This window comes from Rhinolophus sinicus, linkage group LG12 (assembly GCF_036562045.2).
Source record: "Rhinolophus sinicus isolate RSC01 linkage group LG12, ASM3656204v1, whole genome shotgun sequence".
Taxonomy (NCBI): Eukaryota; Metazoa; Chordata; class Mammalia; order Chiroptera; family Rhinolophidae; genus Rhinolophus; species Rhinolophus sinicus.
In genome coordinates this window covers 30,546,664-30,618,752 of record NC_133761.1, presented here as the reverse complement: position 1 = coordinate 30,618,752, position 72,089 = coordinate 30,546,664, and the positions used below count along the sequence as shown (strand labels likewise).

Sequence of the window (72,089 nt, the reverse complement as noted above, 5' to 3'; positions counted from 1 at the left end):
CTGTGTTTTCAATTCTTCTTTGAATCTAAAGCTATTCCAAAATAAAAAAATCTATTGAAAAAACGAAACTAAACTATGCTGTACACCTGAAGTTAATATAATATTGAATGTCACCTGTAACTAAAACAATTTTTTAAAAACCTTCATCTATAGTTTAAAGACTGACAATACCAAGGGTTGGTAAATCTGTGCAGCAACAAGAACTCATACATCCATCGCTGGTAAGAGTGTAAAAGTATATAGTCATTTTGGAAAACATTTTTGTAATTTCTAATAAAATTAACCATACATTACTATATGAGCCAACGATTCTACTACTAGATGTCTACCCAAGAGCAGTGAACTTTATGTCCACACAAAGATTTGTATACAAATGTTTATAGCATCTTTAATCATAATAGCCCCAAACTGGAAACAACTCAAATGTCCAACAGGAAATGAATGGGTAATCAAATTGTGATATATCCATACAATGGAATACTATTCAATGACATAAAGAAAGGAACTACTGACACATACAGCAACATGGCTGTATTTCAAAACTATGCTGAGTAAAAGAAGGCAGACACAGAGTACCACCTGTATGATTCAATTTACATGAAATTCTAGAAAAGGCAAAACTAATCTCAGTGACAAAAAGCAGATCAGAGGTTGCCTGGGGCTAGGGGATGAGATATGGAGGTGTGAGGGATTGACTATAAAGGGGCATGACGGAATTTTGGGGGGTAATGCAAGTGTTATATATCTTAATTGTCGTAGAGATTATGTTACATGTAGGATATATACATTTGTCAAAACTCAAACTGTATACTTCAAATGTATTAAATGTAAATTATGCTTCAATAAAGTTGATATTTACAAAAGCTTTCTCTTGACCCCACTACCCTGCCAGCTATCCTTTTGCAAGCCAGTTTCCTTTCAATCATCTGCAAGGCCCTCTATGATCTAGCCCCTACCATGCTACCTCTGTGATTTCATCTCTTGATACTCTCCTCCTTGCTCATTCCTCTCCAGACACACTGGTCTTTTTGCTGTTTCTTGAACAGGTTAGGGACATGCTTGCCCACCTGAGGGCCTTGGCTCTATCTGTTATGTTCTTTACCTCCTTCAGTGCTTTGCATACAGACTTGCTAAAATCTCACCTTCTCAATGAGACCTACTCTAACCACAAAATTTAATACGGCAACTTGCCCCACCCCTAGCACTTATTTTCTTATCTTATTCTATTGTTTCCTTTGTTTCCATAGCACTCCCCACTTTCTAATATACTGTTCAATCTGATTATTTATTTTGTTTACTTTTTATTGTCTGTCCACTCCCTCAAGGGCAGAAATCTGAATGTTTTTTCATTGCTGTACCCCAAGTTCTAGAACAGTGCCTGGTACATAGAAGCTGCCTGATAAGTATTTGTTGAATTAATTAATGAAGTTTCTCCAGAGGTAGCAAACTTCCCACTTCTGGCCTATCAGCCGAGATCTGATCAGACTGAACCAACAAACTATAGAGAAAAGATGGATGTGGAGGGTTTCCACCCCATGTCAGGTCTGCGAAAACTGGGAGAGGCTCCAGACTCCTCGTGGATTGATTCTGGTTATGCCTTATCATCTCAGACAGACAGACAGCCTCTGGTTTGTTGGACTGCAACTGTGTTTTCAGAGCCACTGCCCACTTTCTAGGGTCAGATCTCATTGGGATCCCCCCACCCCAGGCTAGATGACATTTGTCTATAACTACACTGTCCAGCATAGTAGCCACTAGTCACATGTGGCCACTGAGCACTTGATATGTGGCCAGTCTAAGTTGAGGTATGTTGAAAGGTAAAATGTGAAAGACAGTACAAACAAGACTGTAAAATATCTCATTAATAATTTTTAATATTGATTACATGTTACTGTTTTAGATATATTAGTTTAAATAAAATATACTGTTAAAATTAAGTTTCTTACTACTTTTTAAAATGTGGCAACTAAAGGATACACGATAGTGGGGTAGATAAATGCTGCGCTTATCTCCTCCTGTGATCACATGAAAATTACAACTAAATTATAGAAAAATCAACCTGGAGAACCATCTGAAATCTAGCTGAATTGAAGTCCTATAACTTAGGATACGAAGAAGAAGCCACATCGAGAGGCCCCAGAACCAACATACCTGAAGGTCAGTTTCATACCCCAGCAGAGCACCACCCAATTAGCCCCACAAGTGGCATACCGAAAGGGCGGTCTCAGCAGGCACCAGAGCCCACTGGGGTGAATCCTGATCCATGGGGTTAAGTGTCCAGCACAACAGCTCATAAGCTGTGGTTGTGGCCAAACCCCACAGCCAGTCAGCCTGAGGGTCAATCTCATCCACTGACATGCCAATAGCAATAAAGGCTCAAATATAATAGGAGGGCACACACAACCCACACAAGAGACACTCCTGGAGCAGCCAGCGCAGGTGACCAGGGAGACTGTGCCATGGGCCCCACAAGGCACTACTACATAAGGCCACCTGGCCAAGACTGGGAGATGTAGCAGATCTATCTAATACATAGAAACAAACACAGAGAGGCAGCAAAAATGAGGAAACAAAGAAATATGTCCCAAATGAAAGGACAGGAAAATACTCCAGAAAAAGAACTAAATGAAATGGAGGCAACCAACCTACCAGAGACAGAGTTCAAAATGATTGTTATAAGGATACTCGAGGAACTTAGTGAGAACTTCAATAAAGAGCTAGCAAGCATAAAAAAGGACATAGAAACCATAAAAAAGAACCAGTCAGAAGTGAAGAATACAATAACAGAAATAAAGAATGCACTAGGAATCATCAGCAGACTAGATGAAGCAGAGGATCAAATCAGCAATTTGGAAGACAAGGCAACAGAAAACACCCAATTGGAACATCAAAAAGGCAAAAGAATAAAAAAAAAAAAAAAAAGAAACAATGAGGATAGTTTAAGAAACCTCTGGGACAACATCAAGTGTAAGAACATTTGCATCACAGGGGTACCAGAAGGAGACGAGAGAAAGCAAGAGATTGAGAACATATTTGAAGAAATAATGACAAAAAACATTTCCAGTCCAGTGAAGGAAATAGATATACAAGCCCAGGAAGCTTAGAGAGTCCCAAACAAGATAAACCCAAATAGGCCCCATCAAGGCATATTATAATTAAAATGGTAAAGGTTAAAGACAAAAAGAGAATCCTAAAAGCAGCAAGAGAAAGGTAACTAGTTACTTACAAGAGATCTCCCATAAGATTGTCAGGTTGATTTTCCCATAAGATTGTCTCAACAGAAACAGTGCAGGTCAGAAGGTTTTGGCACAACACGTTCAAAGTGATGAAAAGCAGGGACCTACAATCAAGACTATTCTACGCAGAAAAGCTATCACTTAAAATTGAAGAACAGATAAAGAACTTCCAAGACAAGAAAGCTAAAAAAGTTGATTACAACCAAACCATTATTACAAGGAATGTTAGGGGGACTTCTTTAAACCAACAACAACAAAAAGATAAATATATGAATAGTAAAATGGCAATAACTATGTATCTATTAAATCATTTTAAAAGTAAATGTATTAAATGCTCCAATCAAAAGACATAGGGTACAAGATGGCCACGGGGTTTTGAAAATTAATTTGGGGAATGTAATCAATAATGTTGTAAAGATTTTGTAGGGTATCTGATGGACACTTGTCTCATTAGGGAGACCACCTCAGGGATGATGTAGATGCTTGATCACTGCATTGTACACCTGAAGCTGAAGCTGAACAATAATGAATGTCAACTACAAGTTTGTATATATATATATATATATATATATATATATATATATATATATATATATATATATCTGTCTGTGTGTATATGTACGTACTTACAAGAAGCGGAGTACAGCATTAGGAATAGAGACAGTGGAAATGTAATGGCTCTGTGCGATGTCAGAGGGATAGTGGGTGGGGGAGTAGCATGAAAACATGCTACTAAACAATGAATGGGTCAACAACAAGATCAAGGAAGAAATCAAAAGATACCTTGAGACAAATGAATACCTTGAGACATCCTTCACACAGTGAGGGATATAAAAGATAAACGTCTAGTATTACTTTGTCTTGTGCACCTGAAACTAATTTTAAAAAAAAAGACATAGGATAACTGAATGGATAAGAAAACAAGACCCATACATATGCTGTCTACAAGAGACTCACTTCTGATTGAAAGACACACACAGACTGAAAGTACAGGCATGGAAAAAGATATTCCATTTGAATGGAAATGAAAAAAAGTTGCATAGCAATCTTTATACCAAAAAAAAAAAAAAAAAGGACTTCCGGAAAAATGGCGGAGTGAGGTGAGCCTCTGTAAAGCTCCCCTGGAATTTACAACAAATCGAACAACAAAAACTCCACAAAGGACTCCCTGCACAGCAGACAGGCAACACGAAGAGGCCCACTACCGACTGAAATCACCTACAGGTGGGAGATTCGCGCGAGTGGAGGGAGGAGGAAAGGGAGAAGCACGCGGAGACGGAGCCGCGCGGGCGCAGGACGCAGACCTAGCTCAGTGCGCCGAGCTCGCTGCTTCCCGGAACTACCGCAGCTGCGGGAGATCGGACTGCTAGGGCTCCGCCAGGGCTCCACAGGGCTGAGGGGACAGCATATAACACGGCTGAACCCAACGCTCACGGCAGAGACCTCGGAGAAAAGACTGAGGGAAAAAGGCTGAAAACGGTGGTTTAAGCCCGCACTGCCGAGCAGAGAACAGAGCCTTAGGCACTGAGACTAGCCGCCCCCTCCCTCCCCTTCCAGAGCTCGCCCCGCCCCCACCTGCCCGGTGCTAGAAGCGAAACAGTAGCAGTGTCAGATCAAAACAACAGAAAATTTGCTGTTTTGAGAACTGTGGGCCGCAAACACAAATTCACAGCCCAACTAGTTCCAGCAAAGGGGAGAGACCTGTGGAAGCAGGACCGGCTGTGGTGGTGGTCGCCGCCATTGCTCTGGGCCACCTCTCACAACTCACCCCGCCCCTGACCCCACCTATCTGGGCGGATCCCTGCAGGAGTAAACAGAACTGCTGAAATATACGGGCTCTGAATCAGGAGCTGGAAGAGCTTTGGAACATCAAAAGCTCTCCACATACCCACCGGGACACTGCGCCCTGTGACCTAGACGAACTATTAACAGAGGAGAAGCCCATCTCCCAGGGAATCCCCCCATTGTGTGAGAAGTTGGAATAGTGCAGAGAAAACATAGCACTACTGTGTGGGAGAAGAAAAATAAGTTGCAGTTGGAGAAATAATAAAACATTCTACCAACAAGTACTGGCAAACAAAAGAAAGACCGCTTCCTATCAACCTGTTGCAGAAGTCACTCCTGTAGATGTCTAGGAAGAGAAATAGTAAACCAGTAATCGCCATGAATAACCAAGGCAACAAGATAGCTCAGAAAGAAAGTGAAAAATCTCCAGAGAAGGCACTTAAAGATACAGAAATATGTGACTTAAGTGACAGAGAATTCAAGATTGCAGTTCTGAAAAACCTCAACGAGATACAAGAAAACACAGATAGGCAGTTAAAGGAACTCAGAAACTCAATCAAAGAACAGCATGAGCATTTTACGAAAGAGATTGAAATCTTAAAAAGAACCAAATAGAATTTCTGGAGATTAAGAACTCAATAGAAGAAATTAAGAATGAAATAACCAGCTTAGGTAGTAGAGTTGACCAGATGGAGGAAAGAATCAGTGACATCGAAGATAGAAACCTGGAAATGACACAAATAGAAGAAGAAAGAGACTTGAGACTTAAAAGAAATGAAAGAACTCTACAAGAACTTTCTGACTCCATCAGAAAGAGCAATATAAGAATAATGGGCATACCAGAAGGAGAAGAAAGAGAGAAGGAACAGAGAATATATTCAAACAAATTGTCGATGAGAACTTCCCAAATTTGTGGACAGAACTGGACCCTCGAATCCAAGAAGCAAATAGAACACCTAGTTACCTCAATCCCAACAGACCTTCTCCAAGGCACATTGTATTGAAGCTGTCTAAAATCAACGACAAAGAAAGAATCCTCAAGGCAGCCAGGGAAAAGAAGACGGTAACTTACAAAGGAAAGCCCATTAGATTATCATCAGATTTTTCAGCAGAAACTCTACAAGCCAGGAGGAGTGGAACCAAATATTCAAACTATTGAAAGAGAGAAACCATGAGCCAAGAATAATATATCCAGCAAAGATATCCTTTAGATATGAAGGAGGAATAAAGACCTTTCCAGACATACAGAAGCTGAGGGAATTTTCTAATACACGACCTGCACTACAAGAAATACTAAAGGAGGCTATTCGACCACCATCAACAGGGACAATTTGTGGCAACCACAACTCAAAAAGGGGAGAGTAAAGGCCTGAACCGAATATGGGAATGGAGAAAGTAAGCGTGCTGAAGAAAATGGAATACTCTAAATATCAAACTTTCTTTTACATAAACTTAAGGGTAACCACTCAAAATAAATCCAGAATTGAAATATATACTGAAATAAAAGAAGAAACAGAGGGAAACATCATAGAATACCACCACACAGAAATAATAGACAACAACAAAAGGCAAAGAAACAATGGAGACACAACCTTACCAGAAAACTAAGATAGAATGACAGGAAATCCTCACATATCAATAATCACCCTAAATGTAAATGGACTGAACTCACCAATAAAAAGGCACAGAGTAGCAGATTGGATCAAAAACTAAACCCAACCATATGCTGTCTCCAAGAGACACATCTCAGCTACAAGGACAAGCATAGACTCAAAGTGAAAGGGTGGAAATTGACACTCCAAGCAAATGGTACCCAGAGAAAATCAGGTGTAGCCATAATGATATCAGATGAAACAGACTTCAAGGTGAAAAAGATAACAAGAGACAAAGATGGACATTTCATAATGGTGAAGGGGACTGTACAACAAGAAGACATAACAGTCATCAATATTTATGCCCCCAATCAGGGAGCACCAAAATACACCAAGCAACTACTAACAGAACTAAAGGGAGAAATTGACCAAAACACAATTATACTAGGGGACTTAAATACACCATTGACCGCTATGGATAGATCATCCAAACAGAAAATAAATAATGAAATAGTAGCCCTAAATGACACATTAGATGAAATGGACATAATTGACATTTATAGAGCACTTCATCCTAAAACATCAGACTACACATTCTTTTCTAGTGTACATGGAACATTCTCAAGGATAGACCATACATTGGGACATAAAATCAGTCTCAACAAATTTAAGAAGATTGAAATCATACCATGCATATTCTCTGATCACAAGGCTTTGAAATTGGATATCAACTGTAAAAAGAAAGCGGAGAAAAACACAAATACATGGAGACTAAACAACATACTTTTAAAGAACGACTGGGTCAAAGAAGAAATTAGAGGAGAGATCAAAAGATACATAGAAACAAATGACAATGAAAATACATCCTACCAAAATTTTTGGGATGCAGCGAAAGCAGTTTTAAGAGGGAAATTTATCTCACTACAGGCCTATCTCAAGAAACAAGAAAACTCCCAAATAAATAACCTCATGTTACACCTTAAAGAACTAGAAAAAGAAGAACAAGTAAAACCCAAGGTCAGCAGAAGAAAGGAAATAACAAAAATTAGAGCAGAACTAAATGAAATAGAGAACAAAAAGACAATAGAAAAAATTAATATGACAAAGAGCTGGTTCTTTGAAAAGATTAACAAAATTGACAAACCCTTGGCTAGACTTACTAAGACAAAAAGAGAGAAGACACTGATTAACAAAATCAGAAACGTAAAAGGGGAAGTTATCACGGACACCACAGAAATACAAAGGATCATCCAAGAATACTATGAAGGACTATATGCCACCAAATTCAACAACCTAGAAGAAATGGACAAGTTCTTAGAAACATATAGCCTTCCAAGGCTGAACCATGAAGAACTGGAAAATCTAAACAGACCGATCACCAGTAACGAAATTGAATCAGTCATCCAAAACCTTCCCAAAAGCAAAAGTCCGGGACCAGATGGCTTCACTAGTGAATTCTACCAAACCTTCAAAGAGGATCTAATACCAATTCTGCACAAACTCTTCCAAAAAATTGAAGAAGAGACAGTACTCCCTAACTCATTTTATGAGGCCAACATTACCCTGATACCAAAACCTGGTAAGGACAGCACAAAAAAAGAAAACTACAGACCAATATCTCTGATGAATACCAATGCAAAAATCCTAAATAAAATTCTAGCAAATCGAATACAACAATGCATTAAAAAGATTATTCATCACGACCAAGTGGGGTTCATCCCCGGGGCACAAGGATGGTTCAACATACGCAAATCCATCAATGTGATACATCACATAAACAAAATAAAGGACAAAAATCATATGATTATATCAATTGATGCAGAAAAAGCATTTGACAAGATACAACATCCATTTATGATTAAAACACTTAATAAAATGGGTCCCAATGGCATATTTTAAAGAAATAGAACAAAAAATCATCAGATTTGTTTGGAACCACAAAAGACCCCGAATAGCCAAAGCAATCTTAAGGAAAAAGAACTATAATGGAGGTATCACACTTCCTGACTTTGGCTTGTACTACAGGGCTACAATAATCAAAACAGCATGGTATTGGCAGAAAAACAGACACATAGACCAATGGAATAGAATTGAGAACCCAGAAATAAAACCACATAAATATGGACAGATAATTTTTGACAAAGAAGCTAAAAACATACAATGGAGCAAAGACAGCCTCTTCAATAAATGGTGCTGGGAGAATTGGATAGCCACGTGCAAAAGAATGAAACTGGACTGCTATTTGTCACCATGTACCAAAGTTAATTCAAAATGGATCAAAGACTTAAGCATAAGACCTGACACAATAAACTGCATAGAAGAAAACATAGGTACTAAACTTATGGACCTTGGGTTCAAAGAGCATTTTATGAACTTGACTCCAAAGGCAATGGAAGTAAAAGCTAAAATAAACGAATAGGACTATATGAAACTTAAAAGCTTCTGCACAGCAAAAGAAACCATTGACAAAATAAAGAGGCCACCAACTAAATGGGAGAAGATTTTTGCAAACAGTGCCTCCGATAAGGGGCTAGTATCCAGAATATATAAGGAACTCATGCAACTCAACAACAAAAAAACAAACAACCCAATTGAAAAATGGGCAGAGGACTTGAAGAGACATTTCTCCAAAGAGGACATACAAATGGCAAATAGACATATGAAAAAATGCTCAACATCACTAATCATCAGAGAAATGCAAATCAAAACCACAATGAGATATCACCTCACCCCAGTCAGAATGGCTATCATCAACAAGACAAATAATAACAAATGTTGGAGAGGCTGTGGAGAAAAGGAACCCTCATACACTGTTGGTGGGAATGCAGACTGGTACAGCCGTTATGGAAGGCAGTGTGGAGGTTTCTCAAAGAATTACGAATAGAATTGCCATATGACCCAGCAATCCCTCTTCTGGGTATCTACCCAAAAAATCTGAAAACGTTTAGAGATAAAGACACGTGTGCTCCAATGTTCATTGCAGCTTTGTTTACGGTGGCCAAGACATGGAAACAACCAAAATGTCCTTCGATAGATGAATGGATAAAGAAGTTGTGGTATATACACACAATGGAATACTATTCGGCAGTAAGAAAAGATGATATAGGAACATTTGTGACAACATGGATGGATCTTGAGAGAGTAATGCTGAGCTAAACAAGTCAGACAGAAAAAACAGAGAACCATGTGATTTCACTGATATGTGGTATATAAACCAAAAACAACAAAAGAACAAGACAAACAAATGAGAAACAGAAACTCATAGACACAGACAATAGTTTAGTGGTTGCCAGAGGGTAACGGGGGCGGGGGGTGGGGGGTGGGAGATGAGGGTAAGGGGGATCGAATATATGGTGATGGAAGGAGAATTGACTCTGGGTGATGAACACACAATGGGATTTATAGATGATGTAATACAGAATTGTACACCTGAAATCTATGTAATTTTACTAACAATTGTCACCCCAATAAATTTAATTAAAAAAAAGAAAAAAAAGAAAAAGACTTTAAAACAAAGGCTATAATTAAAGACAAAGAGGAACATTACATAATGATAAAGGGCTCAATCAAACAAGAGGATATAACCCTTGTAAACATTTATGCACCCAATGTAGGAGCACCTAAATATGTAAAGCAAATACTGACCGACATAAAGGGAGAGTTTGACAGTAACACATTGTAAGAGACTTTAAGACCCCATTAACACCAATGGACTGGTCTTCAAGACAGAAAATCAACAAGGAAACAGCAGCTTTAAATTACACATTGATTTAATATACATTTTTAGAGTATTTCACCCCAAAGAAGCAGAACATACATTCTTTTTAAGTGCACATGGGACATTCTTTTCAAGTGCACATGGTAGGCCACAAAACAAGTCTCAGTAAATTTAAGGAGACTGAAATCATATCAAGCATCTTCTCTGACCACAATGGTATAAAACTAGAAATCAATTACAAGAAAAAAACTGAAAAACACACAAACACAGGGAGGCTGAAAACATGCTACTAAACAATGAATGGGTCAACAACAAGATCAAGGAAGAAATCAAAAGATACCTTGAGACAAATGAAAATGAAAACACAATGACCCAAAATCTATGGGACACAGTGAAAGCAGTCCTAAGAGGTAAATTCATAGCAATATAGGTGTACCTCAGAAAACAAGAAAAATCTCCAATAAATAATCTAACCTTACACTTAAAAGAACTAGAAAAAGAACAGCAAACAAAGCCCAAAATGAGTAGAAGGAAATAATAAAAACCAGAGTGGAAATAAACAAAATATAGTCTTAAACACAATTCAAAAGATCAGTGAAACCAAGAGCTGGTTCTTTGAAAGGATAAGCAAAATTGATAAACTTTTAACCAGACTCATCAAGAAAAAAAGTGTGTGGACCCATATAAACAAAATCAGAAATGAAAGAGAAGTGACAACTGAAACCATGGAAATACAAAGGATTATATGAAAATATTACAAACAATTATATGCCAACAAATTGGACAGTCTGGAAAAAATGGATAAATTCCTAGAAATGTATAATCTTCTAAGACTGAATTAAGAAGAAACAGAAAATCTGAACTGACTGATTACTACTAACGAAATTGAATCAATAATCAACAAGCTCCCAACAAACAAAATTCCTGGACAAGATGGCTTCACAGGTGAATTTTACCAAACATTCAAAGAAGAATTAACACCTATCCTTCTCAAATTATTCCAAAAACTTTAAGAGGAGAGAAAGCTCCCAAGCTTATTTTATGAAGCTACTATTACCCTGATTCCACAACCAGACAAAGACATTACAAAAAAAGAAAATTTAGGATGATATCCCTGATGAACACAGATGCAAAAGTCCTCAACAAAATGTTAGCAAACTGAATTCAGAAATATATTAAAAGGATCACACACTATGATCAAGTGGGACCCTGTTCATGGGATGCAAGGTTGGTTCAATATTCACAAATCACTTAATTTGATACACCACATAAACAAAATGAAGGTTAAAAAAATCATACGATCATCTCAATAGATGCAGAAAAAGCATTTGTCAAAACCCAGCATCCATTTATGATAAAAATTCTGAGCCAAGTGGGAATAGAGGGAACATACCTCCACATAATAAAGTCCATATGTGACAAACCCACAGCTAATATCATACTCAATTGGGGGAAAGCTAAAAGCATTCTCCTTAAGATCAGGAACAAGACAAGGGTGTCTACTTTCACCACTTTTATTCAACATAGTACTGGAAGTCCTAGCCACAGCAATCAGACAAGAAAAAGAAATAAAAGGCATCCAAATATGAAAGAAGTGAAACTGTCTTTATTTGCAGATGACATGATACTATATAGAGAGAATCCTAAAGATTCCACATAAACTATTAGAACTGATAAATGAATTCAGTAAAGTAGCAGGATACAAATTTAATATTCAGAATTGATTGGATTTTTATACACTGATAGAACTGTCAGGAAGAAAAACTAAGGAAACACTCCCATTTACAACTGCATCAAAAAATAATAATAAAGGGTGGATGGATGGCTCAGTTGGTTAGAGTGCGAGCTCTTAACAACAAGGTTGCTGGTTTGATTTCCACATGGGCAAGTGAGCTGCGCCCTCCACAACTAGATTGAAAATAACGGCTTGACATCCTGGAAAAACACACTGTTCCCCAATATTCCCCAATAATAAAATAATAATAATAATAATAGTAATACCTAGGAATAAATTTAACCAAGGAGGTAAAAGACCTGTACTCAGAAAACTATTAGACACTGAGGAAAGAAATTTAAGAAGATATAAATAAATGGAAACCTATTTATTGCTCATGGATAGGAAGAATTAACATCATTAAAAATGTCAATACTACCCAAAGCAATCTATAGATTCAATGCAATCCCTATCAAAATACCAATGGCATTTTTCACAGACTAGAACAAATAATCCTAAAATTTACATGAAACCACAAAAGACCCTGAATAGCCACAGCACTCTTGAGAAAATAGAACAAAATTAGAGGTATCATGCTACCTGATATCAACCTATCAAGGCTATAGCAATCAAAACAGCATGGTACTGGCATAAACACAGACATATAGATGAGAACAGAGAGCCTAGAAATATACCCATGTTTATATATGGTCATTTAATCTATGATTAAGGAGGCAAGAATATACAATGGCGTAAAGACAGTTTATTCAATAAATGATGTTGGGAAAACTGGACAGATGTATGCAAAAAAGTGAAACTGGACCAACTCTAACAACATATTCAAGAATAAACTCAAAATTAACTAAAGACTTAATTGTAAGACCAAAACCATAAAACTCCTAGAAGAAAACATAGGCAGTAAACTCTCTGACATTGCTGTTAGTAATCTTTTTTCTGATATCTCTTCTCAGGTAAGGGAAACAAAAGAAAAAATAAACAAATGGGACTACATCAATCTAAAAAGGTTTTGCACAGCAAAGGAAACCATCAACAAAATGAAAAGACAGCCTACTGAATGGGAGAAGATATTCGCCAATAATACATCTGATAAGGGGTTAGTATCCAAAATTTATTAAAATATCATAAAACTCAACACCAAAAAAAAATCTAATTAAAATATGGGCAGAGGACCTAAATAGACATTTATCCAAAGAGGACATACACATGGCCAATAGACATATGAGAAGATGCTAAGTGTCACTAAGCACCAGAGAAATGCAAGTTAAAAAAAACAATGAGATATTACCTCACACCTGTCAAAATAGCTATCATCAATAAATCAACAAACAAGTGTTAGTGAGAGTGTGAAGTAAAGGGAACCCTCATGCACTGTTGGTGGAACTACAAATTCGTGCAGCCATTATGTAATATAGCATGGAGATTACTCAAAAAATTAAAAATTGAACTACCTTATGACCCAGCAATTCCACTTCTGAGTATCTATCCAAAGGAATTACTTTGCCATAAAAAAGAATGAAATCTTACCATTTGCAACAACATGGATGGACCTAGAGGGTATTAAGCTAAGTGAAATAAGTCAGAGTGAGGAAGACAAATATCCTATTATCTCGCTTACATGTGGAATCTAAAGAACAAAATAAAGGAACAAACAAAACAGAAACAGACTCATAGATACAGAGAATAAACTGATGGTTGCCAGAGAGGAGGGTAGTGGGAGAGCTGAGTGAAAAAGGTGAAGGGATTAAGAAACACAAATTGGCAGTTATAAAATAGTCACAGGGATGTAAAGTCCAGCATAGAGAATATAGTCAATAATATTGCAACAACTATGTAAAGTCCTAGGTGGGTACTAGGTTAATGGGGGGGAAATCACTGCATAAATTATATAAATGTCTAACTAATATAAAATAATACTGAATGTCAACTGTAACTGAAAAAAATGATTTAAAAACGAAATATTAAAAATGTGGCTACTAGAAGACTTAAAATTACATAAGTGGCTTGCATGATAATATATACTATTAACATATAATGTATATTATATACTATAATATATAATATTCTACGGGACAGTGCCGATCTATAAGGAAAAACTACTCACACCTAGAAATCAAATCCCACGAGCTTGAAAATCCACATTTCCTAAATGCAAAATGATGGTTCCTTTACTTCAAGTAATATTTGAGATATAGTCAAATTCCATTAAGACAAAGGTCCCTTCAGGATTTGACTAATTGGGTTAATGGGAACATTTTTAGAAGCTTTGGCTTTGTTTTTGTTCTTTTATCATCTGGTGATGCTTTGCCTGAGGGATTGAAAACACTCCCAAAAAACACAGCCTCCTCCTTGGGTGCCTGAGACAGTCACTGAAGCCCCACATAGGCTGGGAACTGGGAGGGGCAGGAGGCTGAGAAGCACAGGCGCCTGTAGTGCATGGGGCAGTGTGAGTGCAGCGATGGCCCAGCTCAGACCTGTAGGATGGCAGCCAGTGGACTACGGGGGGCACCACCCCGGACTGAGGGCGTGCACTTGGAGACCACCATAGGCCAGAGGGAAAGGCTTCGTGTTCTCAGGACTAAACGCAAGGGGACCTTTGACTCTGGGGACCGACATGGGAATGCAAATACAAGGCTGTGGGCGAGATTCAGGCTAGACCAGCTCCCAGAGCCGGGGAACACCGTGGAGCTACGACTCTGTCGAAGCTAGGTGGGGTGAGAGGGGCTCCCTAACAAAGCTGGGGATCAAGGATCAAGGGTAACAGGAAAGACAGAATGAGGGGCTCAGTGACTGAGGGACCTGGAGCCAGGAAGACACAACGATGGAAAGAGGGGCTGGGTTAGGAAGACTTTCTCCTGTCTTCCAACATTTTTTATTCTTTTCATACTGTTTTTATGAGAGAGAGAGAGAGAGAGAGAGAGAGAGGGAGGGAGGGAGGGAGGGAGGGAGGGAGGGAGGGAGGGAGGGAGGGAGGGAGGGAGGGAGGGATGACAGGGGATGCAACATCTCTTGAAAATTTGCCTCTGGATCTAGGCTCTCTGCCCCTGGTCTTTCCTGGCCGTGGTTATTCCTTCCTGACTCAGGGCTGAAGATCTGGACTGGGAATTATACTCTGAAATATCTGGTGAAAAGTAAAACAGAATTGCATCCTGTTTTCTCCCTCTTTCTCACTATTTCAGTTGTAGAGGAAAAAGAATATGAAAAGCAAAAAGGATTCACAAGAGATGGTGAGACTAGAAAGTGAATATGAAACGAAACAAAATGTTATTTTAAATTTTCTTTAACAACTCAGAAGCCCAGGTCAACCGATTATGAGAGGGGAGGTGGACGCAATTGTGCCGGATGCTGCAGGATGGGCTTGGCAGGAGGCATTTAGGATGAGAACCAGGGAAACACGCCCCTGGGATATGGCATCTCCTGAGCGGAAAGGAGCTGAGGGATCTCGCCAGGAGCGTACAAGCACATCTGCCTGGAGAAGCAGGGCTGCGGGGGCGGTGGGCCGGCCTCTCACCTCTCTTGGGAGGGCGCTTCTTCCATCCAAAAGCCATTGTCTGCCTGTGAATGTGCTTTCATCAGCTGCAAACCGTATTTATGGCTTCTTGGAATTTTCCGAATGAAGTAACTTTTTTCCCCAGACCATTTTCTTCACAACTGAAATTGGATTCCCACAGTCCATGGAGACAAACAAAACAACATGACATCACCCACCAGGGAGTTGTCATTTCAGATACCTTCGGGGCCTTTTGTTCAAGATCAAATGGTGTGATTTGCCTTGTGGAAGTCATCCTGCCGGCAGAGGAGGGGATGGTCCTCTGAGCTCTGCCTGAGGGACTGGGAAGGGGGAGGGCGGGTGTCCCCGGGGTGGCCTACAGGGGAACACCGTGGGACTGGACAGGAGGGGCCCGCAGGGAGGTCTCTGTGCTTCCTCTTCAACTGTAGCTTCAGAGATGCCTCTCCTTGACAGAAATTGTGCCAGGGACAGCCACACCTGTCAGGGACACTGACGTCTGTGTCCCTCCTCTCTCCGCCTTTGACGCTCCGCTCCGGTGATAGATAGCAGCCAAGGGCAGAGCGCTGACCTGGAGGTTAGATGGCCTGGATTCAGCGTCTGTTGCCTTGCAAGCTTCCAGCCTCAGTTTCCTCCTCTGTAAAGGTGGGGAGGGTAAAAAGCTCCCAGTTCTGCGACCCTACACACTGGGACCAAATCAGCGAACATAAGGACCTGGAAAGCGGAGGGCCTGCCCTGTCCTGTTCTCGCTCTCAGAACTCTCTTAATGTTCACAGGGAAGTGTTTCGTAGCTCCTCAAATGTCCTTGGTTTCCTGCGGGGAGGGTGCAGAGAGATTGGCAGGGAGTGCGGTCGATGTCCTCTCGAGCTAATAATTAAAGGATTATTTAATGAAAGCTCACAGAAGAGCGGAAGCTATCCAGTCAGCCAGGAATCCAGTCAGCCAGAGCCTGGGGGCCTGACCAGTCACAAGAGAACAGAGGTGGTCCTGTCTTTCGGGGTGCTGTCATGGTTCTAGATAGTAGTTGGCCTAAAGGGGAAGTAATCCTATAATTATGCTAATAATTGAGAGTTACCAGGCCTTGCATTGAGCATTTTACATCCATTATTTCATTTGAGCCTCTTGTTAGTATTACTCTTCTCATTTAACAGATGATGACCCTGAGGCTAGGGGCAAGTGTAGGAAACCTGCCAAGACCATTTCACTATAACTGTAGGCTTGAGAGCCAAAGCCAGGTCTGGCTGACTCCAAGATCCACGTGTTTAACTAGCAGGCCATTCTGCCTTCCAGTCACAAAGAGAGGGTGTCTGTGAAAAGGTGTGCCTTGTTTATTTGCATATGAACCTGGTAAATGGTGAGGCAGGACGACCCTTGTATGTTTGTGTATTTCCCTTGGGGTGCTGAAGGTGGGGCATCTCATCTCATCCCTTTGTGTCCATTCTTGCAGCTCAGAAGCACCATGTGGACATTGTTACAACGCATTTTATCCAAATTAAATGATCAAGAAACATCATATATCCGTAAATATTTTAAAAGGCTGACATTGTACATAAGTTGACCATCTATATTTATTCCACAGCTGGGAATATTATTTGAGCAGAGTAGTTGTAAGTCAGTGAACCAAAATTAGGCCGCAGTCTGAATAATTAGGATTCCATTAATGACAATAAAGAATTTCAAACAGCAAGAGAAAAGGGGCTCAGCCACTAACTCTGGAATTGGAATAATTTCTTTCTAATAAGACTTTCTATTTAATAAAAGTCGTATTCTGAGCAGGGTCAAATATTTAGTCTGTACAAAGAGAATCATAATTTTCGTGGGTGGGAATTCCAGGTTCCTTCTATTTATAGCATTCTCTGAGTCAGGCCAGAGAACAGGTAACTGCTAGCTTTCCACATTCTCTCTCTCTTCCAATTGCAGCTCAAGGCTAGGGCCAGGCAAGCCTTGGAAAGGTGTAGGGTTTCTCAAAGGGGAAATAAGATAGGGCAGAGCTCCTTTGTGTTGGGTACTGGGCCTGCCACTTTCCAGAATGGGACTGAAGATTTGCTGCCTGAGGATCTAGTGCATTCTCATTTCACATGACGAACATGTACTTCTGAAGATCCTAAGAAGTACAGTGGATTTCTAAGCTCAGCCATTAAAACATTTCTGTTATTAGGCAAGATGATGTCACCATAGCTCTGGGGAACTGACAGCACCAACGTAACGGCAGATACAAAAATCATGAGAGAAAAGATTCATGCTTCCTCAACAGAAGAAAAGCTCAACTAGAAAGAAAATATAAGCTCCCATAATTCTCAGTGACTCTATTTTCTTTAAGAGTAGCTCTATTAGACGAATCTCTTTTGAAACAATTTAGTAAACATGGCTACCAATGTGGATCTTTCCTCATGGAACACAGTGGAAATCACCCTCTTGAATCTTAGGCATTTTGAAACTTCACAAGTGGTTAGAAAGGTACACTTGCCTGCTCAGTGTAAACCTGAGATTGGACAGTTCAGCACTTACTAGCCTGGGCATTGTCACTGATGAAGTCTCTGAGTTCTCCTCATGGCTGAGAGGCTCCTTAACTGAGGAGGGGCTGTCAGAGCTAATGAGACGATGCCTGGAAGTTTCTATGAGCTCTTATAAGGCTGTTGCTAAGAAAAATCATGGATGGGAGTTTAATTAATAAAGCCGTTATTAAAGCTTCCACAGCAAATCAGAAATTGTGTGATAATGTGTGAATCATTTGCATATAAAAAGCTAGATTTCAGTCAATAAATCACATAATTTAATCTGCCAAGAGAAAAGAAGGAGAACTTAATACTAAGTCCCTATAAAGTACCAGGTACTTTCAGATGCGGTGACTCACTTAATAGGAGAAGCACGTGTTCTGATGGCTATGCACAAAATCACCAGCATTAGACTGACTCTTGGTTTGGTCTACTTCATGGCCTTCGGAAATAACTTTTTAAGCCTTGTTTTCTTTATGGGAATAACAACAGTATCAGCCCTTGTAGGGCCAGGTGCGTACACACACACACACACACACACACACATCACTCAGATATTTTTATTTAGTATAAGTTTAGGTGGTGGGTATTATTTCTGTTTTACACATGAAGACAGAGGTCCCAAAAGCTTAAATTATTTGACCGAGGTCAGTCCATATTAAGTAGAGCTGGGATCTATCAACTCCAAGTCTACATGTTTTTTAGCATAACCACAGCCTCCACTGTCTGATCCAACACTTGAACTTAAACTAAAATAACAAATAACTGTGGACAGTGCAATAAGTTGAAATAGAGAATGATTAAATATATGTCCCCTCCCCCAAGTCAGGGGATCTACTAAAATAAAGGAGACTCACCCAAGCCTAAACCTATAGAGTAAGAATTTGGGGATCCCTATATTTTATTTTCTCCTAAACTTGAATCACAGTCCAAAAGAACAGACTGTGCTGATGGAATTGTACTAACTAGGACTATCCAAAGTCAGTTACAGCTTTTTGCCAGATTTCTGTGCCAGTGACCTAGAAACAATTTCAGAACCTATTTTTGTTTCTTAGGGGCTGAAATTTCAGTGAAACAGTCCAGCCAACTCTTGATCCAGGGTCTTCAAATTTATAAATTAATCCCCAAAGAAAGAGAATATTAATTTTTATTTTTATTGTGATAGAGAATAACCTTCTCCTAGCCTAATTATAAGAAATAAGTGCCTCTGCAATGCCACACTTATAAGTATTTGCAATTTATAGCATGAAGATGGAAGAGAATTAGGCGAGCGATTATTCTTAAACCTCTCAAAAGGAATTAGGCTTATGGACACATACAAAAACACATAAGCATTCTGTAGAGCTAACACTGCATATCACACAATTTTAAAAGCACATAAATAGGTACTATGAAAACAATTGAAATTTGCTGAAATATATTTACTCATAAAGTAATATATCCACATGTTAATTTGTAATCATTCCAGCAAATAAAAAAAAGCATCCATTTCTTTTTTAATCTCAGGAGATTTACTATTACACATTTCTAGTTGGAATTACCCTAGGTCACAGCTTATTACTAAATTGATCCTTATATTAATTTGGACATGAAAAAATAACCCAGATTAAAAACAAAACAAACTTTAGGGGAAAAAGTGGGGAGAAGAATCTATTGAACGCTCCTAAATGTGTGATTCCTAAGCAGATACAACGATAGTTTTACCGTGAGTGTGGGTTACTCTCCTATTCTAACACATTTTTCATTGCCTCTTTAGAAATGCTCCCAAAGATGTGGGAAAGTACACATAGGAAACACACTGAAGAGCTCAATTAACAACACAAGACATCTCTGACACATGAGAGAACCAGGCAGCGAATGGCCTTGTTAGACACCGCCAAGCAGGGCATTTTATAACTCCAGGGCTTAAATTTTCAAACTGTCCTGCAACCATTCATGTCCTAACTTGAATTAAAAGTATGCAGCAGACAATGGAATTGAAGAAATAGTTATTCTAATAAGAAACAGTATGTCTGACCAGTGAAAATATGGTAACTTTCTGCCTGGTTTCCTCACAGCATTTCCATGGTGTAAGATCTTTACAGTGAAAGTACATTATTTGATGTGGATATTTTTTGTGAGAAGTGAAAAGATGTCTCACTTAAAGTGTTTATCGAAAGAAGATGATAGATTCGTGATTATCCTGTGTACAAATAAATGGAGACTGGGGTTACAGAAAAATATATCCTTGGCTTATGTCAATATCAGCTCAATGAACAGGTCAGTGTTTTGGTTAAATTATTAAAGTACACAGAATACAACTGGCAAGAAAGTTTATCTTTATGTATCTAATGCCAGCTACTTGTATTTTAAAATAACATTTGGAATTGCCTATGGTGGCAGGGGGACACATTAAGAGGCAGTAGAGGTGAGACTAGTGGACTATGTCTGGATTCACATAACAGCTCTGCCCTTTCTTAATTGTGGGATTGCAGTCATTCAGTCCCCCTTGGTCTTTTTCCCTGCCCCAGATGATTTCTAATGTTCCTCCATCTCTACATTCTGTGATTATAGTAACTTACTAATGTTCATTTATCAGACTTCACTCAAATGACTGATCAGAATTCCAGAACAGAACAAGCTGAGACATTTGATTCCCAGAGTTTAGAATACTACCTGCTTATTCGGGTGGACTTAAATCCTTTTTGGAACAAAGAGAGACACACAAAAAAAGGTAAACTGACAATTGCAGGTATGCCAGAAATAACTGCATTTTGAATAGGAGGCCAACAAGATATTGTTTCCAATTGCAAAAGGTCAATGCATTTTCTGCTGTTAGCTTCCAGAAATTAATAGGTATTTTTGTGGTAGTCCTAGCAATTCATACTAATAAGAATAACTTTCTAATTAACTATCTATCCCCCATCACAATTCAAACATAATTTAAGGGGGCTTAAGTACAGAAAAGCATAAATAAAAAGTGAACATTTAGAGTAAGAAAATAAAACTAAAGATCAGGATATGCAAGTAAACCAGGAATGAGGTTCTATTAAATCACCATAAAGATCTTACAGTGCTTTTGGTGGAACCCAAATTTGGCATTAAGCTTTTCAGCATCCAATGTGAAAGAGGAATTCTACCTGATCAATTACATAATTCATAGAGAACATAAGATGAAGCAAAGCTCAGCAGAAATGCAGTTATTTGTGGTTATAAGGAGCAAAAGTTCCTCCTCAGGGGTGTTCATAAAGAATAGCTGTGCCAACAGCAGCCCCAGTAACTTTCCTTAGAACAGATGCAGTACTTAGGTACACGGGGCTAATCCTTACTTCAAGGGCATAATCAAAACTAAACAGAGGGAGGCGTCCTAGCATGATGGTTAGAGTAAGAGCCTCCCATTCCATAATGCCTGAGTTCAAATCCCAGCTCTGCTACTTACTAGCTGTGAGACATTGGGCATGTATGTCTTTCCAACCACCTCAGGTGCCTTAGTTTCCCTAACTATGAGGTGTGTGGATAACAATCACTATTTGTGAAGATTAAGTGACTTAATATGCACTGTACAGTGTTGTCACTTAAAAACAAAGAGCTCACCAAAGCAATCGGGGTGGGCACTGCTATAATCCAGTTCAAGACTAGCTGTACACTGACCTGACTTGAGCTCAAGATAGATTTTAGAACACTGCTGTCCAAAGAACTTGCTGCAAAAATAGAAATGTTATATACCCGTGCTAACCAATGCAATAAACTTTTGTGGCTAATGAACACTAGAATGTGACTAGTTTTGCTTTAAAATGCAAATTGGAGTTGGGTTTTAGGCTCAAATTGTGCTAATGAAGAACTGAATTTATAATTTAATTTAAATAGCTGTGCAAGTGACAAGTAGCTACCACACTGGCAGCACAAATACAGAAAATTTCCATCACTGTAGAAAGTTTGGACAGTGCTGATCTAAAAGACCTTCCAAGCAATACTCTAAATATTATCAGCTAAGCTTCTGATATTAGGCCACAAGGATTGTATTCTCTGACATCTAAGTGGGACATATCAGAGACGGTCCCTATCTCTTGGGCTGTGCAGCTGTCTGTGATATCCAAAGTCTAAGGCAGGCAGCTGAGCAGAATCCCTGGCTACCTGTGCTTTGAGGGAAGCCAATGAGGTATCCATGGCAGGGCCAAGATCGTCCTTAGAAAATTGTTTTTAATTTACTTCCGAGCACAAAGGGATGGGCTTGATCCCAAAGTTCTACTTCATCTAGCACAGATGGAATTGTTTCAGCCTGAACAATTTTAAAGCATGGTTTAACCAGATGCTAGCCTCTTCCCCCCTCCCCCCCAGTTGACTTTGAGAAATGCTACTTCCTGGTGTACCCTCCAAGATAAACTATTTGGAAAAGGTACACCAAGATGATTACATAAGGGAAACTGTAGTATAAATCCCAGATAAAAGTGAGTAACAATTGCTGAAATCAATAAAGTGATTTCATATAAATCATGTAATATAACGGCAAAATAAATGGAAAGTAATTGATGATAAACTCTATTTCAGTCTGGTAATGCTGAGGCCCAGCACACGAAAAGAAACAATGAAGTCATCAGTACCTATACATAGAATTATATTATTAATCATAATCATATTCAATTCTCATCAGTAGCACTGATGATATAGCAATATCACTGCTGTCAATAACAAGATTTTTTTTTTTTGAAACATAAAATCTCTGGTCAAGTTTTGAACAAAATAAGTGGAATCTTCCCTCAATTCTCTTGGAAAATCATTATACATAAAAACTATAAAAACACTGTTTTAAAATGTAAAATGAAGTTGAGTTTTGGGCTTAAATAACTGAAACAGTTGTGTTTTTTTTAACCCGTATGAATGCTTATCAGAACATTCAAGAATCATGTATGATGTGGAACAATTCTTTGTTGTGCTGAACTGTCCCATGTGCTGTGGAACGTAAAACATCTATGGCTCCTGCCCACTAAGTGCCAGCAGTGCCTCTGATCATTTCTAAAATCATTGGTCCAAGCCAATCATATTAAATCTATCAACCCCACCCCACAAATCACTATTCATCAATCCAGGCCTAATCAACCAGCAAATGGCATTGGTTGGTTTGAGAATAGGGTATATAATGTAATGTCAACCAAGGAAACATAGAGGAAGTTTGCTTGAGGCTTCGAAGAAGTTTCATACGAAAGAACAACAGGAAAGATGGACTCTTTCTTCTTCTTTACTTGGTTAACAAATGGATGTGAGGCCTGAAAATCCTGGACTCATTTCAAAACGAGCTGAAGCCAACAAACAGCAGGGCAGAGCCAAAAATACAGGGGAACTGAGCTACATTTGAATTAAGTCACCCTTGGGGTCTACGGTACCTCTGGACTTCATTTACATAAATCAATAAACTTTCTATGGTTTAAGCCACTTTGAATTTGGATTTTGATTTCTTGCAGCTGAAAGCACTTAATACATACATAATTTCACAAGTCCAAGACTAAAGCCTGGTTAAAACAACAACAGGTGAATACTGTTCCTGGACTTCTTGTATATTAAGTGGTTAAAAAAAAAGCAGCTATGCTGTTCTAACATCTCATGCTCTTATGTAAAGAAGTTACACAGTATGAGACTATGTATGTGTTCAATCAAATGGCAGGCATATTGTGGAAGAATGACTAGCACAGCTTACACATTCAGCACGTTGGAGAAAATGTGAAAGGTTAAAAGCTATTTAATCTGAAAAGAAAAAATGTAGCTACAGGTAAAAAAAGGTAATGCTATCGGTACTTGTGTACAAAGAGTTCTACAGGATGTACTGTGGACAGATAGGGTAGTAAATGGACTAAGTCCCTTCTCTCATGAAGCCTATAAAAAGACAAATGAAAAACAAAACACATGCTTATTGAGTACGGTAAGTGGTAAGGAAATGATAGATACAGAAGTGGGCAGTCAGATATGGTTCACTATGGGATGTCTTATGAACATGACAGGAGTTTGAGCTTGAATTTTAAAGGTTAGTAACACTGGGAGGATGTGAGGAAATGGTACATTATAGGAGGAGGAAAAGATAAGAATTTAGGAACAGGAGTGGAGACGGCAGCAATCGAGGTTCTAGATACTAGCACTGCCATATTCATGACAGATAGTGGGGGATAAGAAAAAGTGAACTTATAACTGGGGATACAGCCTCAGTCAGGAATCCTTGTTCCACTATGTCCTAGCTGTTTGGCCTTGGACAAGCTACTTAACCCTCCTGGTATCAGTTACCTCGTCTTATAAAATGGAGAAATGTAGTGGGGGTAGAGGGAACATAGGATGAAATTAAATGAGGCATGTAAAGTGACCTGTATATTTTCTGCTCAAGATGGTGGAATAGGTAAATGCTGTGCTTACATTCTCTCACGACCACATCAAAATTACAACTAAACTACAGAACAACCATCACTGAGAATCGCCTGACTTCTAGCTGAACAGAAGTCCTACAGTGAGGACATATGGAAGAAGCCACCTTGAGGAAAAACATGAAACAGGCTGGTCCTTATAAGCACATGTGGTGGTTAAAAATAGGGAGGGGTATTTTGGCTGTGAAGGGACCCCAAGGAGAGAGAGATCCCAACCCCACACCAGGCTCCCCAGCCCAGGATTCTAGTGCTGTGAAGAGAAGGTTCCACAACTTCTGGCTGTGAAAACCAGCAGAGGTTGTGGCTGAGTGAGACGAGGGTGGCTGGATACCAGACATTCCTCTTAAAGGGCTCGTGAACGAACTTACTCACTGACGGACTTACTTGTTCTGAGTTCCAATGCTGGGACAGCAACTCAAGGGGCACCAGGGACGTATGGGGAGCTGGAGGAAGCCATTGTTTCTTTGTTGAGCAGACACAGGCAGGCACCATATCTGGGTCTCCAACCACCCAGCTGACATGTTCATTTGATCCACCACGGTGATTCCCTGAGAGCTGGCTCCACCCAACTTGTGGGCCCACCCAAGCCACTTCTAGTGGCTTTTCCATACAAATGGCCAGTCTTGGCTCATGATGCAGACTTTCCTAAAATCGCTCAAAGGTTCACAAACCCAAACAAGCAGCATCTGGCCTCTGTGTGCTCCGAACCTTTTGCTAAGCATCCCCACTAGCAGCAGCCAACCTCAGTGCGCAGCGTGGCCTCTCCCAGGCACTTCCAAGCCCAGTGTAGGTGGAAGACATCTGTGGATCACTTTGTGGCTCATGCCAGGTGGCCCTGCCCAGGGCACAGGTGGAGGCTGAAGTTGGCCTGTGGTGAAGCCCCTCCCAGGAAGACCCAGGGCTGGCATGCCCAGGGGCCAGTTTCAGACCATTCCTGAGCACCACCAGGCCATCTCCACAGACAACAACCAAAGGGAAGACTGGGCAGGCAACAGAGCCCTGCTAAAGCAAATCCTGCTCCATGGGGTCAGCCTCTGTACAACAGCTCATCCACTTTAGTCACAGCCTGTCCTCACAACCAATCAGCCTGGGGATCAATCCCTCCCAATGATGTGCCAACAGCGACTAAAACTCAAATACAACAGGAGGGCATGCACAACTCACACATGGGACACACTGGCGGCACCCAGCTCAGGTGATCAGGGAAGCTGGGTCCCACTGGGGCCACAGGGGCCACTGGGCCCTACAGGACACCTACTACCTAAGTCCATGCTACTAAGACAGGGAGATATTAATAGTTCTACTTAATATATAGAAACAAACACAGGAAGGCAGACAAAATGGGAAGAAAAAGAACACATCCCAAATAAAAGAGCAGAACAAAGCTCCAGAAAAAGAACTAAACAAAATGGAGACAAGCAATCTACCAGATGCAGAGTTCAAAACACTGGTTATCAGGGTGCTCAATGATCTCAGGGAGAACTTCAACAAAGAGATAGGAAACAATAATGGAGATAGAAAACATAAGAAAGAACCAGTCAGAAATAAAGAATAACTGAAGTGAAGAATACATTAGAGTGAATCAACAGTAGATTAGTACCAAATCAGCAATTTAGAGGACAAAGGAGAAGAAAACACCCAATGAAAACAGAAAAAAGAATCCCTCCAAAATGAGGATAGCGTAAGGGGCTTCTGGGACATCAAGTGAACCAACATACACATCATAGGGGTACCAGAGGAGAAGAGAGACAGCCAGAAATTGAAAACCTATTTGAAGAAATAATGATGGAAAACTTCCCAAACCTGGTGAAGGAAATAGACATACAAGTCCAGGAAGCTCAGAGTCCCAAACAAGATAAACCCAAACAGGCCCACACCAAGACACATCATAATTAAAATACCGAAGGTTAAAGACAAAGAGAGAATCTTAAAAGCAACAAGAGAAAAGCACTTAGTTACCTACAAGAGCACTCCCATAAGACTATCAGTTGATTTCTCAACAGAAACCTTGCAGGCAAGAAGCGACTGACACAAAATATTCAAAGTGATGAAAAGCAAGGACCTACAACCAAGATTACTCTACCAAGCAAGGCCATCATTTAGAATCGAAGGACAGATAAAGAGCTTACCGGACAAGAAAAAGTTAAAGGAATTCATCACCACCAACAAGCAATCTTAGAGGGACCTCTTTAAGACGAAAAAAGAAAAACAGGATAAAAAATATGAATAATAAAATGGCAATAACTACATATCTTTCAACAATTACTTTCATTGTAAATGAATTAAATGCTCCAATCAAAAGACATAGAGTGGTTGAATGGATAAGAAAACAAGACCCTTACATATGATGTCTACAAGAGGCTCACTTTAGATCTAAAGACACACAGACTGAAAGTAAAGGGATGGAAAAAGATATTCTATGAAAAATAAAAAAGAAAGCTGGTGTAGCAATATTTATGCTAGATAAAATAGACCTTAAAACAAAGGCTATAACAAGAGACAAAAAAAGGACCCAGTAATCCCACTGCTGGGTATTTATCTGAAGAAACCCAAAACACTATTTCAAAGGGACATGTGCATTCATATGTTCACTGCTGCATTATTTATAATAGCCAAGCTATGAAGGCAACGTGGGTGTCCATCAGTGGATAAACGGATAAAGAAGAGGTGGTACATATATACACAGTGGAATATTATTCAGCTATAAAAAAGGATAAAATCTTGCCAGAAATCTTGCAACAACATAGATGTATCTAGAGGGTATTGTGCTGAGTGGAATGAATCAGAGAAAGACAAGTACCATATGATCTCATTTATATGTGGAATCTAAAGAACAAAATAAATGAACAAACAAAACAGAAACAAACTCATAGATACAGAGAACATTTTGATGGTTGTCAGATGGGAGGGGGATTGAGGGGACGGGTGAAAAAAGGGAAGGGATTAAGAAGTACAAAGTTGTAGTTACAAAATAGTCACTAGGATATAAGGTATAGCATAAGGTATGTAGTCAATAATATTGTAATAACTATGTATGGTGTCAGATGGGGTAGATTTATTGGGGTAATCACTTTGTAAGTTACATAAATGTATAATCACTATGTTGTACAACTGAAACTCATATAATATTTGTATGTCAACTGTAACTGAAAACATTATTTAAAAAAATAAAATAAAAATAAAGTGACCTGTATAATTGGGAGGTATTTAATCATGGTAGTTGTTGTCACTTTAAACCTGCAAGCAATTCACCCAAATTAGTTTCAGAGCATTTATTATTATTATTAGTTTCAGGTGTAGAAAACAATGTAATAGATATTTCACGCCTCACAAAGTGATAACCCTCCTCCCCCAATCTATTGCCCTTATGATATCGCATATCTCTATTACAATTCCACTGACTCTATTCCGTAGGCTGTACTCCATATCCCGTGACTATATATATATTGAATTATAGTTGACATACAATATTATTCAGCTTCAGCTTCAGGTGTACAGTGCAGTGGTCAAGCATCTACTATAAGGCAAACATACATAAACATGATATACCCATTATACCAGATTTGAAAAGAAAACTTTGTTTTTTTTAAACAGCCAATTGCAACCTATTTACAAAAAAAAAAAAAGAATTTAAAAGAAAAACAATGATACATTACGAAATGGATTGTGATTAAGAGATTATAAATACATTTATTGGTAGTGTTAATGAATTCTGAATGCAGAGAATAGAATACAAAGAAATCACCACTTAAAAGGAAACATCTATTTTAAAAATGCAACATATTTACATGTATGTTTAACCAATTTTGCATATGTTTAAGTTTACAAAAGTAAAGCTAATTCCGCAACTTTCATTGCGAATATACCTTGATTTCTAGTATATTCCACTCTAAAGTCTGCTGATTTTGATGTATTTATACCAAGTATGATTTATTTTGTTTGAATCTAACTTGAAAACAAGACTCTGTGAGCTGACACTGATGCAGCCAGGTAAATCAGGGAATTTTAAAACAGCTCTTTAAGCGAGGATAAAGCCACAAGAAAGAAAACACCTCAACTCTAAATATATACATACAAAAGAGAAAATAACAAGAAGCAAAATGAATCCGTAATACCAATTCTATTCTAAACTATAATTTCTAATTCTAGCAATTCAATTAGCAATAGCTTAGATGCCTCTGTTTTATAAAGTAAAACTATTTAGTTTTTCACTAGTTTTCTCACTATACCCAATGAATAATTATCAAGTCTTCATATTCTTTTTTAATAACCCAAGAATATGATTTATACATAACAGAATCATTAACAAAAGAGCACTTCAAACGTACTGCTGAAACCTGCAATATAGTTTTGGGGCCAGATTTAAATTTACATAAACTTACTATCCATAAAGTGTTTATGAAACCCAGTACAATTGTGTTCAGCATTGTTAACTCAGAAATACTCCATCCATTCTTGCTATCAGAGAATTACTGACATGGATGGGATTGTTATGACAATTCTACAGGGCCTCTAAACAGGATTGCACATAAAATAATTATGAACTATGATACAATTGTGACAATACGGCAAGCTTATAGAACTGAATTTTTCACAATAATAATAGCATTACAAAATTACAGTCACAGTTAAATATCAGAATTATTTTTCCCTGCTAACTACTGAATTAGAAAGAATTTTCTGACTATATTTTTGATGAATAGAATACCTTTGAAATAAACACTAGGGGAAATTAAAAAGTGAAATAAACCCCTCTAGTTCATTCTTCCCAGATATTAACAAGTAAAGCAGTTTACCCAAAAAAAAAAAAAAAAAAAAAAAAATTAAAATTATCCTAAAAACAAATAAATATAAGATCAAATCAATTATTTTTGAAGAAAACATAGCTTAGTTTCAAAAGTTCTACTTGGTTTGTGACTAGACTACAAAGTATTAAAATAAACCAAACAGATTCCAACAATACTGATTTACTATGTAGGCTTTGAAAAAAGCACTTCAAGTTTTAAGCTGAATGTTTCATCCTCTCCCCTAGTCCCAGAGGACGTAAATAAAAAGAGAAAAGAGGCTCTGGCAAAAACAAAACAAAACAAAACCACCAACCAAAACTAATTAAAATCTTTTTGTTTTTGAACACTTCACTTTAGTTGGTCCTATATTATGCTAAGGTTTCTATAGCAAGGGCTTCCTAGTTTCTTCCTTTATCTTTCATTCTTGAGTCATTCCCATATTTTTATCAAACAAGGCTATGTGTAGGCTTTCCTAACAAGTCAGGTTGAGTCAGAGGTAGCTTTAGGATGTAGTATCCTTGACTACACATTGTTCTAAAAGGATTACAATATGTAAAAATGAAGAAAGAAAAAATAAACAGCCCTCACTGCCTTGCACTGAGAGAACAATTTTGAGAAACTGAGAAACACTGGAAGCCAGGAAACAGGCATCTATCTGCCTTGTCTCCCATGAGCTCCTTTAATGCACCAGTTCAGGCTGGTTTTCCACGAAGGGGAGCACCCCACTCACATAGTAGGCAATGCCAAGAGACAGCAAAGCGATGACAAAGATCAAGAGCAAAACCCTCCAGAAGCCCAGATCCTCTACAAACTCCTGCCACGTGGTTCGGAAGCTGGACAGGACTCCTTCACCTTGCTGTAGGTTGGGATTGAGGAGTGAATGGCTCTCCATAGCACTGTGAAAGAAGCAAAGAGAACAGAAACGGGCATGAAACAACACATTTCACCCATCTCAAAAACATAAAACAATGGGAACTGATGAAAAGACTTACTTAGAAAAGACTAACCCTACAACACAACACTCATAAGAAGAAAACTGACATACATACATATACTCTCACACGAACTGATTTACGTATATCTGTGTGTATCTGGACAATCTACTTTGTCTATCTGCATGTATCTGGACAATAAACTGTAAATTGCTAAACCATAATGATTATATTTCTTCGTTTTGTATTTAGCAAAGTTAAAAAATCCTTTTCTAATAAAAAGGTCCCAAGCAGAAGTCTTGAAGTAGGTCAAATGAGTTGTTTCCATCAGATGCTAAACCAAAACCCATTTGGTTAGTTTAAATTTAGAAGAATGCAAAATGAAGATTCATAATTTGAGAATTCATGTTAGTGAAAATAAGCAAAGACAGCATGTGAATCCTAAAGTTAAAGGGGTATTATTATTAGTTTAGTTTAATAATCGGACCAATCACAAAATTCCTTCTTTTGACTGTAATTCTCTAATAATGGATATTCTTCAGTCTGTTGCACATTTGAACAAGTCTACTCATTAAAAATTCTTAACAGTGTCCCACCATTGGTTTTAGTTCTATCTTGTACAATAATGCAAAATAAGTTTCTCTTCTGCATAAAGTCAGAATCTAGTTGAAATAAGGTAGTACAAACACCCTAAAAATAATGATTCTGGTTTTCAGAGCTATATCGATGTGAAATATGACTGCTGTAAATATAAAACAGTATATCTGACCTCAGTATCTGTAAGCCTGCACTGCGATGAATTCGAAGCTCTAAGGGATCAGCACCCATAATAACGTCACAACATGTTGGCCCAATAATAGAGTATCATTTAGATTAAAGCCACAACGGACATATTCAGATGTATCAACTATCTATTGCTTATAAAAGGTCATCACTACCCTCCTAAACCCCTTCTCTTCATATTCTTCCACCCATCTGGGTAAAGAACAATGAAAACAGCATAAAACAATGTTTTAGAGTCTCGTTCACTATGCAAAATTGGCAGGTTTTTTTTTAAACCTACAAGTTTATTTTATTTCTTGACACGGTTAACCAGAGGTCCTTTTACCTTTACTAGTGTTAGAGGTCTCTTATTGGAAGCTGACTTCCTAATGCACCTGTCTGTTTGACATCCAAAAACTTTTTTTTTCATATTAAAAGATGTTGGCCGGCCCAGTGGCTCAGGCAGTTGGAGCTCCGTGCTCCTAACGCAAAAGGCTGCTGGTTCGATTCCCACATGGGCCAGTGGGCTCTCAACCACAAGGTTGCTGGTTTGACTCCCGCAAGGGATGGTGGGCTGTACCCCTTGCAACTAACATCGGCAACTGGACCTGGAGCTGAGCTGCGCCCTCCACAACTACGACTGAAATGACAACTTGATTTGGAAAAAAACTGGAAGTAAACACTGTTCCCCAGTAAGTCCTGTTCCCCTTCCCTAATTTAAAAAAAAAAAATCTTAAAAAGAACAGATATTTATTCTCTGAATAAGAGAAGACCTTTGCAGTGGGAATATACAGCAATACAAAAATTTAAGAAAATTCAAGCAAGTTCAAAAATAAGACTAGAATGTTGAGAAGGCTTAAACACATAAAACCATAAATAAAGAAAGTCATGAGAGGTTAATTCTGACTTATATGAAATTTATTGACTATGTCCGAGTTGACATGATTTCATACTCAAAGATGTTAGATGTAAAATGAGAATTCAGTTGAGCATTCTCCAGGAGCTCATGAAGCTCTGCCAATCATAATTTTATGCAGTGACTCTGTTTAATGAAATGTTTTCTACTGCCCAGGAAATATCTGATTCTAGCATGATATGTTTATTCATGTGCAATTTTTTTGCACATATGTCATCTACACTGTCTTTGTCATACTGTACCTACAAAGTAAAAGGAATTAAATTAAATCTAGGCTAGATGGGGGAGTGGATAAATATTTTTCACCAACTTGATTTATAGGCCCTTAAGAAATTATGCTATGTCTCAGGGAATGGAAAATATTGTAAGTAAATATATTCAAACTCTTGCTTTATCTTCTGCTCTAAAAAAGGCTAATTGTTACACAGCTATGCCATAATGCCATCTGCTAGTCAATCCCTTGAAGCTTTTTTCTCACATTTTTTTATTGAGCTATAATTCAGATACCATAAAACTCACCTTTTCAATGTGCACAATTCAGTAGTTTTTAGTATATTCACAAAGTTGTACAACCATCTCCATCTAATTCCACAGTGTTTTTATCACCTCTATAAGAAACTCTGCCCATTAGCAGTCACTTCCCTTGCCCCTCCCCCCAGCTCCTGGCAAGCACTAATTTACTTTTTATTTGCCAATTCTGGACTTTCATATAAATGGAACCATATAATACATGGCCTTTTGTGACTGACTTCTCTCATGTAGCATGTTTTCAAAGTTTATTCATGTTATAGCATGTATCAGTATTTTATTCTTTTTTATGGTGTAATAATATTCCACTGATGGACAGATGACATTTTGTTATTCTTTTCAGTTGATGGACTTTTGGATGGTTTCTACCTTTTGGCTATTATGCATAATTCTGCTGTGAACATTTTGTGTACAAGTTTTTGTGTGAACATGTTTTCAATTTTCTTCGGTCTATACCTAGAAGTGAAATTGTTGGGTCATATGGTAACACTGTGTAACTTTTTGATGAACTGCCAGACTGGTTTCCAAAGCAGTTACACTATTTTACACTCCTACGAGCAATGTATAAGGGTTCTAATTTCTCCACATCCTCGCCAACACTTGCTATTGCCCATCTTTCTGAGTACAGCCATCAGAGTGGGTATGAAGTGGCATTTCACTGTGGTTTCGATTTGCATTTCACTATGACTAATTATGCTGACTTCAAGCTTTTAAATTTAAGCTTCAACCACTGCATTTCTATCATGACGCTGAGGGGGCAGGAGTAAGACGGGACAACCAAGATATGACAAACTGGTACAAATATTAACTCAATTTTTGAAGAACTGGCTTTACACAATGCTGTAAACAATACAAATTCTCATGCTGAAGTGAAATGGCAGGAATGGAAAGAAGCAGGAGTAAAAATTTCATACTGAGCTGCTCAAATGACTAATTACTTCAAAAGTAATCACAATTGAGGCAAAATAAAATGAAAAATTAATTTCTGATAAAGACGTGCCAAAATACTAGCTATTAACCAATTATACCATGCTAGGTTTCCAAAATATACTGAGCAAAAACAAAAATACATTTTTGAACATTTCTCATGGTAAAGAAGCTTAAAGTAATTTACTACTATTTTATAGAAAGATGAAAATAAATTTCAAGTTATTTTGAAAGAACATGATCTATAACAAATAATATATAACTTAATGCTATTAAATTGTGTACGGCATTCTGACATTCGATCCAAAGTATACAGGTGAGAGAAAAAGGGCTTGTAAATGCGTCTTTGACTTCCTGCTTATTTTATCTACTTGTCAGCTTTCAGTGGTAATTCATGAGAAGTATGCAATGTTCTAGAAGTAAAATTCTTTAATTTCATTGGACAGTAATAAGTATTTGAAAGTATTCTAAATGAAACAGTCTTAAGCTTAAGAGTAGAATCAGTGGTCCCCGAGGAGTACACCAGCCAGCAAATGAAGAGGGATGAAAGCAATCACGGATACAAAGGAATCAAATGAAGGGTGAACTATGAAAAATAGAGAGGATTTCTTTTAGAACTCAAAGACACAATGATACCAATGGTCTAAGTTGTCTATATGATTCTAAATCCAGGTTCTTGTCAATCATCCACTGGGTCCATAGCTGATGAGGGCCCTTGAAATATATTCCACTGAAATTTGTGGGAGAAGACTACATAGTAAGCTCATCGTCTTTCTTACCTGGTATAATCTGGAAGGCTGAAAGCCATGACAGTCAACCAAACTACATGCTAATACAACAAAGTCTGGCCTACTGACCTAATCTGTTGAGCCAGTGAGGCCAAAAGAAAAAAACTGTCACCTTTTCAGAGCTCCCTGAAACTGTTCTGAATTGCATCTAGATGAGAAATGATGAGATATTTAAGACCCTGTCAGTCACTGCATCTTAGCTTCAATTACTTACAGGAGCCCAAATTTCATTTTGTTCCAATTCATGTGAAAGTCACTTTCACATTACTGAATTGTGTACATGTTAAATCTTGTCTTACTTTCTCTCCTGTTTTCATTTTCCTCAGCACTCCACTTTCCAACACTTGAAACTACCTTTTTGGTCTTTTCTAATGTCCAAGTTCTTAGCCTTACTTATCTTTCTCCCACTTTTTTGAAATTCTATTCTTTTAGTGACCGGTACTAAAATTCTCAAACTCCTGTTTCCTTCCCTCATATTCAGCTCTTAACCACCTCTCCTCCCCTGTACTGCCAAAACAGCAGGCTGCCTTGCACAGTGGCTAACAGAACATTATGTGCATGTGGGCACGTAGTACTTTCTGTTAATAGCTCCTCAATTGTAATCTGCAGCCATAAGGGCTTACATGAAGTTCAAAGAAAATATCAAAGCCCTGTACTTGAAAGCAAATAAATATAAAGCTCACAAAAGTTGTCATAAAAGATCTAGGGACTTAAAATGACTTGCCCATTAAAAAAGTATATCTTAAGTACCTTTCACTCTCAGCTGTCTGCATGGTCTCCAGTTTTGAGTGAGTTCCTCTGTTAAATCCTTTTACCTCCTGTTCTTCCAAAGATTCCAGCAATCGGATGACATCTTTATTCACTCCCCTGCGCTTTGCCAGAACTAAGGGTGTAGCACCTTGATGATTGCTAAAAAAAAGGTCATAACAATAAAGAGGTCATTGCAGCAGTTGTATTATATTGTTAGTACCTTTTTGTGTAGATAAGTGAAGAAGGCATGGGCACAATTAACTCAAAATTAGAACCCAGAGCAGAACCAATGGTAGAGACAGAAACTGAATTTTGAGTTAACCTATATTCTTTTTCTTTTAGGGAAAAAGGAAAAAGAATCTATAGGCAAAAGAGTAGATAAATGATAATAAATAAAAGAAAAAGAGGGCATCTTCCCAGAAATTAATTGGAAAGTCTAGTTCTAGATTTATTCTTATTTGACATTTACATTTTATGGGAATAGTGTTGGTATTTAAAATGTCTAAGAATTAAAAAAAGAAAAAAAAAAGAAAACAATCCCTAAAGCAATCAAATAAGCTGCTTTGGTACATCTAGCTATTTACAACTGATAACAGGAGACAGCCCGAATAACACTGAATCCTGTATCCAATTCCCACCACATACTGTCCTTACATTAATAGTAGCAGAACCATTTACTATCTTATACAGATTTAGGGACATTATGTACCAATAAATTAGGGCAACATATAACTGTAGTTTAAAGGTCATGCTCAGTTTTAAAGGTGGCCCAACATCTTTCCCACTCAAGAGAGAAGGTATCTGTAAAAAAAAATAAAGAAGACCATGTCTCTAAGTTTTCAGTATAAAAAGGATTCTGAGCCCCAGAGAGATTATGACGCTAGCAGGGAATATAACATGATAGGGGGCAAACAAGCTTTGGAATCAGGCAGAACTAGGTTCAAATTCCAGCAGTGTGACTTTAAGTCATTTAACCCCCCTTGTCTCAACTATTTCATCTGTATAATGAAGATAACACACACCACAAGAGTTACCATTCTGAGGAACGAATGAGCTAACATAAGTAAACACGGTGCCCAGCCCGACAGATTTTCAACAAATGTTAGTTCTTTTCTTCTTTTCCCCTTGTCTTACAATACACAATTAGTAGCAGAACCTAGCCACTACTTTCATAGAACTTTCACTGCTTCAGCATAAATCTAGAAATCATCCCCTTGTTCCCTCACTCCCTTAAGATTCCATTGTTCTCAATGCCTTTCCTGAACGTGTCACTTCAACCGATCAACGAGGAAACAAAACAAAAAATAGACTCCAAGATTAGACCACTAGTTGAGAGACTAAATGGAAGAAATGACTAGACTTCAAAAACCACAGAGAACTTACCAAATATCAATTTTGAGTCCATTGGAAACCAAAAATTGAATAGTATCCACATGACCACAGAGATGAAGAGCTGTGTTCCCTTGATAATCCGTGGCCAGAAGATCAGCACCAAACTTATGCAACAACTGGCAGATGTCTACATTCCCTCGGGCTGCTGCAAGGTGGAGGCCTGTTCTGCCCCTGCTGTCACGAATATTTGGGTCAAAGCCACTTTCCAAAAGCCGCTTGGAATAGTTAAAGTCTCCATCAATACAGGCTTGTAGCAAGGGCACATTAGTCTGAGAAGAATCATTTACAAAAACGTAGGACATTGTTCTGATGTGGCGGGTGGGATATGCCTGTAATGAAATATGAGATGAGTGAGATTCAGTGAAGCCAAACTAAATCCAGATAATGAAGTCATTTAGAGAAACACTTTCTTATCCTTCTTGGTCTCCTGCCTCTAATAAATTATCTCACCAAACAGAAACAACAACAGAGTTATCATATTTTATTTTCCATTAAAATGTCTTGGTTTCTTCATATCTGCTGGACTAAAATTGCAAAAAAATTACTATAAAGCTCTAGTTTGCTTTTCATCATGTAAAAAGATTAAGAGATACTTTAAAAATTAAGATATAATTGCTTCAAGTTTACTGCATTGTCAGAAGACATAAATACATGATCCTTAGATTTCAAAGACCTACACACACACACACACACACACACACACACGCTATTGCTGATACTTTTATTTAAAACAAAGTAATTCTCTTTCACATATTTGCTTATTATAGTTGAGATATTCTATATGGTAAACAGAACTATCTGCTCAAAAGTTAACTAAATCAGAATGGAAAAAAAAAGAACTTAACACTCGATGAGGACCTACTAAAATATTGTGTTTACAGCACAAACTTCAAATTTTAATAGAAAGAAAAAGATAAGGAAAGCAACAAACTGAATTTAAAATTGGAAATATCATGAAATCAATTCAGACTGTCCATCTTTCTTACAGTATTGATTCTATTCTGCTGTGTCCTGCAGTTATCTAAATATCTGGCTTCACCAAACTCCCATTATCTGAAGACTGAGAGACGAGAAAAACCAGGTCTATCTGGGAATACAAAGGTAGGACAAAGGCAGCAATCTCAACTGTGTCCACTCTAATATTTCATCCACTTGCATAATGGAGGTTCACCAGTTTGTCCACACCGCTTTCACTGATACTTGCCTACCTCAGTGGTCTCTCAGTGTGTCTGTTTCTCTCTCTCTCTCTTCCCCTTCGTTCATTTAAGAAAAAGGTAAAGCCTGACAAAAGAAACTTGACTAAGAAACTGAAGAGAAAACAAAACAAAACGAGAAAACACAAAGGCAGAGAGTGATGTTTACAGGGATGCTTCCCCACTCTAAGGTTACAAAAGCTCAGTCACAGATGGGCTTGGCTTATGATTTATCAGCCAAAGTCTGTCTTTCTGGAACACCGACTGAATTGGATGCTAGACTAATCTATTCTTGTGCCAAACCTCCAGGGGATGCAGAAAAGCATGGCTGTAGAGTTTGGTGAGATTCTTGGCTCCTACTCCTTTCAGTCTGGTTTCCCAGCAGAGACACTGTCCCTCTAGACCTGGGCTTCCTTACACTAGAGCTTTGCTGCTGCCATGGGTTCTCTGGGCAAATGGGAAACATTCACACATACTGAGGGCTATGCCAAGCCAGGCATTGCACTAGGGGTTCGTGATGAATTTTATTTAATCTTCCTAACAATGCCATGGAAGGAGTCATTGAAGGATATTAAATGGCTTCGTCTTATTACATTAGTCTTTCAGAAAGATTACTTTGTTGGCAATATGGAGAGGCTAGATTGGAGGGGGTTAAGGTTGGAGACAGGATGATCAATCAGTAGGTCACTGCAGAAATCCAGGCAGGAAAAGATGAGAGCCTGGTCTGGCAGTGCAGAGAGAACGGGGCATACTGGGGAGGGACATATAAGACAGAAGTAGCACAACTTAATGACCTGTTGGATACAAAGGGTGAGAAGGAGCTGTAAAGGATAATTCTAAATAAGGGGAAAATCTACTTATGATTAAGAATTACAGAGATCAAGATAAAACAAGCTTCAGATTATGACACTAAATAATGCTTTTTAAAGAAATTAACGCAATGAAATTACTCAATAAAATAGTCAAGAATTCTCTTTTGAGGATAATCTCCCTATTTTCCCCTACTGCATTCATTGGGTTGGATCATAAAAATGACAAAGCTATCACGAACTATTTAAAAAATAAAATACCACATATCAAGTGCTTTTTAAGATGTAATGTGTTTTGGTTACATTTTGTATGAATAGATAATGAAAAACAATCTACTTGGTGTTTTGGTTCAACACAGTAAGAATTCTTGTGGTTTGCAGACTGGGATTCTTCTGAATGTTGGCTAAGTAAAAAAGCCTTTCTTGTCTATTTTAAAAGCAAGAATAAGTGTGCTGTATTGTGTGAGTTTCTTTGTGTCCTTGAGAAACTGCTAACCTTACCCCCAACTTTAATAAGCTCAGAGGTAGATAACATTTTTCATCTTGATCACAGAACTGAATCTGCCCTAAACCAAGGCCACAGTAGAAAATACTCACGTAAGCCTTAAGATTAGATCTTTTTTTCAGTGGTCACCTGACAGTTTCTCTGAATTCTTAAGAAGGTTCAACAGGATATCCAGAAATGTGCCGGCAAGGATCTAGAGTAAACAGAAAATTCAGTTATAACAAAAGTGTAGTGTGAAAAAGGACTTGCTGTGTTTTAGTAAACACAGAGAAGCAAGTGGGACCTGTACATATTCTCCAGAAAATCTAGGGGTAAGACATCAACTTATAAGGTTAGTAAGTGACGAGTAATAAAGTATCAAAAAGGAAGAACAGAAGGGCTTAATAAACAGTGGTTCTGTAGCCCATAAACAAGAAAGCCTGGTCAGAAAGATAAAAGATGAAGAATCAAATTATGTGCTATCAGTAGATAAAAATTCTGGGCTCTGAACATTCACTCGAAATCACTGGAATTCAGAATGCATACTTTTCACAGAAATGGTGGCTAGATCTGATTAGCCCACAAAAGCGCTTTTAAAAATAAAAATGCTACTTGCAATGGGGAGAAAAAGTAGAAAAAAAACAGTACTTATATTTAAACCAAACAGGATACATTTAAGAAAAAATATTTCTAAACTATCTGGAATGCTGATACTTAAATCACCTTCTGAGACTGCCCCCTCCCCTTTTCTTTCCAGTGTGAAAGAAAAACGGGCTCAAATCTGCAGTCTTTTGCACATGCTTGACCCCACTCCTCCTGAATTGTGGTGCTGCTCCATGTTCATGCTCGCCTTGGAACCCACGCAGGTGTCCCTCTGTGCACGGAGAGACTTTTGCAAGTAACCTGTCTGTCCCAGTGCACTCTTCTCTTGAGGGATCCCAGAAGAGGGGATCATGGGCAGGCAGTATGGACCACAAAAAAAATCAATATTAATTTGTTAAACAAAAATGTACTGTGTCACCGAAATGTGCCAGTACCGTGCTAAGTGGTGGAATATAAACTCCTAAATTTAAAGCTCCAGCTGAGAAGTGAAGCCTTACGTTCACGTGACATTCAGGTTAACCTTTCACTGGTCTTACATATTCACTGCTATCGAATCCCTTTAAATAAGCTTACATAAAGAAATAATTAATGGTCCTTTGCGAAGCTCCACTTACAATATGTAAGTCAGCTTGTATCATAAGGGCTATCAGTGCTGGGTTGAAAGTGAAAACCAGGGTTGACAAACTGTATGTGAGAACCAGTCCCACAATAGTGTGAACAAATATCACAATGGCTGATAATATACAAAATAGCTACCCTCCTCAACTGTTTTAGTTTTCTGTGATTTTATAATACTGACTTAGACAAACTTCCTATCACAGAGCCACTTAATCAATTTCCTTGAACAAATACCGATTCACCTAAAGCCTCGCTTTTCCTTGCTTCTCCTGACCCCTGGAGCTGAGTCTTTCTGACTAAAGTCTTTCTCTAATATATAATCTGGCTTTAATTTTCAAAGTTAAAATGATGTAGGGGGGTTATTCTGAAGATAGTAGGGCTCACATTATGAAAAGGACATAAGTGAAAACTCTATCGTGTTTGGAAACAGAATTATAGATTATATAGTTACACACACACCCCCCCAGTAATCCTAATGTTCCCTTAAATCCACAAGGCAATACTTCTGCCATTTTATTTTAATATAAGGCCCCATAAGAAAATAAACTTGATCAAATTATAGATTTGTGATTTCAAACAACTATTATACAAATGTATTAGACCTAATTCCTAGAAACCTGCCAAAAAAAAGTCTAAGACCTCAATTAGATCTTAATCACTAGAAATCTATTCATAGCTCCCTCAAGAAGTAACTGAAGTGAATAAAAATCAGGATTATATTAACTATTGTCCAAGGGGTGAAGGGGACTAAAGATATTTTAAATGAAGCTTTTTATTTTGGTATAATTATAGATTCACATGCAGTTGTAAGAAATAATACAGAGATCCTGTGTACTTCTTACCAGTTTCCCCAACAGTAACATCCTGCAAAACTATAGTATCGTATCATGATCAGGATATTGACATTGATATAATCACGACACAGAACACTTCCATCACCACAAACATCTCTCATAGTGCTCTTTTACATGCCACACCTATTTCCCTCTGCCCCACACCTCCTTATCCTCTGGAAACCACTACTCTGTCTTCCATTTTTATTACTGCCATTTCAAGAATATTACATAAATGGAACCATAATTCTCATAATCCCCATTCAACATAACTCTCTGGGGATTTGTTAGGTCATTGTCTGTATCAATAGCCTGTTTCTTTTTTATTGCCGAGTAGTATTCCATGGTATGGATGTAATACCAATTTGTTTAACTGTTCACCTTTTAAAGGACATCTGGTTGTCTCCAGCTTTTGGTTGTTATGTTAAAGCTTCTAAAACATTCAGGTACATAGTTTTATGTGAATGTAAGACTTCATTTCTCTGGGATAAATAACCAGGCGTGCAATTGCTGGGTTGTATGAAGGCCTAAAGATTTTGACAACAAGACTCGAGTCTGAAGGTGCCCACTTTCCCTACGTAAAACAAGGAAGAATACAAGTTCTTCTTTGTGGCCACCCGGCTGGGTGCCTCAGGCAACCAGGGGAGTGAGAGGTTATTTATGGAAGCCTTTGAAAGGCTCAGGTGGATGCCTGGTATTTACCCAAGTGAGTGAGGAGTAAGAACCATTCCACAAGCAGAGTTAGAGGCACTAATGTGTCTCTAAGGCACAGTGAACTGGTATCTTTCAAGATTCACAGAGGGAGTCTGTTCCCATGTGAATGGAAGTGAAAGCTAAGTATAAGGAAGGTTGCTTCTAGAGGTGGGAAACGCCAGAGGGAGACAGATGTGATACAGTCTGTTTCTCCTGGGAGGGGCTACTTTTAGGAGTGCATTACACTCTATACAGAGGCAGTTCTACAGCCAGAGGCTGTTAAAAGAGCGTGGCTACTCCATCCAAAATGTATCTGGAGTCAGACAGCCTGGGTTTGAAACCCACTTCAGCTACCTGCTTAATTGTATGACTTAAGGACCCCCAAAATAACAATTACTACCCTCCCAAGGCTGGACACAGGGAGACCAGTCCTCTACTCTAGAGAGCAGCTCGCATAGTAGTAGAACACTGATTCCCTGGTGACACAGCAGCTTCTAACATTGGGGGGACCTCCAGTGGGGAGTAGAGACTTCTAGGAAAGAAAAAGAGAACTGGTTCCCAGCATAGGAAAAACCACAAGAACAGTCAATAGTGGGAATAGGCCAGCCCCAGAAAGCCTCTGGTTGTCCACCATAGCCTGGTTCCTAAGGGACAGTGTCCTCTGACTGTTTCAGAGGCTAGCTTGCTGGGATTGTTAAAAGCAGCGCCCTGGTGGTCAGGTCTTACAAGGCTGGTGCAGCCCAGCGTTTCAAACTCCTAACCCTGTGCTCTGTGGCACTGACTGGAAAACATCATAAGGATGGAATCATTCATCCTCTGGGACAAGGGAGTCACCTAGATCTCAGTTACAAGAGCTCCTTACACTAAATAGCGCTTGTCCCAATCCAAATAAGATTTTAATAGAAGCTTGTAAGTCACTGACTTTATGGAAAGTTCTAGTTAATATTCTTTTTCTTTTCTAATTTCCTTTTATGTTAATCTTAGTTCAATCTGTACAACTTTAAGATAGTGTTCTTGATGGTTAAGAACTAATGGAGAAAACATGTCCTATTTTAACATATACTTATTATACCATAACTTTAAATTGGTCTTCTGTATCCAATATCACCAACCATATATAATGTATTGACTTATTTTTCATTTTGAAAGGTCACGGGCAAAGGCAAGACTAAGTGCTACATCCCTGGTTCTAATGGACTGACTACGCTCTGCCTACATAGCAACTTTAATCAGAGACCAAACACGAGACACTTCAGCAAAATGCAAGGAACATATGGCATATCTGGAGAGAGGTGTTATCAGACTTATTGCCTACATTTTTTAACATCAAAGAAATGTACTAAAACTGAGAATGATATACAGTAAATGGAACCCCAAAATCTGGATGCTCTATACCTCACTTGGTTAATTCTTACTCTTTTAAAAGGATACAGTTATTTTAAAATATAAAATAACCTCAAAGAATCATAAAATAAGAACTTCAAATGAAGTCATTAAATCCTAACTATTAGCACTTTAAAATTACTGTTCTTAAAACCTAAGCACTGCACAGATTCATAGATATTAGGCAAGGGAAGAAAGACAGTATCTATAAGAAATCTAGCTGTGAGCAAGTAAAAATTTTAACAATAATTTAAATACTTCCCAAAACATTAATAAGTTTTTCCAGTCTGTTTATCGTCATCAGCTATTTCTCTAACAGACTGGTCTTAAATAATTTCCAAGGCTCAGAGAGTTTAATGAGTCTAAGGCCATACTGCTGTGAAATGGCAGAGTGGGCTTCCAATTTAGTCTCTAATATTTCCCATATGCCATGCAGCCTCTATACAGTAATCAAGATAATCAGGATAAAATGGTTCATACAAAGCTGTATTGCTTGTTTACAATTGTTTACAAAAATTCCTGCCAGACCATGTCTCAAGATGACAAAAAAACGGGTCTGATCTGTCTGTGTAACATGGCAGATTACACAGTGCTGGCACATTGCTTCTTGAAATCTAGACATAGGAAAATCGAATAATTCTTTGCTGAGTGTACACTCAATTAAGTTCATTTTAACAGGATTTTCAAGTAGCATTTTTTTCTTATGACTAGTTCTACAGTTCGTTGTACATTTTGTAAGAAAATAAATATGAAAAAAGAAAATAAGTTACCCATAATCCTACCAGGTAGAAATAACTATTATATTTTGATGCTATGATTGCTAGCATTTTTTCTCTATGTTAATATATACGTATATATTTAATTCATACTATGCATACTAATGTTAAACTCTTCTATTTACTATATTGTGAACATCCTTCCATGTTCCCAGTCTTCTATTACAATTTTTAATGGTTGTTTTCTATTGTATGTATGTACCATAGTTTTTTCTTATTGAATTTGTTAGCACATTAAAAAAGTTGGCCCTGTATTTTTCCTATTATTACAGAGATTCAAATTTATTGATATTTTAAGCCAATCAAAATCTAGATAGTCTAAGAGAATTTTAAAATAATACTTTTGGTCAAAATCTGAGTACCATAATGGATTCTCAGGCAATGTATTTAAAAGATGTGACAGATGGATATGACTATGATTATGGCTGTGGAACCAATCTCATTTCTTTATTGGTGAATTATTTTACTGTGACAGCAATCTTGATGCAATGCTTGCTTTGCTCACTCGAAAACTTCCAAGTTCTGGTTTACAGTTCACCTTAAACTATAGTTCATCTTAAACTAAGCTGCACTTAGGATCGTTATTTATCTGCTTTTCGGGAGACTGTCTTAGAAAAGCCTGGGAAGTGAATTCTCGTAGATTATATGGCTAGCACTCCAATTTTTAACCTTTGAGATAGCTATCCAAAATAAAGACAAAATATGCAAATGTTTACTATTTACTTTGAGTTCTTGGGAGGGAAAAAGGTGGCTCCCTTTTGAAAGCTTGGTAGTAAGTAAATTTAAGAAAGGAACTGAGAATACTGTCCTTTCAGGATATCCCAGTACTATGAAGAACATTTGAAGAATCAAGTTTATAAGTAGAATCTTCTAAATTTTACTCCCAAGGCTCAAAAATAATTAATAGACATGCAATACGACTAATGTTGCGATAGATCCACACACCATGGTCAGATACATTTTCATCTTTTGTCTAAACTTGTGGAGAATTCACATTTTGTGTATTATCAACATTTCAGTGTAATTTGGGTCTAAAATTCGTAACTTTGGGATTTCTTCAATGCCAAGCTATCGATTACTTCATAATTAAAAATTTATTAATGCAGTAAAGTTGAGTTTAATTCAAAATATATGAATTACAGAATGTGACTGTAAGAAAGGCCAGTTCATTATGTTTAAGTTCATATAATTAAAAGTAGGCTAATCAGGTACTATGCAGTAGAAGTTCTTAGGGAAAAAGCTTAATGAAAAGAGAAAAAAAGGATTTGTTTATATATCTGCTATTACTGTGCAAATGACTGCGTATCAATATCTGAGATACATAATATTCAACATTTATTAAGTTATGATACTCCAGGGACTGTTTAAGTATTTTTCCTTTAATAACTGGTTTAATCCTCATAAAAACTCTGTAAGGTAAGTATTAATTATCATTATCCTCATTTTATGGGTGAAAATATTAAGTCACTAAGTTTGTTCTCATAAGATTCTCCTTTATATAAGAAATCAGTTTAGCAAATTTTTCATCAATTATAAAAAGGTAAACATTAGTTCTAGTCCACACACTCTGAATTAACTCCTTAGAATCATTTCATTGAAAATAAACTTCTTTTTAGACTGTGGAAAAACAATAAATATCTGGAAATGTTTCTTAATTTACAGGAAACATCAGTCTAACTTATATACTCTGAATTAACTCTTTGCAATCATCTCATACGAAGCAAATTTTTTAAAATGTGAGAAAACAACAATAAAAAATTTGGAAATGTTTTCTACTTTACAGGAAGTGACTAAATTCCTTAACTCATTATTGTCAAGTTTTTGTTACTCATCGAGATTGTGAGAAAACACTTGCCTAAATTTTTCTTTCTCCATCAGGAAACCAAAAAAACACCAAAGAAGGATTTATGATATATATTTCCTGCAATATTCATATTACTTTATTATTTGTTTGTATTAACATTTAGTTACAATTCAACTTTTAGAAAGATATTGCCTTAAAATAAATAAAAATTAATTGTTCACAAGGGAATATTGGTCACTCTGGATATTTTATTTTATTCTAATTCCTTTCAATATTTTCTAAAATTTTTACTGTGTAAATTCTACCATGTTTAAAATTCTTAGCAAGGGACTTCCTCCCACTGGAAGCTTCTAATTTGTAATTAAATAATCAAGACATTAGATAAGCACTGGAAGGTCAACCTGAAGTCTTTCATGCACATATGTTACTTCTGTAAAAAGTCATTTTGATTTTTTTTAAAAATCAGTTTTTTTCCTAGCTACAGCTACACTTCATTTCTATGGCCTAATGTTGCCACCTTGTGGTCTACCTGGGCTTCAAGTGCAACTTTAGCATCTAGTACAGATACAAGGCAAGAAAAGAGCCACTGAAATTTCTCTCAGTTTAATTGCATAGTTACTTAAAATTCTCACTAATTCTTTAGAATTTGTGAAAATTCAGCATAGGTATGAAGTTAAATTTTCCTTAAAAAAGTTTACCAAGCAAATTAATAGCATAAATACGATTCTGGGACTATTCCGAAATCTAAACCTCATTGAACCCACCTTATCAGATTTCATTTACATAGAATAAAGTGCTACAAAAATGACATTCTTATTCATTTATTCAGTGTCATTTAAAAATACAGGAACTACAACTTTTGTAAATTATTCCTTATTTCTAAATATTCCAAAAAATGTATGCCAGACTTCACCTGAAGTAGTTTGAAGGCACGTGATTGTGATCTTAAGAAAAACAAACATTCCCATGAAATTTTTAGAGCTGGAATGGTCATCCAGGCTCATCTAACCCAATCTCCTTATTTTACAGATAAGGATACTGAGAACCAGAGCGGTTGTAACTTCATATGCAACTTTACACACTACCCCTCACCCCCAGGTTTTAGCCCTAGTCCTGATTCATAGTAGAAAAATACGGTACATCCTCAACGTAACAGTTGTTTTCACAACTCTATTGTAATCTGTCCCCTTCCACATTCTATACAACGGGCTAGATTAGGTATTAGCATGTACTGCACCCTTCATGTGAAATAAACAGTCTAGTGACACAGGGTGGACAAGGGCCCTCCCTATACAACCCAGAGAAGATCTAATAGACTCCTTTGAAGTGTGGTCTAATTGTGTGTGGAGCTTTGCAAATCACTAGTCTAGTCTAGAGCTCCATGATGCCTACATTTATGGCCTAGGTAGACTCTTAAAATTCAAGAACTCCTTACACATCATTATTATACCCACATCCTACCCCATTCATTCTTACCCTCTGGGGGCCCTGGTAAATGAGGATATGCAACAAAAAATAAAAACAAACACACAAACAAAAAGACTGAAAACAGGACTAAGAAACTAACGTAGCCAGCCAGCCTTTAAAAACGGCCCGTTTATGTATAGCCGCAAAAGGACCACCATATGGGGTGTTAGACATTGCCTCTTTCTCTCCACTTAAATAAGAATTAAGGATAAAATCTTTGGTAGGAAGTGAGTCAAGTCTGAGTAAGGGAGCTGAGAGGAGTGTCTGAGGCTTTAAAGAGTGCCTGTGGTCTTTTCCCATTGTCCCTCCTTTGGACTGGGATAATTTAATTTGGGGAGACATCGTGTGACACCCAGGGAAAAGCAAGTAGGGAGTTATGTGCTTAGAAATGGCTTTGGGTTCAAGAAAGAGAACTAGGGATTTCCCTCCTAGGTTTTCTAGCCCAGTTTATGAGGATAAAAATACGTGTAAGTAGAGGATTATAGGCAAAAGTTGTATTTTTTGGCTGGAACTTTCCTCATGCTGCCACTTAGAAGCTTAAGAGGTGGGGCAAGAAGTAGGAAATGCCAGTATTTTAAGAGGAGCTGAATCAACAGTCCTGATAGCTGCTTCAGTAGAGCAATAATTCTGAGTAGAGGAGCAATGAATTACAAGAATCCTCTTTCTGACTGCGACCTGGCCCACACACAGCCTCTCCTATTAAAACAGAAGATCTGTGAGTTGGCTCAGTTTGCATCTATGTACTCAGAGTTCTAGGGAATCTTTCAGAAATGGGGATAAAGGCTGGCAAATTCCTATACTGGTTGCCCATGGAACTATTTTTACTGACTGCCCAGAGACCTGCCAGGTCCTTGTGACCAACATAAGAAAGAGTGGTTAGTGACTAAGGATCTCAAATGTTAATAACTACATGGCTCTTCCAGATCTGCTGTTTTCCAGGAAATGTCTTCTCAACAGTTTTTTTCTTAACATAAAATCGCTTGCTAGATTTAGCAAATACAAACCTCATTTTCTTTCTGGTCCTTATTTTCAATCTCTCAAAACTATTTACTACAGCCATGTGCTGCCTAGTGACAAGGATATGTTCTAAGAAATGCATCATTGGGTGATTGCGTCTTTGTACAGATATCATAGAGTACACGCATACAAGCCTAGATGGTAGAGCCTAGCACACACCTAGACTACAAACATCTGTACAGCATGACAACGTGAGATTAAATCAAGCAGATTCAAAAGAAATGATGCAATCAAGACACACTTAAGTAAACATGAGATGCAAATGGTTGCTGCCAGCGTTAACCGTTTTACAGCAAACTTTTTTAATAAGTAGAAAGCGTACACTGTGAAATAACAATAAAAGTACAGTACAATAAGTACCAGCAAGTCATTTATTATGATTATCAAGTATTATGTACTGTACATAATTGTATATCTGTACTTTTATACGACTGGCAGTGCAGGAGGTTTACACTAGCATCTCTCCAAACCCATGAGTAATGCGTTACACTACGTCATGATGGCTGGCGACCATACCACCAGGTGATAGAAAATTTTCAGCTCCACTACACTGTCATGTGACCACTTTCATATATGTAGTCCGTCGTTGACAGAACTGTCGTTATGAGGTACATGACTGTATTTTGTCATTTGGTCTATGACAAATACTAAGAAGATTGGGAGTAATATGGCACATGTGTGCATTTCAAAAATAATTTTTTACATGACCTGTGGATAGGGGCATGATGTACTATAAAACTGTTAGGAAGAGTTTCGTGTTTTTTGTTTTTTTTAAACTTTGAACAATTGCTACTTTGAACTTTTGCCCTTGTACTCAAGAGAACCACACTGTCAAGCAAAGAAAATTATGATAGGAAAACTGTTCTTTAAAATGCTATCAAAAGATGACTTCACTGTCTTCAAACAACAGATGAGAGAATAAATTTCTTGTATTTGGATAAATGAAACAAAGTACATTATCAGAATTCACAGCTTTGGATGTGGAAAATGATCTAGGATTATTAAATGTGTAGCATCTTAAATGGTAGAGAAGTATAAGAACAGTCACAAAAACAAATTCAACTTTTAAGTGCAAAGTAAGTATTAAATCACCACTGATACTATAGCATGTCTCCCCCAGTGATACTAATGCAAATAAATCTAAAATATTTTTACCAAATGTATTGTCTTTTCTACCACTTCCCTTTTATCTTCTCTGGCCCAAATTTTAGTTTTTCATTATATTTTATTTGATGGTTTCATGTGTATCAATTTATCACTTAAAAAAGTTTAACCCAAGAGTTCTTCAATCTTCTCAATGTCAAATACCTTTATTTCCACACTTCAGTCACCCTTACTGGAACTTGATTCCACCACCCGGATCTTAACACATAACTCCCCCTTCTGACAACCACCTCCAATCTTCCACCTTTGCCATTTCCTCACACCTTATGAAATGTCTCCTATTCACATCTCTCAGCCCTCTTTTGGCTACCTCAAGCAGGAAGAAATCTGTCCGCACAACTTTCCCTCTCTTCAGCCAGCTTCTGGTTCCTTCTAATCCTCAAGAAAGATGCATCCCCACTTCCACCAAGGCAGAAAAGGCCTTCCCCATCCAGAGGACCAAGAAGTATAGGAGCAAGGACAACGAGCGTAAGTGTAACGTAAGACATGAAGGCATGAGAGGACTAAAGATCATGGAAAAGACTGAAACCAACTTCTAGAAGGAATTGAGAATTGGATCAAATCTCAGTGTCAGTGTTCTGCTAACCCAAAAGTACCGTTTCCCTCTCGATCTAGACAAGGTTGACGCTAGGGGAAATAACCAGTTGAGTGATTATTTGCTATAAACAGTGAATGCAGACTTAAAGACTTGAATGAACAGATTTGTGCTCTGTGAATTTACCAGGAATTATTCTTACGATAAGCACTGAGGACCAGATACCAATCAAAAGATTTATATCTTAGGTTCTGACTGCCATTTCCTAAGGTACAGTCTTGAGTGGCCAATCTCTAAGAGCCTCACATTCCTCATTTGAAAAATTGGGATACTATCTACCCTATTTACTTCAGTGTTTTTACAGAAGAACTTTGAAAACTATATGCAATGAACAAATAAAAGATGCTAAATGGTTTTGCTTCGTTTCCTAGCAAAAGTTCCCCTTCAAAAAGTTCAGCCTGAATTAAGGGTAAAAGGATTTCCGAGGAGTGTGGAAAGGTGTGTGTAAAAAATAAAATAAATTTTTTAAAAAAAGGATTTCCACATTTTGGTATCAGCAGGTAAAATTATTTCTGCCCTGCAGGAGGTCAGGGGTGATGATGAGAGCACCCCATTCTCTCAAATTCTTTTTCCTTTCCATTCACACTGCCTCCATTCTTAATTTGGGTTCTAACAAATAATCTTATACATGAAGTTTTCCATTGCCTTCCTAATTGGTCTCTCAGTCTCATTCTCTCTTCTGTCACCTCCATCTCATGCTTTTTGAACATCACTTCCAAGCTAAAAAATTTTTTAGTGGCTCCGCTGGTCCAAGCATGACCTTTTACTGAGCCTACTATAATAAACTGCTAACCATTCTCCAGTTCCACTTTTGCCCTTGTACAATTCACTTCTCCCCACAGGAAAAAAATCTTTCAAAACTATAAATCATTTCATGTCATTCTTCTGTTTTAAATAAGACAACGGAATGGCAACCCAATGCATTTAAAATAAACTTCAAAATCCTTACCACGGTCTACAAAGCACTGAATGATTTTGCTCCTGCCTACCTAATTTCATTTTAACCATACCGTTCTTGTTCTCTGTACTCTAGCCCCACTTGACTCCTTTATGTTCGCTGAAGCTCTTTCTGGCCTCAGGGTCTTTGCACTTACTTTTCCTTCTACTGGAATGTATTTCCCCTGGACAGATCTATACTCAACTGGCTCATTGCCAGAACTCAGGTCTCAGCTCAAGTGAACTTATGTCCCAAAATTACTTCTCACATCACCCTGTTTACTTCCTTCCTGATTCTTATCAATGTAGAATTTTCTGATTTAGTTAATCATTTATGAGGTTGGACAATTAAGTTCGCAAACTCATCCTAGAAAAAGTGGCTACATATCTCATTGCTGAATATCACTATGGTTGATAACCTGGGAAGTTAGTTATGCACTGACACCAGTGCCTAGTCCACCCTTCAAAGCCATTTTGGAACTCTTTTTATGGAATGGCCATCAGAGCTGTTGTCATATTACCCTTGATGTCCTGAATGTCATCAAAATGTCTTCCTTTCAATATTTCCTTTATCTTTGGGTAAAGAAGTCATTGGGGGCCAGATCAGGTGAGTGGGGGGGGTGTTCCAATACAGTTATTTGTTTACTGGCTAAAAACTCCCTCACAGACAGTGCTGTGTGAGCTGGTGCACTGTCGTGATGCCAAGAGCCATGAATTGTTGGTGAAAAGTTCAGGTTGTCTAACTTTTTCACGCAGCCTTTTCAGCACTTCCAAATAGTAAATTTGGTTAACTGTTTGTGCAGTTGGTACAAATTCATAATGAATAATCCCTCTGATACAAAAAAAAGGTTAGCAACATCAATGCAACAAGTTCATGATCTTAATTGTCAGACCTCATATGTCTCTTCCATTTGAATGTAAGCTCTTTGAGGGAAGGAGCTTGTCTTGTTCAACATGATCCACAGTGTCTAGCAGTGCCTGTTACATACTAAGTGATCAATCTATACTTTTTACTTTTTTAGTTAAATGAATGCATGGTCCAAATGAAAAGTATGCATTCAAATAAGTCTTTCAATGGAGTATGGAAATTGGCATTAATGCGTAAATGGTAACAACAGGCATTAAGACACTCATTGAAGTTGGCCAACAAATGTAACTAGACTAATAAAATATAACTATGTACCAATAAAACTGATATCACATTTAAAGAGAAATCATGTCTACTTCTACTGCTTAAATGTCTTTTAATTTCCAAGAAGTAGAAGTTATTTACCAGCTATTTACCAGAAGTTATTTTCCAGCTGCTGAAATATATCTCTATATTAACTGGAGATAACATAATCTTAATGTAATTCCATATCTTCCAACTCCTTTATCTTCAAATTGTTTCATCTCTTCTTTGAGATCTGTATCCTTTTAATTACTTCTTTGTTTTTGCAGAAACTGCAATCTTCTTTATTCCTATTAATGTTCCTTGCCTCAACATTTGACATTAATGATATTATTATACTAGCTTTTTATGTTATCATTGTGGGGGGATATTTTTCTATTTCAACCATTCTGTACAGTTTTGTTTTAGGTATGTATCTTGTAAACAATAGGAAACAAAGTGCTTTTTAATTGTTTTGAAGATTTTTTTTTCAATAGGTGAATTTAATCAACTTACATTTTATGTGATTTCTGACCTATTTGGGATTATTTCCACTATCCTATTTTGTGTTTTCTGTTCCTCTTTTTATTTTTTCTTCTTTCCTATCATCTCTCAACTACGTTTTTCTCTATATTCTCCTCATTCCTCTGTATTGGCTTAAACACTATTATATTTCTTTTCTTCAACTGCTTATTTTTATTTTTTGACATACATGCTAATAATTTTTGTTAAAGTCTAAAATTATGTAGAAATTCTATTGTGAACACAATGCCCAGTACATGTTATAACCACCATAGAACACTCCACTTCATAAGAGTTATCTATAGAATTTTAGCTTTACTTTTTAAAAAATCAACCTCTCTTCTGGAACTTAAAAAAAAAAAGTTTAAATTTACCAACATTTTAGCAATCAGATCACTCTTTTTTAAAAAAGAATCCCATGCCTCCCCTCTGGATTTGCTCCTCTGGCTGAAGTACATTCTTTAGTTCTTTCAGTGAGAATCTGTGAGTATTAAACTCTTTTAAGCCTTTGTAAACTGGAAAATAGCTTTATTTTGACTTTACTCTTGAATAATAGTTACTTTCCCTCAGCACTTTGAAGCGAACTATTCTACAGTTTCCCGGTATCTTTTATTGCTAGATGTTTGCTTCAGTCTAATTGTTGTCCTTGTGTAAGGAATGTCTTTTTCACTTTGTTTGGTCTCAAAGTTTTCACTTCACCTGTTTTACAGTTTCACTGTGATCTATTTAGGAGGATTTATTTATCCTGTGTGGAATTCAGAGTGTACATGGAATCTAAGCACTCAAGTCCTTTTTGAATTCTGGACAATTCTAACTTATTATCTCTTCAAATACTGCTGTTCAACTATATTATATATACGCTGGAAACTCAATTATCAATTTGTCCTTTTCTTTTAAACAATGTTTTTTGTGCTACATTGTAGGTGCAGTTCTCAGCACTATCTTCTAATTCACTTATCCTCTCTGATTGGATTGAGTCTACAAGTTCATCACACTTTTTTTTTAATCTCAACCTTTGTACTTTTCATTTCTAAGAGCTCTAATTGGTTGTTAATATCCACCTGTTTTTGTTACTTTTGGTTTCATAATTTACTCTTCATTTTTAATAAATGTGAGTCCTTTTTCTCTTTGAGCACAGACACTTAAAAGTCTTTGCCGGATGGTTTCTTAATTTATTTACATCAGGACTGAATGTGTGTTCTAATGCTAATATTACTGAATGGGGTTTTTTTTTGTTTTGTTTTGGCCCTGGATCTTTTTCATTCATTTTAGAATTTTTGCTGTAAGCTTATTTTGGGAGAAAGAATTATTTGTTTTTGTTCTCCATTCTTCCTCCCCTGATGCTTATTCCCTCATACAGTTCCTCTGCCTTGCCATCTGGGAATGCAGTTCAGAACCAGGTCTTAGACAAGGTAAGTTTGAGCTCTTGTCTATAAGTGACAATGGGGCTATTACAGATCCAGCCACGGAGCCAAAAGTTTGGTTCAGTTTCTGACTGTGAGACTGCATCCTCGCACCTTGCTAGGTCCAGCTTCTTTAAGCCATTAGATTCTGACAGCAGTTAAGAGCAGTTTTATTTGGCTTCCTTGTATGCTTAGGGAATATGTACCCAAAGCCCAGACTGTAAGCCATAAACTTACTCGTATTGTCTTGTGCAGATCTCTTTTAAGAAGGCCACAATATTGGCTGCCACTACCCACTTCCGGAACAACTACAGCTCCACTCATCACTTTGTGCTTCTACTATATAGAGACATTTAGCTAACTTATTGTTTTGACTACATACTTTGGGTTTCCACTTTTTACGTTTTATCAATTATTGCCACATACTAAAACATGAACTAAATGTACCGTTTTAATCTAAAACTAACTATGTGTTTTTCATTTCCTCAGATGCCCAGTGCCACTGTAGTGAACATGACTGGTTACCTCCTAAAAAGCCATTCCTACATTGTTCTGTCCCATTAGTACCCAACACTATTAACTCTTTGCTGCCCATATGCTTTGAAGGGGTCAGCCCTGGTTATTTTAAGCCATGTAACATATTACATTTCCCTAACTGTAGTGGTTTATTTAGACATGGACATGTAACCAGTCCAATAAGACTCTTTGCTTAGAATGATACAGCAACACATTCTCTTCTTTTTTTCTGAAAATATGGCATAAACATGACATCTAAAGTTGTTTTCATCATTTTGACATGTATATCTTATATATATGCGTGCGTGTGTGCGTGCACACACACACGAAGCAGAGTAAGGCAGACAGAGAAAGAGCCAATCCTTGATTAAACCCCATCTGAAGCTCATATTAACTCTGAACTTTTCAAATACAGGTATCAATAAATAACTTTTTTTATTAAGACAATTTAAATTAGGTTTTCTGTTACTTAGAAGAAAATATTTAAATGACACAGAACCTAAAGTGATCATTACTATTATCTACTGCTATATGTTCCTGTTATTTCTTTCTAAGAAGGAAACAAATATATTGCTTATGTTACTGTCTGCAAAAGACGAAAGTCAAAGAAAGGGTGGGGCACAATGACCTCTATTCAACTGCTTCAAGGAGCAGTTGAATTAAGGCCTAAAAAATCTCACATTTAAATGGAACAAACAGCTCAGGAGACTGGATACTGAATAACAGCTGGGTAAATTCTAGGACTTGACCAAGGAGACAAAGAACAAGCTGAAAGACACTCTGAATAAACAAGAGAGATAAAAATAAGCTTGTTATGGGAAAACTCTTTTATAGTCAATACCAGTTTTTGTTTTAAGAAAAAAACAACATAATAATCAACAAGCAAAATATAGCCAAAAGATGGGGAATGGACATCAAGACATTTAAATGAAAGAAGCAGTGCCATTTGGCTACTGGAAAAACTGACTAATATTGGGACTAAAAATGCCACCAAAGTTAAAATGCCTAGATAAAATATTCTAACAATCTCATTATATAAGTTTCAGGTATACAACATAATTCAACATCTGTATACTCTACAAAGTGATCACCTCCAAAAGTCTAGTTACTGACCATTCACCATACAACTGACCCCCTTCATCCCTTTTGCTCACCTCCCAACCCCCTTCCCCTCTGGTAACCATCCATTTGTTCTCTGTACCTATGACAAACATTTAGATAGACTAACCAAGAACACAAAAGAGGGCTCAGATAAATAAAATTAGAAGTGAAAGAGAAGTTACAACTGATACCACAGAAACACCAAAGATTGTAAGAGACTATGTGGGGACAGAGCCAGGAGTGCATTTTCCAGGCTCTCGCCCTCATGTGGAAAGGTGCTCACTCGGGTAGTAAATGGCCATCAACTGTGACTGGATGGCCATCAGCTGTGGCTAGTTGGCCGTCAGCTGTAACCAGTGAGCCAATGGCCACTAACATAACTGCCGCGGCTATGTTAACAGAAGAATGGGGGCTAGCAAGAAGATGGTGGCTGAGTTAGCAAGAGCGGATTGCAGTTAGCAAGTGAGGTTGGTTGGCAGAGAGAAGTGGACAGCAGGTTGCAGATCGTGTGGCTCCTGCTTCCTGTGTCTCCAACCCAGCCGCCAGTGAGAATATAGTGGTATGACTCCCCTATCTATGGCTCTGTGGGTGTTCCTTTTTGGCCTCACCAGATCCTGCGTTCCTACGTGGGGAGCGGGAGCTGAGACCTGTATGAGTCCCTGCATGACAGACTACTACAAACAATTATACACCAAGAAATTGGATAACCTATAAGAGATGGATAAGTCAGAGCTTAAATTACTTAAGGTTTCTAAAACACTGCTTTAGAGGAAGTGCTAATAATCTCTGTGAAAAACTGAACAGCAATAAAAAAAAGAACAAGCTTTCTGTCCTAGGTACATGCGTATATCCAAAGGAAATGAAATCACTATCTTGAGGAGATTTCTGTGTGTTCGTTGTAGTGTTACTCACTATAGTCAAGATATGCGAACAACCTAAGTATCCATCAGAGATGAATAATAAATCACACACACACACACACGGAATATATTATTCAAGCATAAAAAGGGAATCCTGTCATTTGCAGCAACATAGATGAACTTGAAAGACGTTATGCTAAGTGAAATAAGCCAGACACAGAAAGACAAATACTGTATGATCTCACTTATCTGAGGAATCTAAAAAAGTCTAACTCATAAAACCAAAAAGTAGAATATCGGCTGCTAGGGACAGAAGAGTGAGAGAAATGGGAAGATGTTGGTTAAAGTATACAAACTTTCAATTATAAGATGAATAAGCTCTGAGGATCTAATGCACAGCATGGTGATTAGAGTTAATGATACTGTATTGTATACTTGAAATGTGCTGAGTAGATTTTAGGTGTTCTCACTACATACACACAAATGTAACTATGTGAGATGATAGATGTGTTAATAAACTTCATTGTGATAACCATTTCACAATGTATAAGAACTAAATTATGCATTTCACAGTGTATAAGAACTAAATCGTCACATTGTACACGATTTAAAAAATCATGCTATACAACATAAATACTATATTCAATTTTTATTTCTCAGTAATACCTCAATAAAGCTAGGGGGGGAAAGGAATACGCATCTATTTAATCTGGAAATCAGCTGTTCCTTTGTCACTGACATATAAAGTTTGAGTTAAGTTGATCATTCTAATGTCTGTTTACTGGTTTGGAAAAAAGGATTTTATTACAAAGATATAACCATAAACTTAAGTTCTAATAATACCAAAAATGATTTCAAATAGGTAAATCTTTTAAAAATACCACAACTGAGTCCTTTATGGTATACCTACATAAAATCCAACTCTTTAATTATTTTCCTTGTATGAAATCTAAAAGTCTTTCATAGAAAGTTACTGAACAATTTGGTAGGACAAATTCAATAGTACAGTTGGCCCTTGAACAGTGCGGAGGTTAGGAGCGCTGACCTACCACACAGTCAACAATCCGCGTATAACCTTTTTTGTATAAGTAAAACAATTTTATTTTTTAACTTTTTCAATTGCAATTGACATTCAGTATTATTTTATACTAGTTTCAAGGGTATAGCATAGTGGTTAGACATTTATATAATTTACAAAGTGATTCCACGGATTAGTCTAGTACCCACCTGGAACTATAGTTATTACAATATTGACTATATTTCCTATGCTTTACTTTATATCCCTGTTACTGTTTCATAAATAGCCATTTGTACTTCTTAATCCCTTCACCTTTTTCACCCAGGCCACCCAATCCCCTCCTACCTGGCAACCATCATGTTTTGTTTGTTCATTTATTTTGTTCTTTAGATTCCACATATAAATGAGATCATATGGTATTTGTCTTTCTCTGTCTGACTTATTTCATTGCCATAATACCCTCTAGGTCCATCCATATTGTTGCAAATGGTAAGATTTCATTCTTTTTTATGAGTAAATTCCACTGTATATGTGTACCACTTCTTTATCCAGTTCTTTACTGATGGGCACTTAAGTTGCCTCCTATCTTGGCTATTGTAAATAACACTGCAACGAACAAATAGGTGCATGTATCTTTTTGAATTAGTGTTTTGGATTTCTTCAGATAAATACCCAGTAGTGGAATTACTGGGTCATAAGTTAGCTCTAGTTTTAACTTTTGAGGAACTTCCACACTGTTTTCCATAGTGGCTACACCAATTTGCAATACTACCAATAGTGCACAAATGTTCCCTTTCCCCCTCATACTCACCAAAACTTGTTTGCTAATTTACTGATGATAGCCATTTTGACAGTATGAGGTTGTATCTCATTGTGGTTTTAATTTGCATTTCTCTGATGATTAGTGATGTTGAGCATATTTTCGTATGTCTATTAGCCATGTGTATGTCTTCTTTGGAGATATGTCTATTCAGGCCGTCTGCCCATTTTTTTATTGGATTGTTAGTTTTTTGGAGTCAAGTTGTATGAGTTTTTATAAATTTTGCATATTAATGCTTTATCAGATGTATCACTGGCAAATATCTTTTCCCATTTAGTAGGCTGTCTTTTCATTTTGTTGATGGTTTCCTTTGCTGTGCAAAACCTTTTTAGTTTGATATAGTCCCATTTATTTATTTTTTTTGTTTCCCTTGCCCAAGGAGAGATATCAGAAAAAACATTACTAAGATCAGTGTCAAGAGAGTTGACTGCCTATGTTTTCTTCTAGTTTTATGGTTTCAGGTCTTACATTTAAGTATTTAATCCACTTTGAGAGTATTTTTCTATGTAGTATAAGGTGGTCCAGTTTCATTTTTTGCATATATCTGTCCAGTTTTCCCAACACCATTTATTGAATAGACTGTCTTTACTCCATTGTATAGTCTGGCCTCCTTTGTCATAGATTAAAATGACCATATAGGTATGAGCATATTTCTGAGCTCTATCATCTGTTCCATTGATCTGTGTTTGTTTTTATGCCAGTACCATGCTGTTTTGATTACTATAGCTTTGTAGTATACTTTGATATCAAGTAATGTGATACCTCCAACTTTGTTTTTCTTTCTCAAGATTACTGGGATTATTTGGGGTCTTTTGTGGTTCCATATAAATTTTAGGATTATTTGTCCTAGTTCTGTGAAAAATGCCATGGGTATTTTGATAGGGATGCACTGAATCTATACATTGCTCTGGGTACTACAGACATTTTAACGATGATAAATTTTTCCATCCATAAGCACAGTATATGCTTTCATTTATTTGTATCTTCATTAATTTCTCTCTTCAATGTCTTATAATTTTCCAAATACAGATTTTTTTTTTTTTTTTTTTGCCTCCTTGGTTAAATTTATTCCTAGTTATTTTTTGGTGCAATTATAAATGAGATTGTTTTCTTAATTTCTCTTTCTGATATTTGGTATATAAAAACGAAACAGATTTCTGAATATTAATATATTAATTTTGTATCCTGCTACATTACTGAATTCATTTATCAGTTCTAATAGTTTGGGTTTTTTTGTGTGGAATCTTTAGGATTCTCTACACATGGTATCATGTCTTCTGCAAATAATAAGTTTTACTACTTCCTTTCCAATTTGGATGCCTTTTGTTTTCTTTTCCTTGTCTGTGGCAAGGACTTCCAATATCAAGTTGAATAAAAGTGGTGAAAGTGAACATCGTTGGCTTGTTCCTGATCTTTTAGCTTTTTACCACTGAACATATTAGCTGAGGTTTGCCATATAAGGACTTTATTATGTTGAGGTATGCCCTCTATTCCCACTATGCTGAGAGTTTTTATCATAAATGAGTGCTGGATTTTGTCAAATGCTTTTTCTGCACCTATTGATATGATATGATTTTTATCCTTCATTATGTTTATGTGTGTATTATGTTAATTGATTTGAAGATGCTGAACCAACTTTGCATTTCAGAAATAAATCCCACTTGCTCATGGTGTGTGATCCTTTTAATGTACTGCTGAATTTGATTTGCTAATATTTTGTTGAGGATATGTTGATCTACGTTCATCAGAGGTATTGGCGCACGTGTACATGCGCACACACGCACGAGTATTTGTAATGTCTTTAGTTTTGGAATCAGGGTAATGGTGGCCTCATAAATGAGCTTCGGAGCCTTCCCTTCTCTTGACTTTTCTGGAATAGTTTGAGAAGGATAGGTGTTAATTCTTCTTTGAATGTTTGGCAAAATTCACCTGTGAAGCCATCTGGTCCAGGACTTTTTTTTTGGGGGGGGGTAATTTTTTGATTACTGATTCAATTTCATTAGTAGGACTCGGTTGGTTCAAAGTTTCTATTTCTTCTTGACTCAGTCTTTGTAGATTATATGTTTCTAGGAATTTATCCATTTCTTCCAGACTGTCCAATTTGTTGGCAAATAATTGTAATATTTTCTTATAATCCTTTATATTTATGTGGTGTCAGTTGTCATTTCTCCTCTTTCATTTCTGATTTTATTTATATGAATCCTCTCTATTTATTGATAAGTCTGGTTAAAGGTTTATCAACTTTATCTTTTCAAAGAACCAGCTCTTGGTTTCATTTATTTTGTGTATTTTTTTTAAATTCAATTTCATTTATTTCCACTCTGATCTTTATTATTGCCTTCCTTCTACTATCTTTGGACTTTGTTTGCTGTTCTTTTCCTAGTTCCTTTAGGTGTAAAATTAAATTATTTGAGATTTTTCTTGTTTCTTGAGGCAGCTCTGTATTGCTATCAGTTTCCCTTTAGGACTGCTTTTGCTGTGTCCCATAGATTTTGGGTCATTGTGTTTTCATTTTCATTTGTCTCAAGGTATCTTTTGATTTCTTCCTTGATCTCACTGTTGACCCATTCTTAATAGCATGTTTTCAGCCTCCACGTGTTTTTCAGTTTTTTTTTTCTAGTAGTTGATTTCTAGTTTCATACCATTATGGTAGAAGAAGATGCCTGATATGATTTCAAATTACATTTATTGAGATTTGTCTTGTGGCCCAACATGTGGTCTGTCTTGGAAAATGTTCCATGTGCACTTGAAAAGAATGTACATTCTGCTGCTTTGGGGTGAAATGCTTTAAAAATGTATATTAAATCAATGTGGTCTAGTGTGTCACTTAAGGCCATTGTTTCCTTGTGATTTTCTGTCTGGAAAAATCTGTCCATTGGTGTCAATGGGGTGGTAAAGTCCCCTACTATGACTGTACTGTCAATCTTTCCCTTATGTCAGTCAATAATTTTTTCCTCCTTCTTCTGTCTCCTCCCCACCCCCCACTTCAGTTCAAGGTGTTGTTTCTCAGTCTATTTGAGTATGTCACAGCTCCCTGGCCCATGCTGCTATTATGAACCTTGCGCTTCCCCCCACCCCGGGTGAGGCAGTCGACCGCTCACAGCAGCTCTCGGCAGCTGCCAGCCACTCGTGCTGGCTGCCAGCCACTCACTCTGGCCACCGACTGCTCATGGCAGCACACAGTAGCCCACAGCAGCCCAAGGCACCCACAGTAGCCCACGGCAGCCCACAGCAGCCCAAGGCAGCACACAGCAGCCTACAGCAGCTCAACCCAACCTCTGCCTGCTCACGGCAGCCCAGCTCCAGGGAGAGCCACTGTTCACAATCTTAGCTGTAAAGGGTGCGGCTCACTGGCCCATGTGGGAATTGAACCAGCAACCTCGGCATTAGGAGCTCAGTGTGCCAACCACGTGAGCCACTGGGCCAGCCAATATTTGCTTTATATGTTTAAGTGCTCCTATGTTGGGTGCATAAAAGTTTACAATGGTTATATCCTCTTGTTGATCTCTTACTTATTATGTAATGTCCTTCTTTGTCTCTCATTACAGCCTTTGTTTTAAAGTCTATTTTGTCTGAAATTAAGTATTGCTATTCCAACTTTTTTGTTTCCATTCGCCTATCTTTCCCCAGCCTTTTACTTTGTCTGTGTCTTTCAATCTGAAGTGGGTCTCTTGTATTCAAGATACCTATGAGCCTTCTTTTCTTATCCATTCAGCCACCTTATGTCTTTTGATTGGAGTATTTAATCAATTTACATTAAAAGTGATTGTTGATAGGCACATAGTTATTGCCATTTTATTATTCCTACTTTTGATCTTTTATTTTTTCCCCATTCTTCTTCATAAAAATATCCCTTTAACATTTCCTGTAATACTGGTTTGGTGGTGATGAACTTCTTTAGCATTTTCTTGTGCAAGATGCTGTTTATCTTGCCTTTAATTTTAAATGATAGCCTTGTGGGGTAAAGTAGTCTTGGTTGTAAGTTTGTTGCTTTTCATCACTTTGAACATTTCGTGCCAATCGCTTCTGGCCTGCAAAGATTCTGTTGAGAAATCAGCTGACCATCTTACGGGAGCTCTCTTGTGGTAACTGACTACCTTTGTTTTGTTTCTTTTAAGAGTCCCTCTTTGTCTCTAACCTTTGGAATTTTAATTATAATGTGTCTTGGTGTGGGCTTCATTTGACTCATCTTCTTTGCGACTCTCTGAGCTTCCTGGACTTGTATGTCTATGTCCTTCACCAGGTTTGGGAAGTTTTCAGTCACTATTTCTTCAAATAAGTTCTCAATCCCTTGCTCTCTCTTCTCCTTCTGGTACCCCTATGATGTGAATGTTGTTGCAGTTTATGTTATCTCTGAGGTCCCTTAAACTATTCTCATCTTTTAAATTCTTTTGTTTTTGGTGTTATGATTGGGTGTTTACTGCTACCTTGTCTTCCAATTTGCTTAGTTGATCCTCTGCTTCATCTACTGTGCTGGTGATTTCTTTTAATGTATTCTTCATTTGTTATTGTATTCATTTCTTACTGGTTCTTTTTTGTGGTTTCTATGTCCATTTTATGCCTACTATCTCTTTGTTGAAGTTCTCACTATGTTCCTTGAGTATCTTTATAACCAGTGTTTTGAACTCTGTATCTAATAGATTGTTTGCCTCTATTTCACTTAGTTCTTTTTCTGGAGTTTTCTCCTGCTCTTTTATTTGGGATATATTTCTTTGTCTCATTTTGGCTGCATCTCTGTTTGTTTCTACGTATTAGGTAGATCTGCTATGTCTCCAAGTCTTGGTAGGGTGGCCTTATGTAGGTGACCTATGGGAACTAGTGGCACAGTCTCCCTGATCACCTGAGATGGGAGTTCCAGAAGTATCACTTGTGTATGCCCGCCTGTTGTAGTTGAGCCTTGACTGCTGCTGGCACATCAGTGAGTGGTATTGACCCTCAGGCTAACTGGCCGTGAGGATTGGCCATGACCAAAGCATACAAGCTGCTATGTGGGGGCTGATCCCATGGAAAAGGATTTGCCCCAGTGGGCTCTGGTGCCTGCCGAGACCATCCTTTGGGTGTGCCCCTTGTGGGGCTAATCAGGTGGTGCTCTGTTGTGGTCTGAAGCCGGGCAGCATGAATGCTGGTTCTGGGGCCTCTTGGGAGGAGCTCCTATGCAGGCCAAGGTCAGCCACTGCCTGTGTCCAGCCTGGGACTACCTGGTAGGAGCTACAAAGCAATCTGTGGTTGGTTGCTGCCTGTGCTGGACCCGGAAGCATGTGTGAGAGGCCAACTGCCATCAGTATTGTGCCTGGGTCCACTTAGGCAAAGGCACAGGGAGCCCCAAGGCCCTCTGCCCACTGCCTGCCAGCTGTACACAAGGCTCAGGTCCTGAAAGAGCCTCAGGCAGTATACAAGTTGGGTGAGGCGAGGGGCTCTGGAAGTCACCAGGGTGGGGAGAGTGGCATCCACCTGGTTAATGCAGATTCTGATTTGGCACCAAAGCTGAGCCTGGGAACACTCAGTAAGAGGTACACGGCACACCGAGGTCAGTCGCCACCTGCCTGGGGCCTGAAGACCTTTTGAGGCTTTTAAAAAAGACTGCAAAAAAAAAAAAAATTAAATAAATAAATAGAAAGACTGCAGCACATGCCAAAGCCAGCTGCCTGCCACTGAAAGAACGTCCAGCAGTGCAGGCTGAGGCCGGCTGCTTGCCACTGAAAGAGCCTCTGGTGATCCATGAGCCAAGGCTGGCTGCTTGCTGCTGAAAGAACATCTAACAATGTGCAATCTGAGGCCAGCTACTTGCTGCTGAACCTCCAGCAGTGTGCAGGCCAGGGCTGGCTGCCCACCAGTGAAAGAGCCTCTGGTGGTGCGTGAGTTGGGTGGGGAAGGGTCTCAGGGAGTCATCAGGGTGGGGTGAGTGGTGTTCACTAGGCTGATGCAGACTGAGATTTGGCCATGTGAGGGGAGGGCTCAACACAGGAAAGATGGTGTTTGCCTGCTGGCTGTGTAGCAGGAGCATTCAATACATGGATAATGGCGGCTGTCCCTCCAGCCCTTGCCCTAAAGCCACACAACTCAGTTCCTCCCTCTGTGTCCCCCAAGTCACTGTCCCTCTGCTGGAGCCCAGGGTGAGTGCGTTTTTACACAGGCCCTTTAAGAGGATGCCTGGGTTTTTAGCAGCCTTCTGTCTCACCCAAATGGGACCCCTGCTGATTTTCACAGCTCAATGTTGTAGGGGCTCCTCTTCCCAGCACTGGTATTCTGAGCTGGGGAGCCCAGTGTGGGGCTGGGAACCCTCAATCTTCAGGGGGAACTTCTGCCACTGAGATATCCCTCCAATTTGCAATTGCCACATGTAGGTGTGGGGCCAGCCCATTTCATGTCTCTGCCCCTCCTACCAGTCTTGATGTGTCTTCTTTATATCCTTAATTATGGTACTTCTGTTCAGCTAGTCTTCAGGTGGTTCTCCAGTTTACTGTTCTATAATTTAGTTGTAATTTTAATATGGTCTTGGGAGGAGGCAAGCACAGCATTTATCTACTCTGCCATCTTGATTGGAACCTCCACATATAACTTCTGACTCCCCAAAAATTTATCTACTGTCGGCCAGCTCTTCACATTCACAATTTCAACTAACTGCAGATTAAAAACTATATTTTCAACCCATGGTTGGTAATCTGCAGTTGGGAACCTGTAGTTGGGAATGCAAAAATACTGTTTCCAGCTATGGTTGGTTGATTCCAAGGATGCAAAACCCCCAGATATGAAGGGCTGACTGTATATTTTGAAAAAAAAAATCTGCGTATAAGTAGACCTGTGCAATTCAAACCTGTGTTGTTCAAGGGTCAAACGTATAATGACAATCTCAAGAGTTCTTTCACTTTTAAAAGATGAATAACAGACTAACAGTTCGGTTGACTAACAGAAGAAAGTCAACATGGAGTAAATGAAAAAATTCTGCACTAGAAGAGAATAGGTTCATTAGCTCTACAGCACACCACTAAAAATTATTTCCAATTAGGGATAGAAAAAACAAACAAACTGCTTTTAGAAATATATAACAAAAATTAAGAACTCTGAGTGAGAGGGAAAAATAGTATTAGGACACTGGCTAAAAAAAATTGACTACGTTAAATAAAAATATAAAAATAATTTACAATATAAATTGTAAGCAGTAAGGAACAGAACAAATATCACTGAAAATCAAATCAGTGATGGAAAGGCCTAACTTCAGAAGATGTGCAAAAGAAAAATAAAAGTGTAAAAGGACAAGGGAGATGATTATAAGAACTAGAGTGCAGAGCCAAGCCATGAAAAATTCCCAGAGAATAAAACAAAGACAAAATAAAAGGCAAATTTAAGAGAATAATTTCCTCAGTTGAAAAAAAGATTTCAATCTGTAGACTGAAGGACCCGGCATCTTCCAGATAAAAATTGATTTTAAAAGTCAGTAGATATAACAGTAAACTTCAAAACATTTTATCTAATCATTTAAAATCCTTAGAATGCAACAGATGAATGTATTTGCTATGGAAAAAGTACATGACAAGACCACAGAAAGAGCTCGCATCCAAAGTCAAGATGGTGTAAATCTGGTATATACTGTAGGCCTTGTAGATTATTTTGTATTCGAATCTGAGCACTGACTTGCTGAGGACAGAAATAAGAATGTAAATTCATGTCTTCAGATAAAAATTACACTCTCTTTTTATGCATTTATTATCTTTTTAAACCATGTTGCCTTATTTAACCCATATTATTTACTTTCTATGAAATATTAGTCAACATTTTACAAATAACGATAGACAAGTGTAGTTTTATTTTGTTACTTATGAATTAATTAGTCCTCCACTAAGACTGGTGGTTTCTTATAATACAAATGATGTACCCCAGCACTGTCCTTAGTACTACTGAGATAGCATACTTCAAAATTAATCTGGGTTCTCAATTTCTGTATGTATGTTTTTTGTTTTTAAATGCAGTTTGTAGCACCTCTAATTTTATTTTCAACCTAAGAACAAAGATAAGTAACAAAGGAACACACTCCACCCAAGCACTTTTATAAGCCCTGAAATGTATTGTGTAAAAAGGACAAGCTTCATTGTGTATTGATTTTGAAAGTTAATACTTTATTATCAGTAGTAGCAGTAGTTATTTTATTTCCACCAGTCATTAATGAAATAATCCAAGTCTAGTGATAAGTAGCTGAAGCTGGAAATAAAATTTACTGTGGAAATGAATATAGTGCTGTCACATAATTTATACATGGAAAATGTACAGCTAACCTCTTCTGAAAAGTTGGCCAAACTCGCAGACTCCAATTCCTCTCCTCCTATTCCCTCTTTAAGTCACACCAATCAGGTTTTCTGCCCCCCGCTATTCTCCTGAAAGTGCTCTTGCATGATATGATCACCAGCGACCTTTGCATTGCTAAATCCAATGGTCATTTCACAGTCCTCATCTTACTTAACTTGTCAAATCAGCAGGAGGAAACACCATTGATAACATTCTCCTACCTGAAACACTCTCTTCACTTGATTCCTGTACTCCACACTTCTGCCCTCAAAGCCTTTTCCTCCTCATTCTCCTTTGTGGTCCTTAATCTCTCCAACCTCCGTACATGGAAATTCCCAAAGCTCAATCTTCATTTCTTTGTACCAGATCTCATACAATCTTATGACTTTAAATACCATCTATTTGCTAATGACTCCCAAATTCTATTGCAAGTCGGGACCTTTCCCTTGAACTCCAGCCTCATATAACCCTACATGAACAGGCATATCAAGTTTGACATAGCTAAAACTAAATTCTTAATTCTCATTTCACCCACCTCCTTGTATCTCTCCATTCTCAAGTCTTCCCCATCTCAGTAAACAGCAACTCCATGCTCTCAAAAGCTCAGGCCAAAGGCCTTGGAACCATGCTTCACTCTTTTACTCACACTCCACACCCAATCTATCAGCAAATCCTGTCGGCTCTATCTAGAATATGAATGCTTCTTACTATTCTATTGCTACTCTAAGCCCCAATCATCTCTCTCTTAGATTACTAAACCAACCTCCTAACTGGTCTCCCTGCTTCCATCCTTGCCCCTCAGTTGATTCTAAACATAGCAGCAAGTGTGTTTAAAAATATAAAGTCAAATCCCTAACTCCTCTGCTCAAAACCCTCCGATTTCCTCCTTCCTCACTCAGAAAAAGCCAAAGTCTTTACCAGGACCAGTTAGCTCTCAGACTCCACCCTTCAACTCCTTACTCTGCTCAAACCCACTGGCCTCGTTGCTGGTCCTCCACTAAGACTGGTGGTTTCTGGGCTTTTGCACTTGCCTGGTGTAGTCTTCCCCTAGGGAGCTGCATGGCTGTCCTGTACTCCTTCACGTTTTGCTCAAGAGTCTTCTCCATGACACTGTTCCTAATTTTAAAACAGCATCTGCTCCCTCCCTGGTACTCCCTACCATCCCACCTGACCCTTCACTGCTTTATTTTTCTTCTTAGCAGCTGTTACCATCTGACTGGATGTATTTTACTTTAATTTTTAAAAATTATTTTTTTTGGTCTTCACCCCTATCTTCCTCCAGTGGAATGTTAGCTCCACGAGGACAAGGATTTTGTTTTGTGTTGTTCACTCTTGCATCTCAGAAGAGCTTAGAACAGTGCCTGGCCATGGAATACACTCAATATACACTTGTTATATGGATGCTGAATATGCAAACTCTTAAATCATGATAAGGCTAAGAGATTTGGGATAGTATAATATCCAACCTCTTTCCACAATGGGAAATATGATTTCTCTTCTGATATTGATAAGAACTGTGAAAATTTTATCTTCCATGCTAACTCAATTTGCTCTAAATAACATGCCAAAAATCTCTTCATTCCTCTTTTCTTCAGTCTCCCTCCAATGCCTTTCCCACATCCTGTAAAATATTATCATACTGTCATTGAAAAAAAATCTTCCCTTTGAGCACTACTGTTAAAATATTGCAAATTCACTAAAACTGGTATTGAAACACAAATAATGAAGAAATGAAGCTCATTGACAACCAAATAAAACTCTCTCTATTTCAAATGAAACTATTGGAGTCGTGAGGGCCCTCGTCCAAGTTTAACTTCATCATCACTATAATCCTTAATGAGTAAACATTTTTCTCATTAAATTTCTTCTAAAGTAAAAAGGAGTTGGTATAAGACTCTTACATATAGCCATTAAAATTAAGCCTGAGAGAAATCAGTTCAAGCTAGAAAACAAATTAATAAACAAATAAAATCTCATAGAACATGTCTGGAAAGGCAACAGAAGCAGGGACACCGGTGTAAGGGAGAGGAGGCTCAAACCCCACCTCACCTTTTGCTAGCTGTCTGACCTTGAACAAAGTAGACTCTCTGTACCTCAGTTTCCAGGGATTAAATAAAGTTACTACGTATTTAAAGCACTCAGCACAATGTCTCACATACAGTAAGCACTGAAGATAGTTATTACTATAATATAATTCCTGTACCACTGATATTACCGCTCTTTAAGCTAGGAGCTCCTTGGTACCACCATTATTTTCTAAGTAATGAGAACTGTTACCTCATTATGTTCATATCTGAACACTGTGAAACGTTTTGAAGAATATGTCTTTTCCTCGAGGAAGAGTACTGGGTTGGAAATCTGGGACGTAAACAATCTGCTTCTGAGCACTGCATGTTAAGCAAGGGGCAAATGCTGTCCTTTAACGCGCGCACCCAGGGCCAGGTGCCATTCGGGGCAGTTCACTGACATCTCAGCAGCTCCAGTTTACGCCTAGATTGCGGGTTCCTTATAATCTGCCACATACGGTGCCAAAGCCGCAAAAGCACACGTTTCGTTCAGGCCTAATGACCCGAGGCCGGCTAGGGCTCCGGCGCGGACCTCCGGGTTAACTGCGAGCGTGCCCACCCCACGCCCGCCCGCCGCGGCGGGCAAATCCAGGCTGGCACCCTCCCGCGGACAACCACAGCCTCCTCCCGCAAAAGCTAACAAGAAGGCCCGCAGGCCTTTACCCGCCCTCAAGAGCAGCACACCCCCCGCCCCAGGGCTCGCGACAACCTTTACGGCTCCCTCCGGCCGCCGCATAGGTGGGGAGAGCCCCAGTGGCCTCGCCCCTTAGGCCCCTCGGCCAAGCCCCGGGCCTGGGCTCTGCGGTGCTTCGGGGGCCAGCGTCAGTGGCTTCCACCCTGGGGCCGTCCACGGGCCCGTCCCAGGTACCTTAGACTCGGCCAAGCAGAGGTGACTGCTGCTGCACCTTCCCGGCGACGGCGGCGGCGGCGACCGCGGCGGGCGGACGTGAGAGGCCGGCCAGAGAGGAGAAGCCCGCCAGAGAGACAAGCCAAGCCCCGGCTGGCCCAGAGCGGCCTCACGCCGCGGTGGCCGGCGCGCCCCCTGGAGGCGGGCGGCCCGCACGGCAGCCCAGCCGCTCTGAATTAGGCAAAACACCAAACCACAGCATGGAAGAAGGGGAAGACAACCCTAGAAGAGTTTTTCCCATCTGAGTCCAGAAGCGTTTTTCAATTTTCACGCCCTTTTTTAAGTACACATCCCACTCTTCGGCTAAATGAAGGCTTCAAAGGCAAGGATAGTTTTATTAATTAATAGTTGCTGGACACTAAGTAAAATCATCTCTATAACCCAAATTGATACATTAGTAATAGCAACTAACGACCGATTGCTCTAAAATATGACCCTGAGTTTTTCTTTTTTTCAAAAAACTGTTTGAATATTTACATCCCACTTTTTAGGATTCCCCGACTAAGTTCAACATACATGTATATTAAAAATGTGGTAGATGGTGGGGTGGTGGGAAGTCATTTACTGGAAACAATTTTTTCTTTTCTTTTTGTAGTTTACCAAATCCAGTCCTACAGCTAAGAAGACAGCCAAGAAGACTTCCTCTGCACAATGTTCATTGCTCCTCTGAATTCTAGTATACTCACCCAACCAAGACACCCTCTTGGATATCTCATGTCCATCCATTCAAGGGCCATTAGTCAGTCTAACAGTTTGTTCTTGGAAATGTCATAAATTTTCAGGATTATTATCAAACTTGAGAAAACCTCTATCAAATTTCTTTCATAGAAGAATTATAAGATTTCAGGGAATTTCACATTTTCTAATAACTAATGTTATTAGAAACTAATAACACTAGTAACTAATCACAAATATTAAATACTCTTCAAACAAATGGCATTTATTAACCAATTTGTCATGGATGTCCTTCTTGTGGTTGTGTATTGAGTTTATGATATTTTCAATTATACCTGTAAATTATGTCAAATCAGCAAAGAATTTCAACCTTTTCCCAGTGTGTTCAATCTTCTTCATTAATTGGTTTATTAAACAATCTGAGAGCCTATTCATTACTTGTATTCAAATGTATCTCTCCATCTTCATGAATTACTGCTTTTATTTGATCTGAAAAATATAGGGACTATGTGGACACCTTTTTTCTCTGGTGAGATTAAAGGAATGAATTGCATGCTACACATATTCTGTGACTCCTTCATATTACCTCATGTGGTGATGTTAGCACAATGGGCATAAGGAGTATTCATGGACGCCACTCCCATACTCCAGCAATAACTTAACGCTGTATGGAAGTGACTGTGAACCACAGGAACGTATCCCACTAAATGTAAACTAAAGTATCCCTAACTGCATTTCTGCCTAGCCAGAGCCCAAAATGTCTGTAGCCACTCCATGCTACTCAGAGAAGAGAGCATTGAGAAGTCTGAGTGCAAAGAGACAGCAGCCTTAATTGTATTGAAAATATTTTAAATTTGCAAGCTTTACAAAAACATTGACCATGTAAACATACATCCAGAGTCCCTTCCAAGGTCTTGGAAGGGGCCGTACAAGGGGAGGTTGTAATAGTTCCCTATTGCCACTGTAACAAACTACTGCAAACTTAGACTTAAGGGCCAGCCAGGTGGCTCAGGCGGTTAGAGCTCCATGTGCCTAACTCCAAAGGCTGCCAGTTCGATTCCCACATGGGCCAGTGGGCTCTCAACCACAAGGTTGCCAGTTCAATTCCTCGAGTCCCGCAAGGGATGGTGGGCTGCTCCCCCTGCAACTAGAAAACGGCAACTGGACCTGGAGCTGAGTTGCACCCTCCATAACTAAGACTGAAAGGACAACAACTTAGTCCTGGAAGTACACACTGTTCCCCAATAAAGTCCTGTTCCCCTTCCCCAATAAAATCTTAAAAAAAAAAAAAAAAGTACCACAGTTTCTTTAAAAAAAAAACTTAGACTTAAAACAACAGTAATGCTCTTATAGTTCAGGAGGTCAGAAGTCCAAAATCGGTTTCACTAGGCTAAAATCAAAGTGTAGGCAGGGCTGCATTCCTTTTGGAAGCTCTAGGGAGAATTCATTTCCTTGCCTTCTCCAGCTTCTAGAGGCTGCCCATATTCCTCGGCTTTTGACCCCTTCCTTCATCTTGAAAACCAACAATATAGCATCTTTTCTTCTCTCTGACCTCTGCTTCTATCCTTGCATCGTCTCTTTCTACTTTTGACCTTCCTACCTCCTTAAAGGATCCTTGGATTATAAGGAGGGATAACCCAGAATATTCTCTCCCTCTCAAGGTCTTTAACTTAATCACATCTGCAAAGTACTTTTTACTGTGCAAGGTAACAATGTCATAGGTTCTGGGGATTAGGATATATGGACATCTTTGAGGGGATATTACTCAAACCACCCCAAGGGTCCTGAAACTTAAACTCCATTCCCTTCAGATAAATCTGCCTCCTCTTCCTCATCACCAAAATCTATTTGGTCCTGGGTTCTGATTATGAGAGTTCTAATGGGAAGCAATACCTGTAATTACAACTGGGACAAGCGTTACAAAAGAGGAGAGATGCTGTGAGGGAAAACAATGTCCCAAAATACGTGCCCTAATGGAAGGGCAGTGATGTCTTTGAATAAGGGATATTTAATCTGAGACACAAAGGATGAGAAGTTAATTATGCAATGAATAAGTGAAGTGTCAGAGAGGATGATATGTGTGGCCTGGGAATGGTGATGGCAGAAGGCCAGTGCAGCCGAGTTGTATCCCTTCCATTAAATCCTTAGCACTACTACAATGAACA

The 72,089-nt window shown here is 38.2% G+C and overlaps 1 protein-coding gene across 2 annotated transcripts; it reads right to left on the bottom strand.

Annotated features, from left to right (window-relative positions):
* Positions 1 to 28,113: 28,113 nt before the first annotated feature.
* Positions 28,114 to 69,360, bottom strand: ANKRD46 (ankyrin repeat domain 46). Of its 2 annotated transcripts, XM_074316281.1 has the most exons (6): positions 69,211 to 69,349; positions 38,831 to 38,931; positions 37,440 to 37,512; positions 36,223 to 36,560; positions 34,840 to 34,998; positions 28,114 to 30,132 (listed from the first exon to the last, which is right to left on the bottom strand). In XM_074316281.1, exons 4-6 carry the CDS (start codon positions 36,531 to 36,533, stop codon positions 29,916 to 29,918), a joined length of 687 nt encoding a protein of 228 aa, XP_074172382.1. In that variant the 5' UTR covers positions 36,534 to 36,560; positions 37,440 to 37,512; positions 38,831 to 38,931; positions 69,211 to 69,349; the 3' UTR covers positions 28,114 to 29,915. The 2 variants fall into 2 exon arrangements, with proteins under 2 accessions (XP_074172382.1, XP_019571936.1); XM_019716377.2 differs by lacking the exon at positions 37,440 to 37,512 and having other exon boundaries at positions 69,211 to 69,360.
* Positions 69,361 to 72,089: the final 2,729 nt, after the last annotated feature.

Excerpts from the sequence above, each read along its gene's own strand:
- ANKRD46 (XM_019716377.2), bottom strand. The coding sequence starts at position 36,533 with ATGTCCTACGTTTTTGTAAATGATTCTTCTCAGACTAATGTGCCCTTG. Across the intron at positions 34,999-36,222 it reads GGACTCAAAATTGATATTTG|CAATCATCAAGGTGCTACAC; the intron begins GTAAGTTCTCTG and ends CCTTTTTTTTAG. Across the intron at positions 30,133-34,839 it reads CAGACAGCTGAGAGTGAAAG|TGCTATGGAGAGCCATTCAC; the intron begins GTACTTAAGATA and ends CTTCTTTCACAG.